The sequence below is a fragment of the Scardinius erythrophthalmus genome, assembly GCF_964197995.2.
Source record: "Scardinius erythrophthalmus genome assembly, chromosome: 18".
In the NCBI taxonomy this organism is placed as follows: Eukaryota; Metazoa; Chordata; class Actinopteri; order Cypriniformes; family Leuciscidae; genus Scardinius; species Scardinius erythrophthalmus.
The window spans coordinates 34,965,611-35,025,737 of NC_138238.1; the positions used below are offsets into that span (position 1 = coordinate 34,965,611).

At 37.6% G+C, this 60,127-nt stretch overlaps 1 protein-coding gene and 1 long non-coding RNA gene across 6 annotated transcripts; both read left to right on the forward strand.

The window, feature by feature from the left end:
- The first annotated feature begins 7,149 nt into the window (after window positions 1-7,149).
- On the forward strand, window positions 7,150-13,325 carry LOC308706523. The gene is made up of 3 exons (XR_014032043.1): window positions 7,150-10,267; window positions 10,610-10,697; window positions 13,127-13,325. It is a non-coding gene; the product is annotated as an uncharacterized lncRNA (long non-coding RNA).
- An 8,164-nt stretch (window positions 13,326-21,489) lies between these two features.
- mapta (microtubule-associated protein tau a) lies at window positions 21,490-57,038 on the forward strand. Of its 5 annotated transcripts, XM_081393161.1 has the most exons (17): window positions 21,490-21,564; window positions 30,055-30,258; window positions 35,259-35,333; window positions 36,233-36,301; window positions 37,983-38,003; window positions 39,769-40,392; window positions 41,523-41,557; window positions 41,677-41,799; window positions 42,622-42,697; window positions 43,734-43,993; window positions 45,025-45,117; window positions 46,309-46,401; window positions 46,750-46,842; window positions 47,080-47,172; window positions 49,949-50,030; window positions 50,176-50,282; window positions 54,523-57,038. In XM_081393161.1, the coding sequence occupies exons 2-17, from the start codon at window positions 30,075-30,077 to the stop codon at window positions 54,718-54,720; spliced, it is 2,226 nt and encodes a 741-aa protein (XP_081249287.1). In that variant the 5' UTR covers window positions 21,490-21,564; window positions 30,055-30,074; the 3' UTR covers window positions 54,721-57,038. The 5 variants fall into 5 exon arrangements, with proteins under 5 accessions (XP_081249287.1, XP_081249283.1, XP_081249285.1 ...); XM_081393157.1 differs by lacking the exons at window positions 46,309-46,401; window positions 46,750-46,842 and adding an exon at window positions 50,784-50,928; XM_081393159.1 differs by lacking the exons at window positions 46,309-46,401; window positions 46,750-46,842; window positions 47,080-47,172 and adding an exon at window positions 50,784-50,928.
- The last annotated feature ends 3,089 nt before the right edge of the window (window positions 57,039-60,127 follow it).

Sequence of the window (60,127 nt, forward strand, 5' to 3'; positions counted from 1 at the left end):
CACACCTGTAATAACTGCTATGAAAACAACCTCCGTTGTAACTACACCTGGCTTAACATCTGCAGTTGAAACTACATTGGCTCAAACTACATCTTCTCCGGAAACAACTACTCCAGAAACAACTACTTCAGAAACTACTTCTCTGAGGACTACTTCCACTGAAACGACACCCTCATTTAGTTCAACATGGACTGAATTGGAAACATCCACACCTGTAATGACAACTGCTATACTAACAACCTTAGGTGGGACAACACCTGGCTTAACATCTGCAGAAACTACTTTGGCTCAAACTACAACTTCTGCAGAAAGTACTATCCTAGGCAGCACTTCTCCAGAAACAACTTTTCTGAGGACTACTTCCACTATAATGACACCCTCAGTTAGTTCAGCAGGGATTATATTGGAAACATCTACACCTGTAATGACAGCTGCTATGAAAACAACTTCAGTTGTACCTACACCTGGCTTAACATCTGCAGTTGAAACTACATTGGCTCAAACTACGGATTCAGAAAGTACCAGTCTACGCAGCACTTCTGCAGAAACTTCTCCCATAGGAACTACTGCTGAAACAAAGCCTTTGGTTAGTTCAACAGGAATTGTATTGAAAACATCCACACCTCTAATGACAGCTGCTATGAAAACGAGCTCAGATGTCACTACAACTTCTGCAGAATGTACTACTCCACCCTGCACATCTCCAGAAACTACTTCCCTAGGCTCTACTTCTGCTGAAACTGAAGGTCCAGTTAGTTCAACAGGAATTGTATTGGAAACATCCACACCTGTAATGACAGCTGCTATGAAAACAACTTCAGTTGTAACTACACCTGGCTTAACATCTGCAGTTGAAACTACATCGGCTCAAACTACAACTTCTGCAGAAAGTACTACTCTAGGCAGCACTTCTATAGAAACAACTTCCTTAGGCACAACTTCTCCAATAACTTCAACCCCAGGTACTACTACTGCTGAAATGACACCCACAGTTAGTTCAACAGGGGTTATTTTGGAAACATCCACACCTGTAATAACTGCTATGAAAACAACCTCCGTTGTAACTACACCTGGCTTAACATCTGCAGTTGATACATTGGCTCAAACTACATCTTCTCCGGAAAGTACTTCTCCAGAAAAAACTACTTCAGAAACTACTTTTTCGGAATCTACTTCTCTGAGGACTACTTCCACTGAAACGACACCCTCATTTAGTTCAACATGGACTGAATTGGAAACATCCACACCTGTAATGACAACTGCTTTGAAAACAACTTTAGTTGTAACTACACCTGGCTTAACATCTGTTGTTGAAACTACGTTGCCTACAACTACAACTTCTGCAGAAAGTAGTATCTTAGGCAGTACTTTGGCAGAAACTACTTCCTTGGGCACAATTTCTCCAATAACTTCAACCCCAGGTACTACTACTTCTGAAATGACACCCTCAGTTAGTTCAACAGGGGTTGTATTGGAAACATCCACCCCTGTAATAACTGCTATGAAAACAACCTTAGCTGGGACAACACCTGGCTTAACATCTGCTGAAACTACGTTGGCTAAAACTACAACTTCAGAAAGTACCACTTTACGCAGCACTTCTGCAGAAACTTCTCCCATAGGAACTACTGCTGAAACAACACCCTCAGTTAGTTCTACAGGAATTGTATTGGAAACATTTACGCCTGTAATGACAACTGCTATGGTAACGACCTCTGTAACAAGTAGCTTAACATCTGCTTTTAAAACTACATTTGCTCAAACTACATCTGCAGAAAGTAGTACCTTAGGCAGTACTTTGGCAGAAACTACTTCCTTGGGCACAATTTCTCCAATAACTTCAACCCCAGGTACTACTACTGCTGAAATTACACCATCAGTTAGTTCAAGAGGGGTTGTATTGGAAACATCCACACCTGTAATAACAACTGCTATGAAAACAACCTTAGCTGGGACAACACCTGGCTTAACATCTGTTGAAACTACGTTGGCTCAAACTTCAACTTTTGCAGAAAGTACTATCCTAGGCAGCACTTCCCCAGAAACAACTTTTCTGAGGACTACTACCACTGAAATGACACCCTCAGTTAGTTCAGCAGGGATTATATTGGAAACATCTACACCTGTAATGACAGCTGCTATGAAAACAACTTCAGTTGTACCTACACCTGGCTTAACATCTGCAGTTGAAACTACATTGGCTCAAACTACGGATTCAGAAAGTACCAGTCTACGCAGCACTTCTGCAGAAACTTCTCCCATAGGAACTACTGCTGAAACAAAGCCTTTGGTTAGTTCAACAGGAATTGTATTGAAAACATCCACACCTCTAATGACAGCTGCTATGAAAACGAGCTCAGATGTCACTACAACTTCTGCAGAATGTACTACTCCACCCTGCACATCTCCAGAAACTACTTCCCTAGGCTCTACTTCTGCTGAAACTGAAAGTCCAGTTAGTTCAACAGGAATTGTATTGGAAACATCCACACCTGTAATGACAGCTGCTATGAAAACAACCTTAGCTGGGACAACACCTGGCTTAACATCTGTTGAAACTACGTTGGCTAAAACTACAACTTCAGAAAGTACCACTTTACGCAGCACTTCTGCAGAAACTTCTCCCATAGGAACTACTGCTGAAACAACACCCTCAGTTAGTTCTACAGGAATTGTATTGGAAACATTTACGCCTGTAATGACAACTGCTATGGAAACGACCTCTGTAACAAGTAGCTTAACATCTGCTTTTAAAACTACATTTGCTCAATCTACATCTGCAGAAAGTAGTACCTTAGGCAGTACTTTGGCAGAAACTACTTCCTTGGGCACAATTTCTCCAATAACTTCAACCCCAGGTACTACTACTGCTGAAATTACACCATCAGTTAGTTCAAGAGGGGTTGTATTGGAAACATCCACACCTGTAATAACAACTGCTATGAAAACAACCTTAGCTGGGACAACACCTGGCTTAACATCTGCAGTTGAAACTACATTGGCTCAAACTACAACTTCTGCAGAAAGTACTACTCTAGGCAGCACTTCTACAGAAACAACTTCTCTGAGGACTACTTCCACTGAAACGACACCCTCAGTTAGTTCAACAGGGATTGTATTGGAAACATCCACACCTGTAATGAAAACTGCTATAAAAACAACCTTAGCTGGGACAACACCTGGCTTAACATCTGTTGAAACTACGTTGGCTCAAACTACAACTTCTGCAGAAAGTACTACTCTAGGCAGCACTTCTACAGAAACTACTTCCTTAGGCACAACTTCTCCAATAACTTCAACCCCAGGTACTACTACTGCTGAAATTACACCCACAGTTAGTTCAACAGGGGTTGTTTTGGAAACATCCACACCTGTAATAACTGCTATGAAAACAACCTCAGTTGTAACAACACCTGGCTTAACCTTTCCTGTTAAAACTACATTGGCTCAAACTACATCATCTGCAGAAAGTACAACCCTAAGCAGCACTTCTCTGAGGACTACTTCCACTAAAACGACACCCTCAGTTAGTTCAACATGGACTGAATTGGAAACATCCACACTTGTAATGACAACTGCTTTGAAAACAACCTTAGGTGGGACAACACCTGGCTTAACATCTGCAGTTGAAACTACATTGGCTCAAACTACAACGTCTCCCGAAAGTAGTACCTTAGGCAGTACTTTGGCAGAAACTACTTCCTTGGGCCCAATTTCTCCAATAAGCTCAACCCCAGGTACTACTACTGCTGAAATTACACCATCAGTTAGTTCAAGAGGGGTTGTATTGGAAACATCCACACCTGTAATAACAACTGCTATGAAAACAACCTTAGCTGGGACAACACCTGGCTTAACATCTGCAGTTGAAACTACATTGGCTCAAACTACGTCTCCAGAAAGTAGTACCTTAGGCAGTACTTTGGCAGAAACTACTTCCTTGGGCCCAATTTCTCCAATAAGCTCAACCCCAGGTACTACTACTGCTGAAATTACACCATCAGTTAGTTCAAGAGGGGTTGTATTGGAAACATCCACACCTGTAATAACAACTGCTATGAAAACAACCTTAGCTGGGACAACACCTGGCTTAACATCTGTTGAAACTACGTTGGCTCAAACTACAACTTCTGCAGAAAGTACTACTCTAGGCAGCACTTCTACAGAAACTACTTCCTTAGGTACAACTTCTCCAATAACTTCAACCCCAGGTACTACTACTGCTGAAATGACACCCACAGTTAGTTCAACAGGGGTTGTTTTGGAAACATCCACACCTGTAATAACTGCTATGAAAACAACCTCCGTTGTAACTACACCTGGCTTAACATCTGCAGTTGAAACTACATTGGCTCAAACTACATCTTCTCCGGAAACTACTTCTCCAGAAACAACTACTTCAGAAACTACTTCTCCGGAATCTACTTCTCTGAGGACTACTTCAACTGAAACAACGCCCTCAGTTAGTTCAACAGGAATTGTATTGGAAACATCCACACCTGTAATGACAACTGCTTTGAAAACAACTTTAGTTGTAACTACACCTGGCTTAACATCTGTTGGTGAAACTACGTTGCCTAAAACTACAACTTCTGCAGAAAGTAGTACCTTAGGCAGTACTTTGGCAGAAACTACTTTCTTGGGCAAAATTTCTCCAATAACTTCAACCCCAGGTACTACTACTTCTGAAATGACACCCTCAGTTAGTTCAACAGGGGTTGTATTGGAAACATCCACCCCTGTAATAACTGCTATGAAAACAACCTTAGCTGGGACAACACCTGGCTTAACATCTGTTGAAACTACGTTGGCTAAAACTACAACTTCAGAAAGTACCACTTTACGCAGCACTTCTGCAGAAACTTCTCCCATAGGAACTGCTGCTGAAACAACACCCTCAGTTAGTTCTACAGGAATTGTATTGGAAACATCCACACCTCTAATGACAGCTGCTATGAAAACGAGCTCAGATGTCACTACAACTTCTGCAGAATGTACTACTCCACCCTGCACATCTCCAGAAACTACTTCCCTAGGCTCTACTTCTGCTGAAACTGAAGGTCCAGTTAGTTCAACAGGAATTGCATTGGAAACATCAACACCTGTAATGACAGCTGCTATGAAAACAACTTCAGTTGTAACTACACCTGGCTTAACATCTGCAGTTGAAACTACATTGGCTCAAACTACGGATTCAGAAAGTACCAGTCTACGCAGCACTTCTGCAGAAACTTCTCCCATAGGAACTACTGCTGAAACAAAGCCTTTGGTTAGTTCAACAGGAATTGTATTGAAAACATCCACACCTCTAATGACAGCTGCTATGAAAACGAGCTCAGATGTCACTACAACTTCTGCAGAATGTACTACTCCACCCTGCACATCTCCAGAAACTACTTCCCTAGGCTTTACTTCTGCTGAAACTGAAGGTCCAGTTAGTTCAACAGGAATTGTATTGGAAACATCCACACCTGTAATGACAGCTGCTATGAAAACAACTTCAGTTGTAACTACACCTGGCTTAACATCTGCAGTTGAAACTACATTGGCTCAAACTACAACTTCTGCAGAAAGTACTACTCTAGGCAGCACTTCTACAGAAACAACTTCTCTGAGGACTACTTCCACTGAAACGACACCCTCAGTTAGTTCAACAGGGATTGTATTGGAAACATCCACACCTGTAATGACAACTGCTATAAAAACAACCTTAGCTGGGACAACACCTGGCTTAACATCTGTTAAAACTACGTTGGCTAAAACTACAACTTCAGAAATTACCACTTTACGCAGCACTTCTGCAGAAACCTCTCCCGTAGGAACTACTGCTGAAACAACACCCTCAGTTAGTTCTACAGGAATTGTATTTGAAACGTCCACACCTGTAATGACACCTGCTATGAAAACAACTTCAGTTGTAACTACACCTGGCTTAACATCTGCAGTTGAAACTACATTGGTTCAAACTACATCTTCTGCAGAAAGTACTACCCTAGGCAGCACCTCTACAGAAACTACTTCTCTGAGGACTACTTCCACTGAAACAACACCCTCTGTTAGTTCAACAGGGGTTGTATTGGAAACATCCACACCTGTAATAACAGCTGCTATGAAAACGACCTCATATGTCACTACAACTTCTGCAGAATGTACTACTCCACCCTGCACATCTCCAGAAACTACTTCCCTAGGCTCTACTTCTGCTGAAACTGCACCTTCAGTTAGTTCACCAGGAATTGTATTGGAAACATCAACGCTTGTAATGACAACTGCTATGAAAACAACCTTAGGTGGGACAACACCTGGCTTAACATCTGTTGAAACTACATTGGCCAAAACTACAACTTCTGCAGAAAGTAGTACCTTAGGCATTACTTTGGCAGAAACTACTTCCTTAGGCACAACTTCTCCAATAACTTCAACACCCGGTACTACTACTGCTGAAATGACACCCACAGTTAGTTCAACAGGGGTTGTTTTGGAAACATCCACACCTGTAATAACAACTGCTATGAAAACAACCTTAGGTGGGACAACACCTGGCTTAACATCTGTTGAAACTACATTGGCTAAAACTACAACTTCTGCAGAAAGTACTACCCTAGGCAGCACTTCTCCAGAAACTACTTCTCTGAGGACTACTTCCACTGAAACGACACCCTCATTTAGTTCAACATTGACTGAATTGGAAACATCCACACCTATAATGATGACTTCTCAAAAAACAACGTCAGTTGTAACTACACCTGGCTTAACATCTGTAGTTGAAACTACATTGGTTCAAACTACATCTTCTGCAGAAAGTACTACCCTAGGCAGCACCTCTACAGAAACTACTTCTCTGAGGACTACTTCCCCTGAAACGACACACTCAGTTAGTTCAACAGGAATTGTATTGGAAACATCCACACCTGTAATGACAACTGCTATGAAAACAACCTCAGTTGTAACTACACCTGGCTTAACATCTGTTGAAACTACATTGGCTAAAACTACAACTTCTGCAGAAAGTAGTACCTTAGGCAGTACTTTGTTAGAAACTACTTCCTTAAGCACAACTTCTCCAATAACTTCAACCCCAGGTACTACTACTACTGCTGCTGAAATTACACCCTCAGTTAGTTCAACAAGAATTGTATTGGAAACATCCACACCTGTAATGACAACTGTTATAAAAACATCCTTAGGTGGGACAACACTTGGCGTAACATCTGTTGAAACTACGTTGGCTAAAACAACTTCTGCAGAAAGTAGTACCCTAGGCATCACTTCTCCAGAAACAACTACTCTGAGGACTTCCACTGAAACGACACCCTCAGTTGGTTCAACAGGGTTTGCATTGGGAACATCCACACCTGTCATGGCAACTGCTGGAGCAACAACCTCACTTGAAGAAAACTGCTGCTTTTGCAGGAAGTACCCTAGGCACCACTTCTGTAGACAGTACCATATTGGAAACGTGTACAACTGCAATGACAGTACAAAAGGCTGGGTTACAAGGCCAGCTACTGCAGAAACGCATTCAGTTAAGTCAACAGAAATTAATTTAGAAACATCAACACCTGTAATGACAACTGCTGGAGCAACAACCTCACCTGAAGAAATCTGCTGCTTTTGCAGGAAGTACCCTAGGCACCACTTCTGTAGACAGTACCATATTGGAAACGTGTACAACTGCAATGAAAGTACAATAGGCTGGGTTACAAGGCCAGCTACTGCAGAAACGCATTCAGTTGAGTCAACAGAAATTAATTTAGAAACATCAACACCTGTAATGACAACTGCTGGAGCAACAACCTCACCTGAAGAAATCTGCTGCTTTTGCAGGAAGTACCCTAGGCACCACTTCTGTAGACAGTACCATATTGGAAACGTGTACAACTGCAATGACAGTACAAAAGGCTGGGTTACAAGGCCAGCTACTGCAGAAACGCATTCAGTTGAGTCAAAAGAAATTAATTTAGAAACATCAACACCTGCAATGACAACTGCTGGAGCAACAACCTCACCTGAAGAAATCTGCTGCTTTTGCAGGAAGTACCCTAGGCACCACTTCTGTAGACAGTACCATATTGGAAACGTGTACAACTGCAATGAAAGTACAATAGGCTGGGTTACAAGGCCAGCTACTGCAGAAACGCATTCAGTTGAGTCAACAGAAATTAATTTAGAAACATCAGCACCTGTAATGACAACTGCTGGAGCAACAACCTCACCTGAAGAAATCTGCTGCTTTTGCAGGAAGTACCCTAGGCACCACTTCTGTAGACAGTACCATATTGGAAACGTGTACAACTGCAATGACAGTACAAAAGGCTGGGTTACAAGGCCAGCTACTGCAGAAACGCATTCAGTTGAGTCAAAAGAAATTAATTTAGAAACATCAACACCTGCAATGACAACTGCTGGAGCAACAACCTCACCTGAAGAAATCTGCTGCTTTTGCAGGAAGTACCCTAGGCACCACTTCTGTAGACAGTACCATATTGGAAACGTGTACAACTGCAATGACAGTACAAAAGGCTGGGTTACAAGGCCAGCTACTGCAGAAACGCATTCAGTTGAGTCAAAAGAAATTAATTTAGAAACATCAACACCTGTAATGACAACTGCTGGAGCAACAACCTCACCTGAAGAAATCTGCTGCTTTTGCAGGAAGTACCCTAGGCACCACTTCTGTAGACAGTACCATATTGGAAACGTGTACAACTGCAATGACAGTACAATAGGCTGGGTTACAAGGCCAGCTACTGCAGAAACGCATTCAGTTGAGTCAAAAGAAATTAATTTAGAAACATCAACACCTGCAATGACAACTGCTGGAGCAACAACCTCACCTGAAGAAATCTGCTGCTTTTGCAGGAAGTACCCTAGGCACCACTTCTGTAGACAGTACCATATTGGAAACGTGTACAACTGCAATGAGAGTACAAAAGGCTGGGTTACAAGGCCAGCTACTGCAGAAACGCATTCAGTTAAGTCAAAAGAAATTAATTTAGAAACATCAACACCTGCAATGACAACTGCTGGAGCAACAACCTCACCTGAAGAAATCTGCTGCTTTTGCAGGAAGTACCCTAGGCACCACTTCTGTAGACAGTACCTTATTGGAAACGTGTACAACTGCAATGACAGTACAAAAGGCTGGGTTACAAGGCCAGCTACTGCAGAAACGCATTCAGTTGAGTCAACAGAAATTAATTTAGAAACATCAACACCTGTAATGACAGCTGCTGGAGCAACAACCTCACCTGAAGAAATCTGCTGCTTTTGCAGGAAGTACCCTAGGCACCACTTCTGTAGACAGTACCATATTGGAAACGTGTACAACTGCAATGAGAGTACAAAAGGCTGGGTTACAAGGCCAGCTACTGCAGAAACGCATTCTGTTAAGTCAACAGAAATTAATTTAGAAACATCAACACCTGTAATGACAACTGCTGGAGCAACAACCTCACCTGAAGAAATCTGCTGCTTTTGCAGGAAGTACCCTAGGCACCACTTCTGTAGACAGTACCATATTGGAAACGTGTACAACTGCAATGACAGTACAAAAGACTGGGTTACAAGGCCAGCTACTGCAGAAACAATACATTCAGTTAAGTCAACAAATTAATATAGAAACATCAATACCTGTAATGACAACTGCTGGAGCAACAACCTCACCTGAAACCACTGATTCTGCAGAAACTGCCTTAGGTACCACTTCTGTAGAAATTACTACTCTGGTCACCACTTTTGCTTTAAACACCCACTGTTAGATCAACAGGAGTTGTATTGGAAACATCCACACCAGTAATAACTGAGAACAACAGCTTCACCTGAAACGACTTCTAGGTTAACTTTTTAAACCACAATGTCTCTGAAAACTTCTACTTCATGAGATATTACTTTCTTAGCCACAACAGCAGAAAAAACACCCACAGTTAGTTCAACAGGAGTTGTATTGGAAACCACAACCTCACTTGAAACTACACCTGCCTTAATATCCGCTGTTGAATCCAATCCACAGTTCAACAGGAATTCTAGTCTTTCAGCTACTGCCTTACCATTTTTGAAACTACAATCACTCTGAAAACTACTACTGCCCTATGAACCACTTTTGCTGGAACAACTTTGGTTAGTTCAACGTGAATTTTGGAAACATCCACAGCTGTAATGATCATAAGAAGAGTAGGGTTACAAGGCCCGCTACAGCAGCTAAAACATTTCCACAAAACCATCAACTGCAACTGCTGAAGCCACAGCTGTATATACAACTGCAGTTGTAAGTTTTACATCAGAATCTTTACAAATGCCCTCAGCTGTAGATAAAACATTTAGTTCAACATTTAGTACACGAGATGTGTATTTGCAGTACTGTTACTTAAGAAACTAGCACTATTGCATATTTTTTTTTTTTTTGGCTTCAAGTGAAATAAAACAAATTAACTAACTCAGACAATATTTCTTGTTAAATCAATAAAAATGGTTTAAGATTTCTCTACAGCAGTCTTTGCATTAATATTGTCAAGTCAAAGTAGTTTTCATCTAATTTTCTTATGGACAATTTCAACATTTTTATTGCATCTGTCCATTTTTAAATATATAATTTATTTTGTTCCTTCAGGTGAATAATATTTGCTGTTTACCTTGTGGCCATCATGGATTGCAGATTTAAATATGTATGATGTAATGAACTATGCGACTATTTTCAGGTAAGTCTGATTTCAGTAGTAGCCAATGTAAACAATTCACTGCTGACTAAAGGCCCCGATAATACTCACAGCGAAGTTCGAAACACGTGACCAGCGATTATACTGTTAGCGAACATCCAACGCCATCCTTTAAATGAATATCAGGGTCCCCGCGGATCCTTAAGTCTTAAAAGGTCTTAAATTCGATTTTTTTTTTTTAATTTAAGGCCATAAAAAGTCTTAAATATATTTTTAAAAAAATGTCTTTTTACTTATGAAAGGTCTTAAATTTTAGATGACACTTTGACTTAGACTTATCTAAATGCTTTCGAAATTAAAACTATCTAATTAGCGCTTGTTCACGTGACAATTCGCGTCACTTACGGCAGCATATTAGCCTACGTCTGTCTCCTGCACGCGAGAGGAGAGAAGAAAACGAGTAAATGTCAGTTCAGTTGTAAGTTCATTCTTTATGTGCTTAGGAGTGTGCGATATTGAACTATGATATTGTAATCATTGTTTGAATTATGTACGAGGCACTGCGAGTGCGAGCTGACATCGCGTTTCTCTCATGCTTGCTTTCACTGCGTGATGTGTCAGTGCAGTTATAGATGTCCCCAAATTAGTTTTTGTCTTATTTATATCATATGTTGTTATATTAGAATATCACATGAGCAAGAGTGACGTTTTCCTGTGCACAATTGCAAATGTGCTATTTATTTTATACAACAGTTAAATTAACAATAAAGTTAACATTATGAGTTACTTTTTGGACACAATATTGTCAATTTTCACTTTATATCGCCGACGAGAATTTCATAATGAAGCTGTAGTCCAACAGGCAGCGCTGATTTTATTTATATATATATATATATATATATATATATATATATATATATATATATATATATATATATTATTATTATTATTATTATTATTATTATTATTATTATTATTATTATTATTATTATTATTATTATTATTATTATTATTATTATTATTATTATTATTATTATTATTATTTAAATATTGAATAGCTTTATTTATGCAATTGTAAATGAAGTGTAAATATAGTAGGCTAATGCCAGTTTTGATGCCGCTTCTGTGTCACCTCTGCACTGCAAGGATGGATTTTAATTTAATCATTTATTTTGGCATTGGTACTGTGTTATTCTAATATAATTTAATTTGAATGTTAGAATTTGACATAAAAGGTGATGCATACCTCTAAATACGTTTAGAAACAATGTCCATATATAGGTGAAAATGCCCCTGGAAATCGATTTAAGGTGGCAAATATTGCCCCTTAATAAAAATGTTAATTTCAGTCACTACTGTGAACTGACCACTGCATAGAATATAAAAAATATGAATATCTTCGTGGGTCTGCTGTGAACAACAGGCCTAACCCAGCCAGGGTACCAGTACAAAAACACAATCAGTAAAATATCATCTAATTTTTATCAACAAAACTCTGAAAATATCTAGACATATTTTTGTCAATATTGCGCACTTTATACAATAGATTGGTAAAAATCAGCAGCTTTACTGTATTAAACATGAAAAACAGTACACTATTTTCTACTGTAAAGCTGCTCTCCAGTGTTCATGTTTTCAATTGCGGATATCTGACCTCGACAGCATGAGCAAGAAGGTGGAGCCTCCGCGCACACCTACCTATTACATAATCTGCACAGACCAATGGTAGTACAAAGATGTTTACCAGCTGTAGTCAATTTTTCTGGAAAGTTCGCTTTCGCAAGCTGTTTTTTGCAAGTTAGTTTTGGCCTGATTTTGTTTGAAATGACATCACATCAGTTTGTTCTTCGATTTCGCTTGAAGTATATCGGAGCCTTAATTTAGCTGAACCGTATACAAAAACTGTTCATATCTTAAGCAGTATGCAGTATTTCTATGCAGGTTGCACTTACTAAACGATTTTCCTGCTCTCCTAAGGAATGCTTTCCTTTTTTGATGCTTTACATTTTCAAATGTGTTTTACCTGCCTCATGTGGTTCCAAACCCTTAGGACTTTTGTTCATCTTCAGAATACACATTAAGATTTTTAATATTCTAAATTTGTCCATCCTTTAATCAACATTTGTATTCAAAGATTATATCGACTTTTAAAGACATAAGTAATCCATTTGAGCCAAGCTGCTTAATCCTCTTCAGTATTGTGAAGGGACAATTGCTCTAAGCTGACTGATTTATTCACATATCAATGTAAATGTAATGCACGGAGCACATCAAATATGGCTTAATCAAATAAGTTTGATTGTGATTTCAGTGGATGGACAAAATGAAATTTGTTCATTTCTCTAGACAAATTTGCTTACTCATGTTGTCCCAAAATATTTTTTCTGGGTCAACTAACCAGTTGAGTTCATGTTGTGAGGTATATGAAGCAACATAACCTTTATTGAACTAATTATGTTCATGTTTTGCAGTTGTATCTTGAGGAACAAGAACAGCATTGATGATGCCACTTCTAACAAGACAGACAAGCAGATGAAGGACAATGAGATAATGACAATGTCTTGTGGTATTCCCTAAAGACTGCTACTCCAAATAGTTTTTGGAAAATGTCTTTTATATTTTATGTAAAATGTCACTATTAAATTAATAAAATATTTTCACTGTTCTCAACTTAAATTTGTTTTGATTTAGGTGTCATGTTTAGGTCCACATGTTTCTTTTATACTGGAAAATAAGCATTTCATAAGTTTTAAAGGCTTTTTTGGCAAAAAACATTCAACATATGCAAATAGTCAATATTTTCAGTATTGACCCTTCATAAACTCTGCAATTCACTCTGGCATGCTGGAAATCAGCTTCTGGGCCAAATCCTGAATGATGGCGGTCAATTCTTGCCTTATTAATGCTTGGAGTTCAGCTTGCCCAGTCGCCTTTTGAGGATTGACCACAGGTTCTCTATTGGATTAAAGGGGTCATCGGAGCAAATTAAGCTTTTTGCAATTATTTAAAATGCAACAGATCACTCTGCACAATAATCTAGAAAACTTTGCAAAAAGTCACATTTAACTTATATTAAACTAACTGAAAAGAATTTAGTTTTTAGAGATTCAACTTGCTTTAAGTTAATGTAAAACATAAGCTGCAATGACATTATGATCATGGTTTTTTTAGTGTAGACGGTTCCATTTTCACAGTTGAGGTCCATGCATTGCTTTTATCTGTAGAACAAATAGAAAAGGAAGAGCCAAGTCTTTTTATTTTTTTTTATTTGTACATTCTTAATTTTTCTCACAAGCAATCGAGTCCCTGCAGACTGAGTGTCTCATAATTGCCAGTATAATAGGAAAAGTGGAATATTTAAAGAGGATTTTAATCTTATCTGATACCGGGTCATATGGGACTGGCTGATAATGAACAGGCAGATAAAGCTGCTAAGGAAGCCCATTAACCGAGAATGACAATGTCAAATACCAACATCTGGTGTGGTGTTAAACCTATACTGAGTTTGTATGTTTCCAAAAAAGTGGCGAATGGGATGACTGTATCCATAACTAATTATATGAAGTGAATCCAGCTATAAATGAAAGACCTGATCATTGCTATTATTTTAAAAATAGAAATGAAAAGACTGTATATACGAGATGTCAAATTGGGCACACAAGACTTGCCCATGTATATTTATTATAATTGCCTTTGTGATTTTTAAGTATTCCTTGGCTAAACCAAGTTTTATTGGAATGTCCTACCTTAAATGATATATTTGGTAATGTTATGCAGAATGCATATTAATGCTCCTGGAAAAATATTAGAATTTATATCAAATTGAAAGGTTTTTTTGTGACTTATTTGCCGTTAATTAGGAGAAGGTGACTTGAACACACCTTTTGACCGTGTTTTTGGTGGAAAGATTATTTGATTGGTGTCCATTCAAATCTATATAGTGAATGTGGTGTTATAGGCGACTGTAAAACACATTAATAGCTTCAGACAACTCATTACAGTTAACTGACATTGACCAATGCAATGAGCCGCATGCACCAAATGAATTTGCGGATGTATCACATCAGTTCTTAACTGAAATGTCCTGTGAGTGGTGCTAAAAGGTTATGCTGCCTTCACATGCTATTGAATCTGAAGTTGTGATTATGAGCTTGTCGCGTTCCAAGTGCTTTGTTCTCGGAAAGAAGAGGAAGGACACATTATTCCTTCTTCTTTCTTAAGGATATCTTATTGAAGTCAAAATGTAAAGATTTAATTTTGAATAAAATGTAGCATCCCATTCGTTGACAACCATATAAACATTCACTGCACTATTTAGGTAGTCAGCTTGCTGACGCTTCTAATTTCGGTCAAATACAGGCAATTTTTGCTGTGTATAAAATGTACTATATGCTTCAAATGATTGTTCATATATGTAAATATGCACTACTTTAAAGGAACATGCCGACTTTTGGGGACTTTAGCTTATTCACCGTATCCCCCAGAGTTAGATAAGTCCATACATACCCTTCTCATCTCCGTGCGTGCCTTAACTCTGTCTGACGCACCCACCGCTAGCCTAGCTTAGCACAAAGACTGGAGGTAAACAGCTCCAGCTAGCATACTGCTCCCAATAAGTGACAAACTAACACCAACATTTTCCTATTAACATGTTGTGATTTATATAGTCACAGCATGTACAAATAACAAGGTCAAATCAGACAGCCATCTTCTAACCGTATACACACTGGGAACTATGTTCTCAGAAGGCGAAGCACTGCTTCTTGGTTGGAGTGATTAAGTAAGTACCAATCTTTTATACTGCAAGTGTTAGCACATGATTGTTTAGAAGTGAGGTAATACATGACGCACTGATTGAGTCTTCCTGGCAGAACTTATGCTAAAGCTTTAATTTCTATCAAGTTTGAAAAGAACATACCACCTACACTAAACCCTAAACATACCTGATAGGGTTAACAAAAGTAAACGTAACAAACGCATTTCATTGCTGAAGTAACCATGCCATTTTAGCTTGCTTCTACAAGTCTTCGAGCACTTTTGGTGCAACTCTTATTTAAATGGTACCCATGAGCTCCGCATTGTAAGTGCAATACTACGCCGGGTGAGCTAACAAGTTTAACACATCAGAAAAGCCAAACATTTGGAGCTGGTTATGTGGCTGATTCTAGAATCGCAGGTACATTTGGTGGCCAAAGTCTTTTTTTTTTTTTTTTTTTTTTTTTTTTAAATGGTTATATTTTTTATTATTTTAAAAATGTGTTACTCATTGTCATGGATCACAAGATCAACGGATGTTACAGGCCATAACAATATAATATTTTCTGTAAAAAAGTGTCTTGTATAGCTAAAAATCATGATTTCTTGTTGTCCGAATTAGTCAGTGTATTTTTTTTCCATCATGTATCTTTGTGTAATCAAGATATTTGATTTGACTTTTCTTTGGTATTATTTCATTTAGTTTATTTATACAAGCCCTAAATAGTAATTTTCCTAACTCGACAACATTAAATTTTTTAAATATAACTTTTATCTTAAAATGTGTCCATAAATCTTGCGTTAATTCTGTTACCATACCATACTTTGCCTTTAAATTGGTGGAATTACCTCCCACAACTATGCAAGATACAGGAAATTATGTCACTTTCCCTCACTGGTTAGTTCTAAAGCACTGAAAGGTATGTGTGCTCTTTCTGAGAAAATATTTTATTCTAAAAAGTTCTTTCACAGAGTTAATTTGTAAAACGCCAAAATCAAAAAGAAAGCAGAATTTATCACTGATCACACAGTGGGTTATTTAAAAGTTTTTTAATCATGATTTCATTAGTGCCATGTGTTCTTGGCATTTATTCTAGCAAGTGGAGTTTTTGGCTAAAAAGTTTAAAATAGTCAATTCTGTTACCCTCAAACTCTGTTACCAAGGTCAAGTAACAATGAGGGCAGTATGTAACCGAATTGACTGTAACAAGAGTTGACAAACAATGCTATAAAGAAATGTTTTTCTTTAAAAGTAAACAAAAAGGAAGTAACTTGTGATTGGTAAGCACTGAATTAGTAAAATGTAATGTTTTCAATAAGATACTGGTAAGAATTTCTGTTAGTGAAGAGTTTTTTTTCCTTAACTTTTCAAGTGGTACTCACTGCAGTCAAATGTCGACCAGCTCCTCCTCGCTGGAGCTCTAAGAGGGTGGAGGGATAGAGTTGTGTGTAGGGTTAGGGTGTGGTTGGATATCCTAGCTCCACCCATTAGGCCTAAATTACATTCGCTCCTCCTCGCTGGAACTTTAGCAAGGAGGAGCCAGAAGTAAGCTCCACCCCTCTAACTTTTTGAAATGCAAAATGTATCTCCAATTATAGAATCACTCATGTGATGCAAAGGTCAAAATTTATTAGTTTATAATCATAATATTACAAAGTCATAATATTCATCCAGTTCCTGTCACCTAATGGAGTTTGGGTTCCTTGCCACTGTTGCCTCTGGCTTGCTTATTTGGAGACACTTAAGCCTGGTTCCACAGACAAGGCTTAGATTAGGCCTTAGTTCACTAAGGACATTTAAATAGCTTTTATAAATATGCCTTAGGAAAAACATTACTGGTATAGGCTACATCTTGACTGAGACAAAACAATGGCACTGACTTATCTTAAAATATGTACAGTGCAAGTTGCTTTCAGTTAAAACAGCTCAAACGTGCATTGTAGTCTAGACCTACGCTTAAGCCTTTTCGGTGAAACCGGGGCTTTTAATATACAACAATATTATTGATCTGACTGCATGGACGCTTTTTTTGCAGAAATGCTTTATAGATGAAATTAACTAATTTATTCATTGATCTTTACAACGGAACTGAATCAACACTGAACATGACTTTAGCTGAACAGCAGTTGAAATACATAATTTTATTGTCACTGTAAAATTGCTTTGAAACAATCTGTATTATATAAAGTGCTATATAAATAAAGGTGACTTGACATAATAGTGTGCAAGGAAGCACGTGAAAAGTATTTTTCCAAAGATCTGGCCCTGTAATCGAATTTTTTTTTTTTTTTTTTTTTTTGCCTGTAGTGTTCATTTCAGTTGGAAACTGCAGTGATTTGTATGTATTGGTATTTTTTGCGTTTTGCCAAAATGTAGGAAGATGTAAGTTTTTCCAGTGAGCTTGTGTTACCTTTGTGATATAGCCTTGAGGTCTGAGACAAAGCAATTTTGTCTTCTGAGATGACATGAAATGTTTTCATTTTAAGTCATTTTCCCATTAAGTGTTTTACATCACTGAATATGTAAAATAGTTTGTGATTGTTGGAATTATATTAAAGAGGTCCTAAGCAATGAAAGAATTCATCTGAAAAAAACTGTTAGAATCATTGATGAATAATACTGACTGGTGTTGGATACTGAATGTGAAAAGGCAAAGGTAAAGATATAAATTGCAGATTACCACTTCTTAATAGTGTACCATAGATTTTACTATGATTTTACTATTCATAGTAAAAGATTTTACTATTTTACTAATTTTTTTTTTTTTTCATTGAGCTCCTGTTGGTCACTTACGGCCACTCTCTTTTGAGGCAGTGCCAGCCAGTTCCCTTATTAAATCAGAATACATTTTTTTCCAGATATGGTATACTCAAAGGGAAAATTATGCATATACTAGTGCTATTTGTGCCAAATTGTTTAAGAATTTGTGGGATTTCTATAGTGGGAAAGCTTATGCTGAAATCTGGGACACTATATTTTGGATTAGAAATTGTTTTATTTGTACAAAGCAAACTTGCAAAAACACACACATGGTTAAATGTGCATGCCCTTGTTTTATATGTTCACATGTGAAATGTAAAATACAAATATATAACACATAAATCATATACTATTGAAAATAATTTATTACAAATATGTCAGATTTCTTGAAGCAACTACTATAATAAATATGTTATGAAGTAAAAAATGTTCAGTTAATAAATATAGAACATTTCCATAAAAGATCTTTAAAAATATTTAAACTTTGGAACATGGAATGTCTTAAAAACTTGTTAAACTTCTATACTCTGCACATGGTGAGAATATGAAGCATGTGTTAAGCAAATTGTAATGGTAAAAAACAAGCACATCTCTGCTACAAATGAACACTTAAAGTTTTTTTCTACCATTTTCGTACAGTTGCACTGATTGAAAGTAACAGAGGTGCAAATGTTACAACTTACCCCATATGCAGGGTTAACGGTAACACTTGTGTGTCACATAATTCAGTACTATTTTATCTGTATAGTTTGATATTGTTTGTACATCTGTATAGATATCCATACATCCATCCTCATCGCTCAAAATCACATTTTAAAGGGTTTATTGCATGAAAAACAGGCTTTTTAATAAATAAACAAGTGATCAATGCATAGTTAACAAATGTGAAAAAAATCATACTTTGACATTTCAATTCCAAGATTGTTTGTGAGAGTCCAACAAAGTTAAATGTGGCTAAATAAATATATAAATAAATACTCAAACCTGAAAAGTTGTGTGGGTCCCTGTTTTCATTTCATTATCTTGTACACTTGGCAGTGCTACAACTAACCCCGCTGTGTACAAAAAAAAAAAAAAATGTTAAGCCTAGCTAACAGTTGCTATAGGAGTTGCTGACATGCATGTTTCAAACCGGTGCAATGTTTTAGCCAACAAGACAGTGATTAAGGTAATATAAAGTTAGATTTGGTGACGTACACACCCAACTCAGAAACCGAAAAAAACGTATGATGAAAAATGTACTTGCATGGTGTCAAAATAAGCGGAAACACAACCTGCTTGACCCTGACTAACTATGTAAAAGGTCCGTGTTACATTTAACCTCGCGTTAGGTTGTGCCCCGCGGTGCCCTACACATTTTTGTCAAGATTATTTTTTGCCTAGCAATTATTTTATTATACATTGGCTTGCATAACCTAAAGTAGGCTAGCTGTTTCTCTCAAACCCACATGCTAAAACAGTTAGCTATGTTATGGCTGTTTGGAATGGGGATGGTTGTATCAAACAGTTCTTTAAAAATGTTACAACCTATGAGTTCTGCCTCATTTGAGCGCATACATGTTTTTGAATTTATGTGTATCCTGGCATTTCCATTCAGATATCATAAATAATCCATGTGATATCATAAAATTATAATAAAAATAGATGGATAGCAACATATAGTGACTGAATGTTGTGATGTGTCAATAAAGTGGCTTTCATTTCATTTCCATACGAGATTTATTAACATCAAAGTTTTTGACTGTACACAAGAGCACAAAATGTGACTACTCTTTTTTTTATTTAACTTTCAGAAAAGCATACAATGACATTTAACATCAAACATAAGCCAAACAGATATTGGGGGAAACGTATAACTGATCTTACATTGTACAAAGTAAAACATTAAATTCTACAAATTACTTTTTTTCAATTTGAGAGATGTTTTTATACACATCTTATTTTTAGTAATTTTATTCAATGAGTCATAAAATATTTTAAGATTAAAATGTGACTACTCAGAAGCACTGGCAGACTTGCTTCAATCCTTCGAACACTGCAACTTAACTCTCAGCAAGCACTTGGTCGCCACCTAATGGATAAGGGACACATTACCTATAACAACATTAAAGTGAACACAAAAACAACTGTCCGTGAGTGTTTGTGTGTATCCATGTAACATTTGTGATATAAAACAGTTTAAAGTCCTAAAAGAAATACAATATGTTTTTATTTTTGTCATTTTAAATATTTCACTTTATTCAAAAGTGATTATTCTTTGTTCTTCAATAAAGTTCTTTTATAAAATAGATGGTGTGGAATGTGGATAATACTTCAACAAATCACCTCTCATTGTGACACCTATCCCCAAATAGTGTTACAACTCTTTGTATCATTAACAAGATAGCACATAGCCTCCATTGGAGAGACGTCTATTTGATAGATGTGTGTTTACATCTGGAAGACGTATTTTTTAGAGTGTTTGCTCATCTGCGATTACGTCTAGGACATTTCCAAGCCAGATGTCAAATAGACGTTTAGAAAATGAAGATGTTTATGATTTAGAATGTATGTAAAACTGACATCTTAAAGACGTCTATCAGATGTCAGTAAACAGCAGATGCTTTCCAGATAAAGTGATCTTTAACAAACATCTTGCAGACGTACCAAGTTAGTTTTGTTAGACAAATGTGGCAACCATATATCAAAGTTTGAGAGATCTATAGCACAACCAACCCAGATAGCAAGATGACATTGATTCAATGTTGAAATTCCTTCAGAATCATCATTACGATTGAGGTTGAAAATTATTGTTTTATGTCAATCCTGATCGATTTTTCATCGTTGAAATAACATTATTTGATTAAATAAATTTCAACATTTGATTCAATGATCTTTTGGTTAATGCATTAACATTGATTCAATGTTTATTCAGTGTTGGTCTGCTATGGGAACCACATGATGCTCAAACAAAAAGCGTTAACCTCCCCTAAATGCACTGAATCTTAGGTGTCCCACTAATCCACACTCTATAATAAACCTATTATTATAATCTATCTTTATTTAATATAAATAGCGAGTCAATTTTTGTTTTCATGTATTCATATATTTTCAAGTGTCCAAATACGTAGGCTACTGGTCCCATCCACATACAGCAGCACATTATCCTATAGTAAACAGATGCACTCAACTTAAACGCTCGCGTCTTCGATTTTTTGTCATATTGTTTTCGAAGTTTTCATATTGAGCGCGGCGATTTGTGAAAGATTCGGAAGAAAAGCAGTTGATTCTCTGATGTCTCTCTAGCGCTCGTCTCTTGCACAGGCTGCTATAGGAACAGCAGCTCTCGAGCTCTAGTCTTGCGCTCAGTGAGCGACTGCAGCTGGAGAGACAATAACAGCGACCCGTGCACAGGTAAGCAGAACCTGTCAAAGCTGCCATTTGTGATTTTAAATGCGATTTCTTTGTGTATGTATGCTGGTTTTCATGCACTGTATTCGAAGAAGGTTTGAAACAAGCAGACATCATGCGCGTGTCCTTGTCGCAATTCTAAATCGTCGCTGGTCAAGTCATGTTGTTAAATCGGGCCTGTGCAGCTTACGTATTAATAAACTAATGCTCTGAATATAGAATGTATATGAAATATGCTCAAATATTAGGAGAAAATGCCCGGTCTCATAAGAAAAATACGTTAAGTGACTAACAAGATTATTCAGACTAAACCGAGCGTACGTGTAACGGTATTTATGGGACTTTTCACCAAATGCCAATCTGTTAACGTGCTCATGTTCAAGACTAGACCTTTAGACGTGTAAAATATCTTTTCCCTCTGCACGTTACCTTTATTTTCATATTATCAGTTCAACGCAGATCGCTATAGCTATTACGCACAATGTGTCATTTTTATTCTAGCAAAATATTTATGGACTGCTACAAAGAATGCGAATAATTCCAAATAAAAGAAACACTGTATTCAAGCGAGGTTGTTTCTTCCGCTCCAAAAACGGAATGCGTATGCCTGTGCAAGTTCGAGCACATTGTAAAACGATTTTTGTTGAAGGATGCTTTGTTGGAACGCACCACCTCCCTCCATCTCTACAGAAGAGAGATGCGGCCATGATTCCAGCTCTTCATGTCGTCTGGTCTGTCTGTGTTCATGTGTCTGAATGCAGCCATCACAGTGTCTCTGATTCTGATATCACGCTTGAGGTCTGTCGAATTTATAGGCGACTCGCTTTTAATTCATTTCATGGTTACGCTTCGTCGCTGACCGAGTGCTGATTCTGTGTTCCAATAATGCTATTGCAACACCGTTCGTCAACGACTGTACAGTTGTCTATTCATGGATGCATGGGTTAATTTAGTAACCAGCATTATTATTCTTCATGTTCAATGCGCGCTTCGCACACGGGGTCGTTTTGGTAGCGGTACCCAATGTATATAATCACTGTGTTAAACTGCATCCCTTGTGGACTGTAATCCGATTTAAAATGGGGGTTGAGTTGAGGGTTTTAAGGTGCCTCGCCTTTTTCCCTCATTACAGCTTTATATTGATTACATGAATACCGCCATTGCCAGTGTCCGATTTCTGTTTTTACGTTTTAAATTGTCATGACTGAATCTCAATAATTATTTCATAATAGAATAAGTCGAGCCACTCTCATGGTTTAGAGACCCTGCAAATAGGGTGTATCCACAGGCATTATGCACCTTTGTTGTATGAAAAAGAGCAGCTGACATTGTTACAACTCCTTTAGTGTCCCAAAAGTCACACTAAAATCATCTGTCGAAGCAGTCATAATTTAATTCATAAAATGGTTAGTTAATTAAATTGACTAATTAGGGGTAGCCTATTTCTGATGGGGAATTTCAGCAGAAGCCATTACAGAATATGTAGAATCATAAAACATTGCGGCCACTGAATCAAATATATCACAATCACATATAATTAGATCTTTCTTCTGGGGAAGAACAACAAACATTGCATTGATTAATGTTCTGTGCCATTTGTGTAAACATGTTGTTGCAAAAATGATAGAAGAGCCCCAGCATTCTAGATATTTGCCATGTGAGCTTATTATTTTTAATGGTCACTAAGCCCCATGGAAACATCTGAGCAAATTGTTGTGGTTTAGTGATATGGACAGGCTTACAAAGAGCATAACATCTCTGACATAATGCCATATGAAGTCTCTCAGACCAGTATGAGTGCTTAATTGGCATGGCACTGACAGAGGGGTTTAGCTTGCTGCAACATCAGTCTCCTCAGAGTAGTTGGCATGAGAGGGTGTGATTGGGATCTCTGCCACAGACCAAGTGATTTGTGTAATTTGAGGTGAATTTGCAGCTGCGGAGACTTAGGCCATTACCTCTCTGACAGAAGCGTGATGAGCAGAATTCCAAAATTCCACGTCTACATGCATCCACATGGTCCTATGCCCTGAGAACTTTTGCATGACTGTTCTGGAATGCTGCTAGTCATGATCTGAAACACATGTAAAGTGGGGTACAAAAGTTTGAGACCATTAATAAAAATGTTTATTCTATTTTGGCAATTTAATAAAATCACTACAAATGATACGATCAAAAGTATATTGATGAGTTGAAAAATGAATAGAGATTACAGTATTCGGGTTGTTCGTTTGCTTTGATGACATCTGCTGCACTCGAACAAGTTCATGCAAAACCTGATGATCCATAATATACAGCATGTCAAGAGCATTTTGTGAGCTACATTGGAAGGATTTTTTTTTTATTATTCATTTTAAATGACTTGGCTTTTGTGTGGTAACCGTATTATAAGAGGAATAATTGACTCCGGTCCATTGAATTATTAGAAAATAATGCACACCTGAAGTGTAACTCTGTTTCGCATCGTGGCCGCATTACCACCTCGTGTGTGCATTATTTTCTAATAATTCAACAGTCCGTTGTCAATTGTTCCTTACATATAAAAATGTTCAATATTAGCATATAAATATATATTTTTTTGTTGCAAAATGAATGTATTTTTAACTGATTGGTGTGTGCTGCAATAATAATAGACAAATAATATATTTAACAAAGTGCATAATTTTCTGAAATTGATATTTGTCTTTCCACCACAGTACAGTGGAACCATTCTACACCCTGCTCATAAAGGGAGTGACTCATCATAAGAGTTATTTCGCATGCTAGCGGGATAATGGAAGTTGCTTATGTCATCACAGCAGTCAGAATACATTTTCTGGCATCAGATTTACAGTCTGTATTCTTGTCATCTAATCCAATATTGGGTTCTACATACTAGACTGCCAGGGTCTTATGTAATCTTGATTTGGTTGATTTCATAAATGAGTCATTTTGTGATACGTCTGTTATGTTATGGGACTGTGTTTGAATTAGAACATAACTGGCCTCCCCTGCCCGAAAGGAGGCGGGGATTGAAAGCAGTGAGAGAATATGAGAGAGGAGTAACTGTGCTTCATAACGATGCTGAGCAAATTTAGGTCAGGAATACAAGGGTAGTCAACCGTGATGAGAGCATCAGATACTTTCAGCTATTCTAAAGCACAAACTCAGTGCGAGCCAGTGGAGAGCAGCGATTTTCAGTTTGGTGCCAGATAAACAAGCAATAACGCCTAAGGAGATACACTCTGGTGCCATCCATAGATTTACTGCTAACCAAGCAGTTTTTGACATGGTCAGATCTACTGATTACAGATTTGCCTGCTTACATAACAAATAATACCTGCTAAATTGATAGGCTACAGTATACAGATTTTTTTTTTTTTTTTTTTAAGATAGATTGTCTACAGGATTTCAGTGAATGGTCATAACCCCCATCTGCCTTAGCGGTCTAAAGGCCCCTACACACCCTACACCCTATCGTTGGAATCACTTTCAGAACGATTTCTTCTAGCTGATGAAAGATAAAAACATTGACAGCCAATCAGAATCCATCCTGCTTTATCCAAGAGCTCAAGCATTCATAAACTGCAGCGTGTGGACGCTAATATCGTAATCGTTCTTGGTGTGAACGGGCCTTAACAGCACTTGTCAGTGTCAAAATAATTGAGATGGCCAACGAAATCAAAGGGCTTCAGTTTTTAACTGTGAAAGAGTGCATGGTAAGATCTGAGGTGTTAACATTTGATATTTGACAGTTGTTTTACAATAGAAATCTAATTGAATGTGGCTGGAAAAGAAATATTTTGCTGTTTTGCATTTTGAACATATTAGGCATATGAATTAGATATTCTAAAATAAAAATATGAATTCAAATGGATTAATTTACAGATAATTCTTATTCTTGTTCTTTTTCTTTATCCCCTCAAATCCATTTAAATCCTATAGTTATTACATTCCTTTAAATAAAAGGACAATTACAACATGATTGTGTCCTTGCCTCAGTGTATGTATGTTTTTGCAATCTGCAAGAATAGAAGGTTTTTACATTACATTTTTGTTGTTGTTTTTACATTAGAATTTCGAATGTTTTCTAGATGTCTTGGTGTTAGAAGCGAAATTTTAAGCACGGCTATTGAAATGTCCCACAAAACTACAAACACGACACTGACAAGAACAGAACAGCAAAAAAATCCAGAAGTTTGTTGACTTCCTTTCAGTGTAACAGTGGGATCTTTGTTTCATAAGACGTCTTGACACTCCATGGGAAGAATCAAATGCTCCCACGTCTATTTGAACGATCGGTTTCACAGAATTCAAAGAAAGAGGAAGTGTATGTTTACAAGGAAGCATTCAGCTGCATCTATTTGTAGCATACAGTCTAGTTTGCAGTCTGAATCATCTGTATACAACGGTTTAAACTTCAGCTTCAGTGTCATGCTAATTGTGTGTTGGAGAAAGTTGGAGAAAGCAGCAACGCATTATCAAAATAAGTAAATACATTTTGTTAATTTTATGTGAGACCAAGCCTATGTGATTAGCATTCTAACTAGGGATGCACGTTATATCGGCCACCGTATCGGTATCAGCCGATATATGTTCATTTTTAATGTTATCGTTATCGGTTATCGTTATGTATATTAAAGCCAATAAATTGATTATTTCCTTCAGCTGAGACTCTTCAGTTCGCCATGATGGTTTTGAATTGCTTGAAATATGATTGAAATCACTTCAAAAAGGAAAATACAGTAAAGTGCCACATGTTCAGCGCAAGTCTGTCAAATAAGCCACATAAAATTATAGTGAGAACATCATTATAATTGTGTGCCTGGGACATGGCTTTTAATAGTGAGACTTTTGCTTTTGTAATCAGCCTCGCTATCATACCTGTCATGACGCTGCTTTGAATAAGGTCTATAAAGAAGGAAAGACCGCTGCGATCTGATCTTGTGTCCAGGCAACTTGTGTCCATGTTAACCCTCACCTCGCCTTTGAATGCAGGAATCCAAACTGAATGTCTTTGTTACTGACACTTTTGATGGTTTTATATGTGTACCCTGTGGCGAATATGTCTTTGCATAGTATCCCAGGTGCTGTGTAAACATCTATGTTGATCTTGTGCGTTCTGTAGTCGCACACACCCTTGCATTACCGCTTTTAGGTTGGTTTGCAGAACGGCCATGAGCGTGCCAAGTTCATCATTCTCATTCTTTGAACACACACACACACACACACACACACACACACACACACACACACACACACACACACACACACACACACACACGCACACACACACACTCATTAGAGAGCCAACTGTGCATGTTTTTTATGCTTTAACACTCACAACATGGCACCGCTACACAAAAACCAACAGATGTTAGTTAGCCTGGTTAGACGGGCTCTTCAACTGCCCTTGGAGGCATGTGGCGTTATGGTGCACATACAGTTTTTAATTCAAATTTTAATTTTAATTTGGAAAGTTATAAATAATAAAAAGATTCAGATCTTGTACTCTTTAGGTCACTAATCAAATTAAATTTGTACAAAGAAGTTTGCATTGATCAATGTGACAGATGGTCTTTATTAAATGGGATGACATGATCATGACTTCTTGCTGTAATTAATGGGAAACCGTGACAAAAAAGACATTCTGAAAAACTTACAATATTTTTACTGTTTACTGCAAGTGTGATGATCATAATTTAATTTGTAATTGAAAATAATATACTGTATGAATTTGAAAAGTGCAAAGGACTTGTGGATCCTACTGTCTTTTTTGTTATACTGCAGAATTCATTTGTTCCATTTGATGATATATATTAGGTAAATGGTAATAAATGTTGAGCAGTCATCACATTCCCAGTGAACAAAAAGCTCTGAGGAAAGGTAAGAGAGAGCAAAGTTCCTGAATCCTTGTGCAAACACTGTGTTCCAGACAGTTTGTGTGCCAGATGCGCATAAAAATGGTGAGATTTTTCCCACTGCCCAATGCAGTGCCATGGAGATTCCAGACAGGATTTTGTTGTGAACTGTGGATTTTAGTAGAGTAAGCATGGCAGGAAAACTCATAAGATCAAGGAGAAGTGCAATTTGTTGATATAACAGGGAAAGTATTCAATAAATGCTAATAGGATAGAACAACAGCTGTGTGTTGTACAGTCACACTGCTTGCTATGGCAGTAATGGTGCGGCTAATGTTCTACAGCAGTCTTAGGGTACGTTTACACAACAACGATGTACTAAAAACGAAACGCTTCTCACGTACAGTAGTTTGGCGATGTCACGTTGTAAAGAAACACGACTGAACACGTAATACGCATGCGCATGACGTCACCGTTTTCACAAATTTGCATCTTTGTTATTTACATGGAGACGATAATGGTATCATTTTCATAAACTTGCACTTAGAAACTCGATTTCAAAAGCTTACGGTTTCAGGCCGCCAAAACTTAATTTACATGCCAAGACATACATGTTGTCGTGTAAATGAAGGGCCAAAACGCATAAAAAGTCAAAAAGTTAAAAGCGTGTAAACAACCCCTTAGGCTTATCTCTTGATTTCTCTTTTCTCTACTATAATATGCTCCTCATGACTCCAATGAATGTGTTTGCTATCACTGTGCGACATTTTTAACTCTCTTTCTCAAATGATAAAACTAAGCAATGCATAAAAAGTTTTTTCTGCGACTGCATAAGAAACATAAACATATAAAGGGAGTCGAAGCCGATGGCCTCGTGAGCAGTGCTCTGACATGTAGTGTGGTTGTGCTCTAAATGTAAAAGTGAAGTATTTTAAAGTCCCCGTGAATCGCAAACGACTTTTCTCCAGTGCTGTGACGTATTTCCAAGTGAAACGGAATATTGAACAGAGGGCAGGGTTTTACTTTAGCGCTCCTCCTCTCCATCTCTGCTCATAGCAGACTAACGGTTTGAGGCGAGTGGTTAAGCGTTTTCAACCTAAGCCGTCAAACTCACGTCATCAGAGAAGGAACGCCATTCCAGACCGGAAGTAACTTTTCAGATTTTTTTTTCTGTGTATTAACCTGCACGGATTAATTGTTCACCACAAGACTAGTAATACGCGCTAACAAAGTAAATAGGGTCAATTTTGATTTCATGTCGACTTTAAGTAGTGGTCGCAGACTTTTGGAACCTACTGTATATAGTCTAATTTATAATATATAGTATATAGTCTCTTTTAAATATACATAGGGAGCATGAAGAATCATTTTTACACAAGAGGTGCTTACATTTTTGAGTCCAGCACTCTGTAAAGTCTCCTCCAGCACATCCCTAAGACTTTCAATGAATATAAGATCTGGACTCAATGTGCCAATTCATGTGTGAAAATGATTCTTCATGTTCCTTCCTAACTATTCTTTTACAGTTTGAGCCTGATGAATCTTGACATTGTCGTCTTGGAATATAGCTAAGGTTATTTAAATCCAAACAGCGACTTCTTTTTTTTTTTTGGCCGGACAGTGTATATAATTATATCATGTTGAAAAGTCATTACCTTCCCATTGTTGCAGTAAAAAAAACAACAACAAAAAAAAACATGCTGTTTCTAAGTGCTACAAGCGTACACGTCAGAATGAGCTGTCAGGATGTCTGCAGGGCTGGGCGCTGTGCAATGCGCTGGATGAATTGTGCATCAGGACGGCTGTGAAATTTTCAACATGTATAATCTTCTTTGGGCTGGGTAGCTAACTGAACATGTATCACTAAATCAGATGGACTTTCAGTATCAGTGATTATAGTATTACAAAATAATGAACACCTTTAACACCTCAATGCTTTGGAGCCGGATTGTCCCGTGTAGAAACTACAGTTGCCTTCAGTGGCAAAAAGGGGTGTTTTCTGTCATTTCACAGTGTGATTGTTAATTACATCGTGTCATTATGTAAGGCGTGATTTTTTTTTCCTGGAAAATGAGAACTTTTGCAAGTGCAGTATGTTATGTTGCGTGTTACAATGGTTTAAATAAAGTGGCTACAGAAAGGCTTGCAGGAGGTGCATGGGGACACATTGGCTTGACTGCACTATTTTAAGCCACATGGCAGTAACCTTAAGCTAGTCCTGCATGTTTGGCAGTATAAATATCCAGGTTTGCACCGGCACTCTGGCTCTGTTTACACTGAGCTTGTGACAGCCCTGTGTGAAGCCAGCGGAAGGGACGGATCCTGACGATTGGTTATTGATTCAACCCACGTTGTCCTTGGAAAAGTTAGTGGAGGACGCCACTACTGTTGACTCATTGAACTGAGAGTTGTTTTGGAGGTTTTCGCCTAATGGATTGTGGATTTTCAGTGGATTTGAACCATTTTTTTTTTCTTCTGTCAGCACTGAAAACCCATTTTTGCCGCAAGGACTCAGAGCAAAACAATCAGTGCCTGGCAAAAGCATTTTTAACTGCTTTTCTCTCGTACAACCACTAACTTATTCTTTCTTTTTTCCCTTCTTACTCTATCCTTTCTCCCTTACCTTTACCCACCACCCTCCCACTCCACCCAGTATCAGCATTTGGACTTGCTATGGACCAGCAGCACGATTTCTTGAGCTCCTCACCCAATAGCCACACAGCTCACTACAACTCTGGCGATACCATGGCAACCTCCCTTTCTGGAATGACCATCAATGATCATCATGGCAACCAGTTCCATAAGGAGAATGGAATTGCGGTGGGGCTTGTGAGACCAGGGGATTGTCCAATGAAAGGTGAGCTTGCTTCTGTGGGAAAACAGGTTCATTGTGTCACAGCCAGTCAAAATAAATACATACCGATTACCTGATTAGTCAGAACTATTAAACAAGCTCTGCAGTGTGAACAGGGTGTGTATGTTATCATGACACGTTCAAATATAGTTAAAGGACAAGTTTAATTGTTCTTGAAGGACGTACTGGTGTGGAATATGATCTACAGTCTAAAAAGAAATTCAGGGGACCTGGTTATGTTGACATAATAATCAACTTTACATTACATCAATGTGATATTATGTGTAATTTAAAGCTGCAGTCTGTAACTTTTTTGTATTCAAAATTAAAAAAATATATATTATGAGCGAGTACATCATGAATCCATTTTCCAAACTGTGTTTTATCACTATGGTACACCTGTAGTAAGTGTTTATATTGGGACTATTTTAGACTGGTTTGGGTTGTACCGCTGTGGAGTAGTCCAGTGCCTGCGTGACTCGTCATAGACATAAACAGAGAGAAGGTGCTCCGGCTACAATGTTCTTCCTCAAGATGCACGCAGTTCTGTTTATTAACCGCTAGAGCGCCAAAAGTTACAGCTTTAAACTGTAATTTCTGTGTTCTTTTTTTAAAAGGAAATATTAACATAATGAAATTGTCTTGATAACGTTGAGAATTGGGCTAGTTCTAATTCTCAGAATTAATCTAATTCCCAGAATTAATTCCCAGAAGCGGCAGAACTAGAATTCTAGTTCCCAGCATGCTTTGCATAGGAATTGAGGAGAATTAATGTTAAAGTTGAGTGTTATTTATTTGATGTTTTTTTTTTTTTTTTTTTTGTAAAAAGAAAGACCTGTTAGTGTTTATTTATGTTATGTTTGACATTTAATAGAGTTAATGTTATATTGAAACTACTCTGGCCTTATGAGCAATGACTGCACTAATGCCTGTGACAAGTAATATTTAGCATATACATTTGCTGTTATTCTGATTTGAAATAAGAATAATTGGTTTGAGGACCACCACTCGATTGTGCTGAAATTAGTTGGAACATCTTAGTTTTTTGATTAACCAGCTAACAACAAAAAATTGTTTAAGCTGCAAATTTCTCTAACTCAATGTACAGTAGTCAACATTTGAAATGGATCAAAACCTTTCATCAAAGTTATACATGAATTTTGAACAATACCCGTTCTTGTCTTAGGACAACTTTGATTAACTTTTTTGATCCACTTCAAATGTTGACTACTGTAGTTTGCTGTTTGAACATACTTTTATTAGACGTTATCGTTATCTAAGATTGATGCACACTGTTGTTGTTGTTTTGCTGAGCCTAAATATTTGTTTTTAGACTGTATAAAAGACACTTTCTTTCCTCCACAGCCAATAAGGATGAAGATATAATTACTGTCTTTCATAAATAATATCTATTAATATGTAGTGCACACTATTAAATATTACAAGGGCAAATGTTATGACAGACATAATCAAATATTTCATGGCTGCCAGGGAAAGATATTATTAGGCTGAATGGTTCTGGATAATACACCAGAGAAAGATTTGCACAGTTCCTACTAAATAATGAGATTATATTAATGATTTCATTAGCACATGAGTTCACCGTGACACTGCATGCATGTCGATGTGTTATCCCACCGAATATTAATTAGCATGACCGCTAACGTGTGTTTCCTCCTGTCATGGGCAAATAAACGTATCAAATGAGGGAGATTAAATGATCAAAGGCATTGAAGGGCGTATGATCTTAACAAATATTTTAGTGTTGTTTCAGATTATGAATGTGGCCGCATTGGCTGCAACTGTTTGATACAGCCTTGTGTATTAATTCCTTTACATAAACCAAAGGCTGTGCTTGACTGGGTCCTCAATCCAGGCTTTGCAGCTGCGTCGTGCTGTAATCCATGCATGTGGGTCACGCTCTTCTCAGGACGCTCGCTGGTACTAATTCAACGCCTTCACACAACCTGCTTTCTTCTGCATGTGTGTGTGGTTTTGTGTTTTTTGTTTACAGACCATTGAGGCTTTTTGAAAAGCACACAGTAATGAAATTGGTTCTCAGTTGGGTTACAGAAAATGTAAGGAGACAGTGTATAAATGAAGGCATGTAAAGACACAATCGAAGGATGTTGAGCAAGTTTGAAACCCCCTCATTCACTGTTCTTCCAAAAGTATAAACAGTTGTCAGTAACTGAATCAAACCAATGAAACTTTGCACAGTTGGCGTACTTCAATGTGATTGCCACAGTCGTTCTAGCGTATAGTGTAATCTGAACTAGTCAACTAGATTCTAGATTCATAAAGCTATAGTGTCATGAGGTACTCGCTCTCATGTCGTTCCAAACCCATAAGACTTTCGTTTTACTTCAGAGATCTATAGATCTCTGAAACTGTTCTTGTTCGATGTGCAAGAACAAACCTCATTGGTTCTCGTGCTCAAATGTGCTGGCGAAACATGCGAGAATGAACCTTGTCACGCGTCAAGTGAGCATGCTTGAGCATCCGTGACCATATTCGAGTGCTCTATGTACATTCGCTTATCAGTGTTGATATGTGGATAAAAGCCTACATTATATGTGTTTATCTTATAAATCAATCATGTTGAAGTCCATTCAATCCATATGGATTTCTTTTACAATCTTGTTATGAACATTTTGAAGCGTAGAATAGACTTTTTATTGGGGGGACAGAAATCGTTCAGATTTCATTAAAAATATCTTCATTTGTGTTCCCGAAGATGAATGAAAGTCGTATGGGTTTGGATTGACATGAGGATGAGTAAATGATGACAGAATTGTCATTTTTGGGTGAACCAACACTTTAAATAAATGATGCTGTCTGAAAGCCCTGGGAAAATCCGGCTTTTCTCTCTTTTTTTCTAAATGTAGTGGCTCGTTTAAAGCCACTGCCAATCACTGAACTCCAAGCTTGTGTGAGGAGGGGAAGGACAAACACAGTCGTTGTATTGACTGACAGTCTTTTGTAAAGGTGCCAGCTTGCAGCAGAGTCTTCTGTTGTATTGTATGTATTCACATACCCTAAATGGGACCATAACACTCTCTCTTTTTTTCCTCTGCGACCCCTTGCATTCTTTAGTGCGTAGCTTATATTTCCCTAGTTTACAGCCTTCACTAGTGCACACTTTCTCCCCGTTTGCTCTTCCTGTAATGGCCCAGTCAAGGAGGAGAGATTACTCAGAGAATCTTCCACAAATAAATGGCACATACTGCAATGGCACAGCAGAGAGTGAGTATGTTATAGATAGTAAAACTAGTATATTAGAGACTGTAGAAGTACAGTACTTTCACACATGTAAAATGTGGCCGCACAGCAGCACAATACGGTTGTCAGTCCTGTATTTGAGTCCTTAATACGTTCAGGTTCACACTCAGTTTGATTATTTAAAGTGATAAGAATTCTCAGTTTTAAGAATGTCGCCATCTTTGTTATTACTTTGGTCACTGTCGTTATGCTTACTGGTAAGAAAATACGGGCTTGACTCTCGTTGAATGTTCATACAGACAGTATTTGAGACGCTACTGTAAGTTACTGTGTGAACGGGACATTTCGAGACTCGCACTTGTAAGTAAATTTGGTTGTTAATCACCCAAACTGACAGTGTGAACGTAGCCCGTAAAACAACCCTAACCCTAACACATTGTTGCATTTGAAAGCGCAAGGTGCCACACAATAGTATCCTCTGTAGAGCCACAGCACTGATGAATGGAAAAAAAGAGAGAGTCTCGAGACGCATAAACACGCTGCTCATGTGCGAGATGCTGAAAAAAACAGCGAGACTCAGTGGAATGGTCAAAGATGTCCATCTAGTGCATGTTTACATGACAAAAAACTGCACAAAAACTCATTTGAACCTTAACCTTAAACTAAACAGCGTGGATTAACCACGTCATCTCTGTCAGAACTGATGATTGGCCCAAACCAATCTTTTTTCATCAGTGTACCGACCGCATACGTGCTTATAATGACAATCTAATGTTTTGTTCACACATAGCATGAAAATGGTTATTTACAAATAACATAACTTCGGTAGCACTCGTTTTAAAGTCCTGTTGCGCATGTACATACTATGTACTTATTATAGTAATATAATAGTTACTAAATAGTATAATATAATATAATAGTAATAAAAGTTACAATAACTGGGCAATAACATGGTACCTTTTATTCCTAAGTACTTTCTTAGGTAAGTACTCTGTAAGTACACAAACTGTAAAATTCATAGTGTTACACATTTATTTCAAATAAATGCATGGTTAATAATAGGAAATTGTCATGTTTCCGAATGTCATGTATGCTCAAACCAATGTTTTCACCAGTCTTGTCCCATATGGTATATGCATATTATATACTGGGAAAAAAGCAATACTAGTATGATTACAAGAACAAAAACACAAAAGTAAAATTCAAACAGTAAAGTTCAGTAAAGCTGAGTGTTGACCTCAGTGTCTAATGCACTCAACATCTCTCTTCAAAGATTTAGCATATATACTGTTTGAGTGCCAAAGTTTTTAAAAGCGATTTAAAATATTGACTAAATTCCTTTTTAGATCTTTTGCACAAAGTTTGTTTCTTGTTAGTTCAATAAAGCAGTTACTTTCCAGCACTGCAGGTTGTTGCTTTTATGGTTTGCCAGTACATTCAGCTGCCATCTGTTTCTATCCTTATATTTTATTTGACAGTAAAATTAGTGTGTCTTTTTAACTTTACACGTGTCCTTACAACAAACATTGTTGAATTAATTATCTTAGCTAAGTTCAGGGATCCAGTTGCAGCTAGGGAAACTATGTTAAGGTTGCACTGAGGTCACAGTACAGTGTGACTGATTGCTCCAGGATGTGTGATGTTTGACTTTAATTTCTTACCTTTGAAGAACTGAATTATTCTTTGCTATATATATATATGTTAAACATGTCTTTATAAATATAGATTGTCCCAAACAACTCTAATGTTATTTGTGTTTTTTAACTGAAATTCTCTCACAGAGGAGTTTTCAGAAGAACAGGATGTTGAGCTCAGTAAGGCTGAAGGAACCTCCTCTTCTGAGGAGAAGCAATGTGGTATGCATTGCGGCCCTTCTAATAAAGATGCTTTGAAATGTTTGTCCCCCTTTTCCCTTTCAGTTTGCCCTTTTTTATTTATTTACTTTTATTGATGTAATGAAATGCCTCTTACTAACTTTGCCTTGTCAAATATACAGTAGCTGCATTCTTCGAAGTTCACGAAGGTCAGAACGAGCGTTGTTAAAGGGGATGCTGTAGCCTCCGGGGGATTGCTCTTGTCACCTAGTTAGTTGCAACTGTGACAGCTGACATTGATGATTGGCAGCAATGTTTGTACTGGAGTTTTTTGAAAATGTCTGTCTGAAAACAAAACAGGGTTCTCAATATGTTTACTTTGGTCAATTTATGTACATAATAAAGAGTATAAATCATCTATAAAATCACATCTTGGTAAGATATGTCAACATTTGAACCGCTTTAATATGTTTGTTTTTTAAACACTTGTATCTTTAGATACTCCCGTAAGCTAAAAACCAAATCTTTTATTTAAATATTCAAAAAAACTCCAGTCGTCTCCAGCGCACAATGAATCTTGGGATTGGCTAGGCTGCGAAGGATCCACTCGTTCTCTCCTTTGCGGCCCAGGGAAAGAAGAGTGCGCTTGTAGGCCGTATTTGAAGGAGCCTTTGATTTGGGACAGCCTTTATTGCGCCGCTGTGATGCATTCGGCCTTTGAAGGATGCAGCCTCTGATTTGGAACACAGTAATAAAACAGTAAAAAATTTCCTTTATAATTTATGTTGTGTCATGGTGTTCATGTTAATCAACCAGTTCATCAACCAGTTATTTGCTTTCAGCTGAGCGAAAGCATGTTAACAGCTGCTTCACTTTCACATGAAAACCTGGACTTCCTTTGGTAGCTTGGTGTGTAAAGCTGTTGAAATGATGTTTTATAGAGGGCCCGCAGGATTCAAGAGCAGAAGAGAATGAAGATCAGCCCCTGCCTGTTGTGGAAGTGGCGAGCGGTATGGATCTTCTCAAACACTGCTGCCTCTTTTGATTGAAATGCTTTGCCCGAATGCCCTTTTCTGCCTTCATTTTTGTGGATGCTTTTATGCCTTGCAACCTAATGTTTCTAATTTTCTAGTGTTTTGTCATATTTTAAGCCTGCTGGTTTGCATTTGGCTTCTGTTTGAATTGGGCATACTGGTAACAGGACCTCTCGCCTTTTCTTGCTTTGAAAATCCTTTTCATGTTGCATTTACAATGTGGTGATTTTAAAGGATAATAATATATGTTAGATAATATGTATGTCAGTGAGGACACACATATTAATTTTGATACCACTGCAAGGGCATGCTGAGAGGTTTCAGGCTTTTAAATCAAAATAAACTCAAGGGAGACTCCAGCCCTGTTTTCAGTTTATTTCCCATGTGATTAGTCACAGAGACCTCCGCTCAGCTGTCTTTGACACGCTAGGTGTGATGTTTTGCCAAGTGTGGAATTAATGCCTTGTGCCAAATACGATTTTAGCCAAAGCCCTTTTTTTCACAGGTCACAGTGCTTTAAATTGCAAGTATTTGTTGCTTTTGTGTATAATTTGTATAATTTGATGGTGTGATTTCATGCTAGGTAATAGTGTTTGCCTCGCCGTCCTTCGGATGAGACGTTAAACCGAGTTCCTGACTCTGTGGTCATTAAGGCCCTGTTTACACCTGGTATTAAGATGCGTTTTTGGATCGGATCACAAGTGGACGAGGCTAAATACAGGTGTAAACGGGGTATAAAAAGTTTTGAGCTTGTCCACTTTCGACCACTTCCAGAGGTAGTTAAAAATGCATTCGACCAGATTGCTTTTGTAGTGTAAACGCTCATGTGATCAAATGTGTTCGAGCAGCCACAAAAGACCGTCTACTTACCTAATGCATAAACATTATGGGAAGCGCTCTAGCCAGACGGGATTTAAACTTTGTCGGCTGAAGACCCAAGTTTGGTTTGAAGATGAAAAACGTTCTCTCACCATTCCTGATTTCTAACACACTCACAGCCTCCGGCTGGTCTTGCGGCTGTCAGTGCAGAAACAAAAGCTACTGCTCTTCGTATGTTTTTCCGTCGTCCTCGGGCGCGTTCATATGTAAATCACAGAGCTTATTTGACCATTAGAAAGATCTGAAAAAATTCTATCCTAATGAAGACATTAGGATAGAAGTGGTTGAAAGTAGACAAAAGAGACAGATTAAAACACCAGGTGTAAACGGGTATGTGTCTCCCTCATCTACTTGTGATCCGATAGACCAAATTGCATCACAATACCAGGTGAAAACAGGGCCTAAAAATCCCATGGCACTTCACGTAAACGAGTAGGGGTGTAAACCCGGTGTCCTGGCCACATTCCCTCCATTGGCCCTTATCAGTCGCCATCCACTGAACTGGCTCGATCACTCTCTCTCCTCTCCACCTATAGCTGGTGTGTGGTGAGCATGGTCCAGGTGGATGCTCACACTGGTGGTGGTTGAGCAGAAACCCCTGATATGATTGTAAAGCGCTTTGGGTGTAAAGTAGTTCATAGGACATGTGCTATATAAATACCTCATTCATTCATTCATCCCTGCAGATGAAATTGCCAGAAATTATGCTGTACAATTCTCTAATTTTTGTCTTTTATGTTTTTCTCTCTGTTTGCTGCATATCCTGACCATTATCAAGCTGGAGGAGCGGCGCCCACAGGTAAAACACTATTTTTACTCTTACACAACTTATTCTCAGATTGTACCACATTGGTGTCATGCTTTGTAGAATAGCCATTATGCTACATTAAATATGATCTAGTAGATTTCTTTCTTTCTTTTATACAAAATATATTTTTAAATATTGCAGTGTGTTTTTTCTGTCATGTTTTGGTAGTACTCCACCTCACTGATCATTATCTTGTATTGGTTATTTGGTTTTCGTGAATACACAGATTTGTCCATTTTATTTTATTTGAATAATCAGGAGCAACTAGGTACTTCTAAAGAGCAGACACACAAATGTGCAAACACTGTCACTCTGTTTATCAAGTAACATTTGCTCAACCAATGGCAGAAGGGTGGAGTGTTCGGGAAGCCTAATTCGTTTATATAGATTTTTTGTGCTACCCCTGTGAAAAGGAAATGCACTTGAATGTACACTGTAGTGTACCTAAATTTTATTAGTATACTTAAAAAAAAATCAACTTGCAGATATTATAAAAAGGAATAAAATGTGCATTTTGTAATAATGTCAATTTAAAAGCGTTACTTTAAAGTACATTTATGTTTTAATCATCTTTTGTTGTGCTTTAAACATTTGACTGTCTTGATTCACATGCTAAAACATATGTAAAGTACTTTATTATAAATTTAACTGTATTTGATATTATGTTTTGTTATGGTATTTTTACAATACAATACAAATTTGTAAAATTGTATTTTACAATTAGAATATTTTAAATATCCTAAATTGCAACTGAATCATTACAGATGTGTAATTACACATATATTTAAATGCATGACACACAAGTTTCAATAGAAATAACTTTAAAGTATATTTTAGTTTACCATAAATGCTAGTACATTAGGCAGTACACTTTAACCATATTTCAAAGATAACAGAAGTAATTATGAAATCACATATAAAGATTGACTTAAGTCTCACTTAAGTCAAAAAAACACTCTTAAGCTAATTGCTTTTATTTTAAATTTAAACTATTATAAATTTCCATTTAATTACAAATAAATGTGTAAATTTATACACACTTAGTTCTGGTTTCACAGACAGGGCTTAGATTAAGGCAGGATTAGGCCTTAGTTCAATTAGGACATTTAAGTACATTTTTTAAACGTGCCTTAGAAAAACCATTACTAGTGTGCTTTTTGAGACAAAACAATGGCATTGACAAATTCATTCAGATATGTCAGTGCAAGTTGCTTTCAGATAAAACAGCTCAAACATGGATTTTAGTCTGGGACTAGGTTTAAGCCTTGTCTGTGAAACCGGGGAATTATAATATATGCAATGACAATAAAAAAGGAAATTGAAATTGAAGTATTTTATTTTTCAAAGTATGCTCAAGTTTACTTTCACAAGGGTAGTGGCCCAGAAATGACATGCTTCACCTCTGTCCAGTTTTATAAAAAAAAAAAAAAACGTTTTGCAAGCAATCATGCTCTTCAATTGTACCTATCGGCTCATATTTCTGTGTTCAGTGTCAAGTCCGGTTCATCACTACTGTTTGTTTTGTATGTTAGCAAAGGCCAGCAAACCAGTTTGATATGTTTGCTCGTTATCTTTCCTCTACGGGTTTTTATTCCCTCCTTAACATGTGACAGTTTTCTTGGAACACCTTGTGTTTTTAGAGAAGGAACAAGTTGTCATTGTTTTCTATAAAACATCTGACCATTCTGTGTCCATGGTGAATGGGACATGCATTATTATAAGTGCAAGTATAAGGCAAAAGCGGCTTTGTTTCCAGCTTTAGCAGCCGGGTTTTCATCTGATGGTTATGATGACCAACACTCGGACTGGAGCAGTGTTGACCACCAGAGAACACAAGGGCAGGACGAAGACCTCCTCAGAAGCAGCTGGGCTGGACAACCAGTCCATTCCCATCATCGGCGGACATCTGTCAGTCCAGACCGCACCAGGAGCCTTTCTCTGGAGAACGAGCAACCTGTGACTTTCCTGGTTCGCAGTGCCGCCCTGGAGGACCTGACATCCGTCGGGGAGAGGATCGTGGAAGCCAGGGCTGCTTACAGTGATACCCTCCAGGAAGAGGAAGAACTGTCCTTTTACGACAATGAGAGCCATGCTGAAGAAAAAAAGCTTCCAGCATGGGCCAGCAGGGCTCAGACAACCCTCGCTCAATCTGTATATGCACCTTCTGAAACCAAAGAACATAGTTTTACGAGCACTTTACCTCATGAACACATGGACACAATGGGCGCAGTGGAGGAGAAAGTTGATGCTACGTTATCAGGGGTTAGAGCTGCTGCTGAAGATGCAGAGACTCATCCTCCTACTAGCACAAGTGGCTCTCCAAAAGGTGTCCACGGCTCCCCGGCAAGAAAATCCCTGGTGCCGGTGGCTCAGTTTAAAGGTCTGTGCTGTTAAGCTCACAGAATCCCAGTGCAGTGTCTCTTCCTTGGTTTGCCTCCACCTATGTTTTACAGAGCGGCTTAGCTATGCACCACTTTCTGTCTATAACGAACATCCTACAAAAGCGGTGCGCTGAGGAGAACGGTCTGTTGTCCTGCAATTGTTTGCTACAAGTCGTCCTTTTTTTGGGCACTCAGCCTCACTCTGTCATTCTTTTGTTTCCTCTTGCAGCCTGTTTTGCGCTGATTGACGAAATCCATGTTTGCTGGTCGTGTTTCAGTCTGGCATGTCTGTGTGCATGAGTGTCTTTGCATGTGTTCACAACACCATCATCTGGTGCAGCACTGCTTTAACAGATCCCCTCACTTTTATTTACAGCCTTACCTTTCTCAAATGTTTCTTTAGAGCATAAATTATACAAAGTCTCATTGAAATTCTCAATTGAAAAACATTAGCAATACATTTAGCAAACTGTAGTCAGTTTAACAAAGGCATTTCCGCACTGTTAGCATAGTTGCAACCTAGTTAGCTGCCTAACTCTTGAAAATAAAGAGGTTTTCACAGCAAATTCTATAGCAAAAATAAAATAGTAAAGAACATTTTAATAATCTAAAGAACCCTTTTCCACTGTCAAGAAACTTTTGGCCAATGTAAAGATTTTAAAGGTTCTGCAATGAACCATTGAATCCAATTAAGAAACCTTTTTTAAGAGTGTACTGGGGCAGCGTTTTAAGAAAGCATATGTGCATTCTTATCTTATTTATGCCTTCAGATTCTAAAGTAGCATCACATATAACCTTTACAAAAAGGCAATCTCAGAATACATTACGTTGAACTCAGTGATAAATCCAAGACGGCAGGCCAGGTGAGAGCAATGTTGACTATAAACCGAAACTATTCAGCAGTACTTGAAAGAATTCATAAAAATATTTAGCGTCATTTGAATCATCAAACTCTAGCGTCAAAATCCATTGTGTGTCAAGTCTCCAGTGTTCTAAATTAGTCTCTTGTGAGGTTTAATAATGGTTAGACACAGAGGCAGGTCACTAGGTTTAACAACACATGTAGAGAGTTCGTTCAAATTGATATATTGATTGTATTCACATTGGTGCATTTTTTGGTTCTTTACAGCTCAGTCCAAGACCAATGGTGATGCTGAGAAGAGGGTGAGTGCTAATAGCTATTTTGCATATTTCTCCTCCACTTTCATTTTCTTGCCTTTTATTTTGCTTATTTGTACACCCATGGGGTTTTCATCCACCACTGTTTTGCTCTCTATATAAAGACCAAAGTCAGACCCTCCTCCCATAAAACACCTTCCTCCCTCCCAAAAAAGTCCTTGGCCTCCTCTAGTAGATCTCCCTCAGTACCTGCCACCAGTGCTGGGCCAAGAGAATCCAGGCCAAGAGTGAGTACAGCTGCCCATGTCCTGCCGCTTCTGTGGAGAATGGTCTACGCCTCTGTTTTACTGGCAGTCTGCCCACTGTCTGGTGTGATTAACAGTATCTGCATCTCTCCTCTTGCTAACTGACAAGCATCTCATTTGCACAAATATTCTATCGTTGGTGTTCATTTTCATTAGCACTGACATCTGGAAAGGCTTTTAGACTTAAACTTAAACTTCAGCTGCAGCAAAGTTTTTGTGTTTCCTGTGGATGGGTTCATAATTATTGAAAGTGCTTTCAAACTCTATGTTTGAGCAGGCAAAAATGTCATAAGGCCTATTTATGAGTGCCTCTTCAACTTTGAGTGGGTTTGGCTCTCTGAACTCTGAGTAGTTCCTTTTATTTGTCTACTAACAGTGTCTAACAATGGGCACGCATGTATCACTGGAGAATTTTGTCATTTTCTGAACCATCATTTAATGTCATTTCCAACACGTCATTTAAACATTTTTGGAATAAAAATGGCAAACTCTTAAAAATGTCTTATTAATGCTAATGTTATATAGCATTTGTATCCACAATTTAAAATATATTTTCACACTTTTTGGATAATTTGAGAACAAAATAATATTACCAAAGTGTAATTAAAATTAGTCATAAAAAAAAAATGAAGAAAAAAATGAATCTGTTATTTTTAATTATATTAAAGCGGGACATAAAAGGGTCATAATAGAGACATGTATAGACATTTGCAGTTGTATTGTTATCCATAATTGCATGGAATATTTTTAATTATTAATGTGTTTCTCTTTCTTACTTTCTTTTTTTTTTCTGTATATCTCTAGGCTCCTAGTAGCAGTAGACCTCATGCTGCTGGTACAAAGATTCCTGCCATGACTGCAGTTGCCAAAAATGGAAAAGGTAAGTAAGATTTTTTTTACAAAGGAGTTTTTAGATATAAATGTGTCATATACAATACTGGCCAAACGTGATGTCCAGAATGGATATTTGCACAATATTAGCTTTTAATGACACTTTCAAAATATGAGGAGTAGGCCTGTGTTATATTGGGAAGAAGAATACCCTAAACTTGATTAAGGTATCAAAATGACACAATTATTTGGCAAGAAAGGCAAACTTCAGCATAAATATGGGTTTTATTGTTTTATGCAAAAAAAGGTATAGAAAAACAAAAGCTCAGGAAATAAAGCATACATTGGCTACATGCTTAATGGCGTCACGTGTGCATTTGGTATTAAAACACTCCAGTCTTCTCCTACGAACATACCTGACACCATCCAATGCTAGGTTGTCAAGTTTTGACTTGTCGGACTGCAGAACATGCTTCTTTACCGCTACACAACCTCTTAATCCAGCTTCTTATAGCTAGGTTGCAGGTCTCATCCAGATTTTCATCCTCCTGCAAAAATGCTCACTAGTCTTCCTTGACCAGCCACAGCATGTTACATTCTGCATGGCAATGGCCTCAGTGTGCTTTGAAATAATTCTGTGGACATTGTGACAATTCACATCCTAAACATCAGCAATATCCAAAAGCAACTGCCCAAGCGATTGAATATTCAACAATATTCTCCTTGGTTGCAGAGGCCAGCATCTTCCATTTGGCCGTTTACACTAAAACCGGCAAAACAACATCTAATAATATAGCTAATCCTTGCCGCACGGTGATTTATTGAATTGTAGGCTGGGAATAATGAGACTACTTTGCCAAAAATGTTTCATTGCGTCATGACAAAAGATACAATTGAAACGTGGAATGCATACATTAGTTTTACACTATTACACAACATGCATACAAAATATTTAATATTTAATTTGAATAAAGTGCGAAGAAGCCTTTTTCCCCAGGTCGGATATCACTTTTGGCGACTACTGTATATTGTTCTTCATTATGAAATAATTGTCATCATTATCATAACACTATACTGTTTCCCAGACTCTCCAAAGACCCCGGAGACCAGTGGGCACAACAGCCCTGGCACTTCCAAATCCCCTGCCAGTAAAGCTGCGGGTGGCAAGCCTCCAAGCACAGGGAATGAAATCAAGAAGGTCGCAGTGATTCGCTCGACCCCTAAATCCCCGAAGAACCGTTCTCCTACATCGCTGTCCACCGCTGCCCCCCTCCCTGATCTGAAGAACGTGCGGCCAAAAGTCGGTTCCACCGACAACCTGAAGCACCAGCCTGGAGGCGGCCGGGTAATTCATCTTGATTTATTTCACTTCAATGTTCGGATTGCAGTTGGGTTTGAGATCAGATCTAAATCAGATGTTTCGGTTTTTATATATACATATTATATATTTTTGCACTGTGGAAAAATTTCCGCCAACTTCAACTTAAAAAGTTGAACTGAACATTTCACCTGAAGTTTTTAATAATCAGAATCAAATTGGCTGTACAAGTCATTTCTACTTGCATTATATTAAACTGTTGAATTATGTATAATTTAAAAAAAAGTTGAAAGTTGAAGAAGTTGAAATTGTTTATTATGATGAGTAATTAAAGTAATGGAAAAACATATTGCCATGACTTATTGATCATATAGTTTTTCTACAGTGTGGTCAAAGAATGAGTGTGTATGGGAAAGACAATTTGTTGTTAGTATTTTTGTTAAATAATCTCACAGTTATGTATTTATATTTAGTTCAGTAATGAAACTAAACGCAGGCTGATCCTTAACATGCAATCTACTAGCAATCACATATCACATAATTACCACATGGCATGCAAGCTGATTGGCCTCTGCTGATCCTGCAGCCAATGAGATTGCTTGCTCAATGTTTAAATAGTCTGGGTCAGTGTTTGTTGTAAGTTAGTCCTGCATCGCCCTATCAGAGTCCCTCTGAAACCCTCCACCTCCCCCAGCTCCACCTGCCTAGATCTGCTACGGGACTTATGCATGTCTATTTATGCAGTAGCAGCAGCAGCATATCTTACATGCTCACAGCAGCGTGTCTGTGTATCTGTTAGCAGTGGCAAGTCCATACTTACTCAGCAGCAGCTGCAGTGTAGCAGATCTAGACCAAATACATTAACATCGCCATATTCAATAACATGCTAAAACTATTCCAAGAGTTGTCATGATTGAAATTGTTTTATCAGTAGTTCCAAAATCACTGATTGTTTCAATCTCATCAGCTAATGAAAATTCACCTGTTTATTACTCAAACATCTCTCTCTTCCCTACAACAATAGTTTTTAAGTCAACTCTCCCAATGTTCTTTCACAGGTACAAATTCTTGATCAGAAGGTGGATTTCAGTAATGTGCAGGCAAAGTGTGGCTCCAAAGCCAACCTCAAGCATACGCCAGGAGGTGGCAATGTGAGTAACTACAGAACACACAAGTTTTATTCCTTCATTTATGGTCACCAAACAGTATTTATCAGTAGCTATCCCAAAATTATCAGTAAACTATGGAAGCTTTTTTCCGTCAATGAATAAAAAATAAAAAAGGTAATTGCTTTTTTTTTATCTCACAATTCTGACTTTTTGCAAATTGCGAGTTTATATCTCACAAGTAAAAATCTGAATTGTGAGAAAAAAAATCTGAAGTTATAATGTCAGAAATGCAGGATATAAACTCGCAATTCAGATTTTTTTTTGATATTATATCTTGCAATTCTGAGAATAAAGTCAGAGTCAAAGTAAAAAAAAAAGTCAGTCACAATTATCTTAATTTTTTATTCCATGACAGAAGCAATCATTTTGAAATAGTTTTTTAACTTTTTATTTTTTCCATTTTCGTTTTGCTTAAAGTTTTAGTAATGTTGTTGTTTTATAAGATTTTTTTTAAAGTGTCTATAGTGTTTCATCAATTTTTATTTCAGTTTTAGTTATTTTAGTACATCAATTTAAACACTGCATTACAGCTAGTTGCCAAGACAACATTTCTCATTTTCATTTAGTTTAAGTTTTTTATATATTTCATTTCAGTTAATGTTTATTTTATTTCATGTTCCGAAAATGTTTTAATGGTTATAGTTTTCAGTTAATTATAATAACCATGGTAAGAATTGACTAATATATTATCATTATTATCTCTCCAAGAACGGTAACTATCCAGTTGTCCGAACAAACTAAAATGCATGCCGTTCCAAATAATATGTCTTTATGCTTCATGAGAATCGGGGAACCTTAAGCATTTGATGTTCTCGTTCGTGAAAACTTCCAAACGTTTGCTTTAAACAGGTACAAATTCTTGATCAGAAGTTGGACTTTTGTAATGTACCTTCTAAGTGTGGCTCCAAAGACAATATCAAACACACACCTGGAGGTGGCAATGTGAGTTACTATGAGATAATCCATTATCCAGACCCGGTTCACACCTAAATTTACCATCAGCCATTTATTCCTTACCAAAAAAAGTATAACAACCTGCTCCTTTTCCAACTGATGGAAATAAGTCAAGACTAATCAAACTCCCAACCATCCCTTACTGACTCGAGATGTTCCTGAAATGTTCCTCATGAAGTTGGAAACACTGTATGACTTCAGATCTCTGCACTCTTTCAGGTAAAAATTCTTGATCAGAAGGTGGACTTCAGTAATGTCCAGTCAAAGTGTGGCTCCAAAGACAATGTGAAACATGTACCTGGAGGTGGCAATGTGAGTAACTATAGGATGAACTCAACGCCCTGTCTTGGTTCTTCCTGAAGTTATGACCATTTGTGAAAACCTTGTAAAAACAATCTCATTCAATTTAGTAGGTCTGTCTGTTACACAGTCACTTTTAGATTGATAATGAACTGAAAAAGAGGGTCTTTACTACTTTGAGTTGATTGTTAAAAACGACAAGACAGTCAAAAGTCAGAGGGAGACAAAGCCATTATAGTGAGGTCATGTTTTATCTTTACCGTTCACAAACTCATGGCTCTTCCTCTCTAGCAGTTCTTTCTACCTCTAAGATAATTAGGAACATAACTCCTGCTCTTCCCCAAATTTCTCATTTTCCAGGTAAAAATACTGGATCAGAAGTTGGACTTTAGTAATGTCCAGTCAAAGTGTGGCTCCAAAGACAATATGAAACATGTACCAGGAGGTGGCAATGTGAGTAACTATAGGTTGAACTCAACACCTTCAGTCTTGGTTCTTCCTGAAGTTATTTTCATTTGTGGAAACTTTGAGATTAACAATTTGGACACCCCGTCACAAAGTCTGCTCTAAAAAGCCTTTGCTAATGATGAACTATGTTAGTTTCCTCTGGTTGCTCTCTGGGTTCCTCTCTGGTCCTGATCTAAAAAGACAGATAACTCCTTGTCTTCCCCAAACTGTTCACTCTTTCAGGTGCAAATTCTCGATCAGAAGTTGGACTTAAGTTTTGTGCAGCCTAGGTGTGGTTCCAAAGATAATATCAAACATGTACCCGGAGGTGGAAAAGTGAGTAAACAGAGGACCGTTTTTGTTGTCTTAACCAAAAATCATACTAAAGAGACTTTAATACTAGGGATGCACTGATATTACAATTCTGGCCGATACTAATAACCTGATTATAATATCCGATAACCGATGAATGCTAAATGTTAAAACGGTATGTTAAAAAGAAATGTGAATCTCAACATTATAATGTACAATATAAAAGATGGATATTAATTTTGAGAGAGGATAACTTGTAGTGAGCATTAATTAAAGGGTTAGTTAACCCAAAATTTGTTTAATTCTGTCTTTAATTACTCACCCTCATGTCGTTCCAAACCCGTAAGACTTTCGTTCATCTTCAGAACACAAATGAAGATCTTTTTGATGAAATCTGAGACATTTCTGTCCCTCCACTGACAGCGACGCAACTGACACTTTCAAGCCCCAGAAAGGAGACGTTGTTGTGTGGACATGTGTTCATATTTTGTAAATAAAGTAGTAAATTATGTTTTTTTGCACAAACAAAGCACTCGCGTCACTTCATAAAATTGAGGTTAAACCACTGGAGTCACATGGATTACTTTAATGATGTCTCTGGGGCTTGAAAGTGGTGGTTGTGTAGACTTGGAGTCAATGGAGGAACAGAAAGCTCTCAGATTTCATTAAAATATATTCATTTGTGTTCCAAAGATGAACAAAAGTCTTACAGGTTTGGACATGAGGGTGAGTAATTAATGACAGAATTTTCATTTTTGGGTGAAATAAACTAAACTATTTTTGGGATAATCTAAATGTAAACATATGGGAAATGAGCATTCATAATTAAATAGTCATAGAACCGATCTAATGTGTTTCCCTATTTTAAATGAATGCATGGTAAATCCTGCTTGGTTTCTTAGCTATGACTGGATGACCACTCACCCTCTAAAACTCATAAACAGGAATGTTTGCATGCACTAATTTTTGTAAATCAGAAAGAATCCAATCTGATTTCAGAGTCTGTAATCTTTATTTTATACAAACCCTAAATGCTGCAATCCGATTCACATATTTGATTACATGTGCATTACATTTATTCCAAACAAAGCGTTCAGAACCAGGGAAAGCCACCGCAATGTCAGTGGAGTCCGTTGTCGTTTTTGCCTTGATGACATATCCAAAAAAGCTGACATTTATGTTAGAAGAGGTTTTTTTTTTTTGTAAACATTTAGTAAATATTCAGTCTCATTCCACTGAGCAGTTTGTTGGACATGAGACGTAGGTAAACGTACTCATGATCGCGAGACGTAAACGCACATTCGTGTGACGTAAAACATATTTAAACGTGCGCAAGGTATTTTTTTAATCCGATTGAGAAAATAGTCGGATTTAATAGTTTACATTCTTTCTTCTTTCCTGTTGATCGGATTATTTCAGATCTACACCATCCCTTCCAATCTGATTGAAATTTAATTCAGATCAAGCTCAATTGAATCGATTGGGGTGTTTGCATGAAGGCTTTTCAGTCCATCAATCTGATTATAAATGGAGTATTTGGGTGGATGTACGCATAGCTACTGTTTTTGTGGTGTTTTTTTTTTATTGCTTAGCTTTTTCACACTTTCTTTTCCAAACCTCCAAGAACAAGAACATCAATTAATTGTGACCCTCGATACATTTAAGCGTAACTCAGAAGAACATACAGACTGTTTTGTGGCATTGACATTCCGAGGAATTACATTTCCTGCAAGACATGTTAAAAACAGAAACCTCCCTAACTTCAGTAAAGTTAAGCATGTAATAAACAATTCTCCATATAATTAGAAGACTTTGATTTTTGACTTTTAGGAAAACCTCTTTCCTTACAAAAACAGATGACCACCACTGAAATCCTAACCCTTAATGCCAACCGGCTTGTCATTACGGGCAGTCATTACACTTATTAAAGTACCAGCGAGGGATCCCTAGAGATCCTCATGCACTCAAGAGGAGTTGCACTCCTCTGCTGTTGAAGGCACAGAGGGGTCTTGTTGTAGCGCTCTGGTCAGCAGAGCTTGTCTTTGTGGTGAGCAGTTGGCTCGAGCTAAAAGTTGACCTCACTCTGAAGACACTGAGGCCTTTTTATACAGAAAAAAACCCCAACAGCTGTGGCTATGAGGTCATTGCTTCTATTTTAGGAGCAGGAATGGTACACAATTGTACCGTTCTCATGTTGTGTCTTCAATCCATAGTCTAAAATGAAGAGCATTGAAGAACATATCTTTTTCGAACCGGTGACCAACTTTATAATTAATGTTGTGGTTCATCATACTTTGAGGTTAGATTACATCGCTATAAATACAAATTGGTTTTAAAAATTCTCCGAGATGACTAAACCACCAAGAGGGTGTTGCATTGAAGTGACTGAAAAGTTTACTGACCAACTGCACTTTGCCACCTGTCTGGCATTTTCTCAAGCTTTTTCGGTAACACTTTATTTTACAGTGTCATTGTTACATATGTTACATGTAATTACTGTAGTAATAACTATACATAATGCATAATTACATGCAATTAACCCTAAACCAAACCCTCATCCTAATCCTAACCCTAGAACATGTAGTTAATTATCATTACTCAGTACTTAAATGCATAATTACACTGTAATACTGACATTAAAATAAAGTGTAACCACTTTTTCTCTTTCTTATGGAAATGGAGGTGTTTACATAAGAAAACATATTTTGAAATGTAAATTTGGATAGTTTTTAACGAATTTAGACTTTTTTATAATTGCCTGGAAAAACATTAAAACCCTTGTTTGTTTTGTTTTGAAAAGGTCCAAATCCTCCACAAAAAGATTGACCTGAGCAATGTGCAGTCAAAGTGCGGATCGAAAGACAACCTACGTCACAAACCAGGTAACCGTAGACATCCACTTTGGATTTTAAATGCCACCGACAATCGAAGCTCAAGCTTTGGACTCAGTTTTCTCAGCATTTTGAATGCATGTACATAATTGGCCATTTAATATAAGTCATGAGGAATTTCACCTGCCTTTTCAAGGTGGAGGAAACATTGAGATCAGGTCTGAGAAGCTTGATTTCAAGGCTCAGTCAAAGATTGGATCTCTGGACAACATTAAACACGTGGCTGGAGGAGGCAGCAGGAGGGTAAGACGACATGTCCTCCGCTGATGGGAAACAATACTCAAACTATTCATTCTCCACCTCTACTGTAGAACCTACACACCCTAAAGTTAAATATGAAAGTTTATAAATCCTTATCATTTTACAACCATGTCTGTGTAAATCTGTCTCAGGTGCTCTCTGGGTTTGAATCGTTTAATTCTTTAGATGGCTAGGCTTAACAAAATCCCCTGAACTAATGTAACTCCTTTAAATTCTCATCTCATTGCCCTTTGTTTTGATTCCATGAGCTTCAGAATTTAAAGAGGAGAGAATGTTTTGCTTTTACTTGTCTCTGCATATTAAACTGTGATTAAAAATGTAGTTTAAGAGAAAACATGACATACATCATCTTTAATTTATTTACATTTGTGTTGCCATCGTTTTCCTTTTTGTTGAACCCATATCATTTTGTGTTTCTTTCTGTTTTGGTTGACCATGGTGTTCATTTCACCTCTCATTGGCCACCCTGGGGTCCGTCTCTAGAGAGAGAAGGGGAGAGGGGCAGATACGCCCCAAGATGAGGGCTTCCTCACCCCAGACCCCTCTGATACCCCCACCCTCTCATCTGCCAGTATGTCCCCAGAGCCCATCCTCCTCAGCAACCCCCAGATAAAGATTGAGGACTCCAGTAAGTATTCAAAGAGAGGCAACGTGCCCGAAATAGACAGAGATATCCACATTAAATTAACCATCACTGTACTCTCATATATTTTTTAGAATATAATATTTGGAGAGTGCTCAGATATGGTGACACATTACTATTAATAGGGATAGTTCACCCTAAAATTAAATTGACTCACCCTGGCGTTGTTCTAATGCCGTTCTTTCTTTTTCAGACCACAAAAAGAGATTTTTTTTTAAATTGTCCCGCTCACACTCCTCTTAATGGCAGTGAATGGTGACCAGCATCAAGGTTTTTTAAAAAATATGCAAAAGTAGGCTATCCAATGTCATATATTCAAAGTGTTCTGGGAGTATACGGTTCTTTATTGGAATCCGTGAAGAACCTTTAACATGTCAAGTCAAGTCAAGTCAAGTCACCTTCATTTATATTGCGCTTTTAACAATATAGATTGTTTCAAAGCAGCTTTACGGTGATAATAGGAAATTATAGTAACATAGATTGTTTTGGCTTTACAGCAGCTCTAGAATAAAGTTATTGTCCAGCTAAAGTTAGTTTTGATTGATTCACTTCCGTTGCAAGACTTTTTTGTCGCTTCCGCATATCCATGTGACCTGGAATCATTTTGACAACGTAATATCTGTAGAGAGATAGCTACAGGGGAGAGACTAGTTGACACTTCAGGTCTGCGTTGTCGTCATGTCCAGGCAGGTCCTTCATCTGATCTGGATACGGCCTGGATCCGGCGGACTGCGGTAAACCTCGGGATAAATAGAGATACTAATATTAGCGTAGACGATTCTTATATTAGCGTAGATTCTTCTTATGATGTAACGAGTACATCGGGATTTATGGGAAGTGTTCCCCGTTCCGGCTGACCTAGTTTATGCAGCCTAACATTGAATTATAGAAATTGATAATGTGTTACGTGTAAGCTAGGTCAAAGAGATGTGTCTTTAATCTAGCTTTGAACTGACAGTGTGTGTCTGCTTCCCGGACAATGTTAGGAAGACTGTTCCAGAGTTTTGGTGCTAAATAGGAGTTTAGGTGCTAACATCCATGGAGACTTTTAAATGCACAAAAAGTTATTTTAGTGATGGTTCTTCAGATTAATAAAATGCACACACACACAAAAAGGTTATTTTAGGAACTGTTCACTGAAAGGTTCTTTGGGGAACAAAAAATGGTTCTTCTATGGTATCACAGCAAAAGAAAAGAAAAAACTTTTGGAAGCTTTATTTTTAAGAGTGTTGGCTGTTGGTCTTCTGTGCTTGTGTTCATGAGACTCTGAAGCACACAAGTTGGGAGAAATCAAGATTAATAACAATGCCTAGAAATCCCAAAGTATGCGTGCTCTTTCTTCACTGAGTTAAATATCTCCGGACCGGAACTCCATTTGTCTCATGACTGTCCGAATGACAGTTGACAGATGTGAACTGTTTGTTGCGACGAACACAATGGATATATTCACTTCAGAGAAGAAAGTACATGGATTGTATTTCATGTTGCATTTTTTTGTGTGTTTTTCTGGGCCAGTCTGAGTGAACTGAGGCGCTAATATAGTCTTACGAACGCACAGTCCAGCGCAGAACGGCCAAGGTCAGGATTTGCTTTAAATCATACATTAAATTCCAGTTTGTTTTTCACCAAACCCTATCGTATACCCCCAGAACACTTGGACTATATGGCACATATAGGATCATTCAATGCATCTTTTTAAGAAAAGCTTTGTTAGGGGTTAACAGTTTAGGACCCATGGACCAGATGTTTGAAAGAAGACCCAGAGTCAGAATTATAAAAAAATTGAAGAAAAGTTTTACTGAAGATAGTTTGCAGTTTCATCAGCAGAAGTTCAGCTTCAAGACTCACACAGGAGTTCATAGGCCGCCCCACTTACAGTTACACAGATCACAGCAGTTGTACCATTTCCAAGGTCTAAGCTACGTCATTGCTTACAGGTTGAATGATTCTGATTGGCTAAGAAATTGATAAACATAGTAATTTTCCACAGGATAGGACACTTTAGTGTAAATGGAAAATATAGGCTTTAAAAAAGAAATGGTCCCTTAAACTATTGGCTTCAATGACCCCTATTTGTTTTAACACGTTGAAGACCTTTCTCAAACACGAAACCAGTCCCTATTTCATTTCTGGAAGCCGGGATAAACAGGCAAGCACTGTTACTGCATTCAGATATCAAATACAGACATTAAAGAATACATGGAATGAACATTTCAGTAATCACACTGGTAACTTATATAACAAAGTAAAATCTCCAGAGAAGTCATTCAACTCATTTGATATTTAGAAGCAAAAATATTGATTAATACCTTGATTATAATCACTCATTACATATACATGGATTCCAATCCACTCCCTTCAGCTTGATGCTGGTTGCTAATCACTGCCATTACATAGTACCATACCTTTTACAAAACTTTTTTAATTTTATTATTCTCCTTTGTGGTCCAAAAAAGAAAGAAGGACTTGTTACATTGGAACAACACCAGGGTGAGTAAATGGACTTAATCTTCAACTATTGTAAGACACTACAGACACTACAGGTGAATATGTTAGAGAAGCTCAGTTGATGAATCACATAACATTTCAGAAAACTTGAGGCAAATTTTTTTCCTAATGTACTGTTTAAATATGCAAATAATTTCATTATCTAATTTGCATACATTTCCAGAATTGAAATCTGAACATTGGATAAAGCCAGGTTTAAAATTCTTTTCATTTTGTTGATATATTAGAGTTAAAGGTTTTTACAAAGGGGACTTTGGATGTCTCGTTTTTTTAACACTGAAAATACTGTCAACTGTCAGAATAAAATACATTTTCACTATGTTTTATGAATAAATTGTTATTAACAGACCCATCTGTAAAAACCTTCAGAATATATAGGAGTAAAACTGGAAAGTTTCGTCTGTAGTGTCTTAAAACAATCAAATCACTTGATAAATCCATTTGCAAATAAGAAACCACTTAGTGAATTAATGTGCAAATTTGTAGATGGATCAGTAATCAACAAAGATAAAATATTTCATACAAATGAATTAAAAATAAATTGCCTATAAGTATCTTGTGAAATGCATCTTGGGTGCCATCTCCTGGCACAGAGTGATGGGAAATCAGCTGTACAAATGAGCAACTGACCAACAAATGTTAACTTTATTTTAAGCTTTTTTATGCTGCTTTATCCCTTTTAACACCACCTTACACATTTTTTATTGTTTGACAAATTGATTATTTTTACATTGATCATTCGAGCATGTTATTATTTAGCATTTTGAGGGTACAAAACAAATGTTTCAGATTTTATAACATCCAAGTCCTGACCTGCAGCTTAATGGCCACTAGAGAGCAACAGTGATGTCAAATGATGGAATGGCCCTCAGAACACAGGACTTAGATTAGTATTTGCTTTCTGGGAGTTTCCAGTACAGAATGATCCTGGATGCCTATGCATGGTGGTTTTATGGGTGTTTTCACTCGAGAATTCTGCGTTAATCTCCATCCAAGAATCCCAGGTCCCCTCTGAACCAATATCCAGTTCACCTTTGCTCTCGTTAGTTTTCATGTATTTCCTTTCCCCAGATTGAGTCGCACAAACTGTTGTTCCGCGAGCAGGCCAAAGCGCGGACCGACCACGGCGCAGAAATCGTGTCTCTAGACGAGTCTCCACACGGCCTGAGCACCGTCTCCTCTTCTGGCAGCCTCAACATGGCAGACCCGCCGCAGCTTTCCACCCTCGCCGACCAGGTGTCTGCATCGCTGGCCAAGCAGGGCTTGTGATTGGACCATACCACCACCCGGCCACGCCCCCAAACCCCACCCCAGAAAAACAGAACACACACTTTCACCTGCCTGATGGTATTCTAACCTCTCTCTGAAAGTCATTTTGTGGCCCAGAAAACAACGCCAAGTAACGTTTGGCAATCACTGTTAGATTTTGTAATACTTCAGATTTGTTATAGGCCAATGAAGCTGTTTTAACTGTGAATTGTGTATGAATTTGCCTGTTCACTCATCATTTACTTTAAGGCAGGGAATTTAACAATTGGGAATTTCTTCCAGTAGCCCTCCCTTGACTATATTTAGCAGCACAAAATTACGTTCATGTATTTGAATGCCTTTTGTTGACCATTTTATATTTTCTCTAGGCATGCCTGGTTTTTAGTTATGACTGGATTTAGGACAGTTCAGACAGAACCCATTTTTCACTTTCAGAGAGGATTGTTCTCATTTTTGAATCAGGATAAAATTAGATAGAGATTATGAATAAGTCGCTTAGCAGTGCTTAAAATAAAAATGAGAGCATTGAATCTTGACTTTGAGATTGAAAGAAGCTTAAAGCCCCTCAGTCCATTTCTGAAATGATTCGCAAGGCTTACGTGAAGAAAAACAGGTGCATAACAGAAGCCGAAAGGGATATCTGTTGTGCTGTTGGTCAGAGATTACACTTCCTGCAAGTGATACATAAAGAAACTTTCTTACAGTATTATTCTGCGGATATGAGATGTTTATGATATGAAAACACTTTTTTTGTGTGCCTACTGGCAGTCTTAAATTATTGATTTGAATTATGTCAGTGCTTCTTTGAAGATGCCTCTCCTGTTTTTTTTTTTTTTTTTTTGAACTAACAGAACATTTAACTTGCATTTATATTTTTAACATATGCATAAAACAAAATATCTTCAAATTGTAGCTACGTGTTTACAGCTGTTTTGGACACTTTTATTGGTAATGCTTTACAGTAAGATTTTCAGCATTTATTAATGCAGTAGTCATCATAAAATAAAAATGAACAATACTTCTACAGCATTTATTAATATGGGTACTACATATACTAATACATTTTTAACATTTCAATTTATCTACTAAAAATAAACAATAATAAATTAACCTAGATTATAAATTGCTGTAAAAATTTGTTCTTTGTTGTTTGAGTCATAATGCATTAACTGACGTTATTGCAAAGTGTTAATTAATGGCAGGTTGCAGGTGAGAAATCTGGACATTATTTGAAATCTCTTGTGGAAAAACACAACCTATGCATCTAACTTTTTCCCATAATACTGCCAACAGTTCCTCTCTTTTCCTGCCATGACATCCAGCTCTAGCAGAGTTATCATTTTTGAGATGATTTGCCAAACTGTATTGTAAATTTGCCCACTACACTGATAACACCACCTGAGCACAAGCATGCCGTTAAACAATGGTCTGTCTCACCTCCTCGTGAACACATCCTCCGCTTAAAATGTTAAGTCAAGGTATTCTATTCTACTGAATGATGATGTAATGACCTTAACCAGTCATATGGCTTAAATTCTCTCCTCTGCACTGCACTATCGCAGAATGTTTTAATGAGCTTTGAACCACTCCACACTATCTTTGCTCCTTGCATGCATTTCATGCAAGCAGCCTGAGATACGGCGTTGCCTCTTACACGCCTACTTTTGCGTATGTCCCGTAATCGCTGATGTGCTTCTTAGGAATCTATGTAGATAGTAGTGGAAAAGAGCACTACTCAGACGGCGACCCCTGTTTCTTTGTGTTGGAGAAGGAGCTGTGTAACTACCATTAGATATTTAATGTATGTTTATTATATGTTTATGACTGTATGTTTATGAGGACTTGAAGAAATAAAAAATAATAAAAAAAAAAAAAATAAGCAGAGAAGTTCAGAGACCATGCCTGCAACACTTTAACCTGCATGCTGAGTTTTTACATGGATTGGCGACACGTTTCTGAACGTTTTCTAACTAGGGTGTTTTTTGGAAAGGTCGGCTGAGCTTGGATATGGGATAAGAGTGTTTTGTTCCGCTTGTGATGTTGTGTTGAGGGGGGAAGTGAGTGTGTAGCAGACAGAAGAGGGAAAGAAAGTCTGTCCTTTGGTTTAAATGTCTCACTCTATAGCAGCACATCTGCGACGTGGTTTTAGGCGCAGTTTTGCCATCCTGTTGTCATTGACTCCATACACCATTTTTGCGGTTGTAAATTTTAGCTTGGGAATTGTGGTTGTCAATATTGTTTGTGTGTTTTATTAATAACTGGTTTACAAATATTCTTGTTGATGTACATGTGAATTTGGAAATAAAGGATATTAAGCAAATGTCTACTTTTTTTTATTATGCTTTTTATTATTACTCAAAATACTTATACTAATACATACTCATGGTGTCTGTGTTCATCAGAGCACATAGTTCCAAAAAGTAGGCCAAAAAAAAAAAAAAGTCAAATAGACATTTTGGGGTGGGGTGGGGGTTCTTGTAAAATGTAATTTATTTTTGTGATGCAAAGCTGAATTTTCATCAGCAAGTACTCCAGTCTTTGGTGTCTTATGATCCTTCAGAAATCATTCTAATATGATGATTTGATACTCAGTTATTATCAATGATGGAAACAGTTGTGCTGTTAAATATATTTTTTTGGAATACTTTTTTCAGGATTCATTGATGAGTAAAACGTTAACAGCATTTATTCATAAAAACAGCATTTATTCAAAATAAAAACATTTCTAACAATATAAATCGTTACCATCACCTTTTATCAATTTAACGCATCCTTGTTGAATTAAAGTACTAATTTCTTAAAAGAAAAATAGTTATTGTTCCCAAACTTTTGAACGGTAGTGTATATTGTTACAAAAGATTTCTATTCTAAATAAATACAGTTCTTTTTAACTTTTTATTCATCAAATAATCCTGAAAAAAGTATCTCAGGTTATAAAAAAAATATTAAGCAGCACAACTGTTTCCAACCATAATCATCATATTAGAATTTCTGAAGGATCATAAGACACCAAAGACTGGAGTACTTGCTGATGAAAATTCAGCTTTGCATCACAAAAATAAATAACATTTTAAAGTATATTAAAAAAGAGAACCATTATTTTAAATTGTAATAATATTTCATAATATTACTGTGTTTTTTTTTTTTTTTTTTTTTTACTGCAGGCTTGATGAGCATAAGAGACTTCTTTCAAAAACATTAAAAATAGTAATGTTTCCAAACTTTTGACTGGTACTGTATATATATATATATATATATATATATATATATATATATATATATATATATATATAGCTTATTTAATTTTGCAAAGGTGTCAGCTCATATTAGACTTTCTTACAGAGTAGCCTATAAATGGATCTGTTAACATGAAAAGCGTTAGAAACATAGAGGCTTGAAAACTAGGTTACTTTTGCCTAAAAAGCTTAAAATCTTGTCAGTTATCAATTTTCAGTAAATGAAGCCGATTGATAACTCATAATAATAATAATAATAATAATAATAATAATAATAATATAGAATGGTTATCACTGGAACACATTGCAGTGAACTTGACCATGTCACTGTCGGAACGTGCTCAAAAGGGTTTCAGGACAGTTAGTCCTCCACTGCAAACATTCAGGTCTGCCTCCATACTCATTTGCAACCCCTTCATGATCAAATCAACCATGTACCATGAAGGGATAAATCAAGTCCTGCCTCATTTCCTCATAATTGAATAATATGACATTTCTTTTACAGACATGAATGTTGCCACATCACGTTGCAACAGCATCAACAAAGTGACCGTTCGTAAATCCATTTGTCCTGTTGTCGTAAGTAGCGCTAGTGCATTAAAACGATAGTTCACCCAGAAATGAAAATTCTGTCATTAATTACTCACTCTCATCTCGTTCCAAACCTGTAAGACTTTCGTTCAACTTCGGAACACAAAAGTGTCGGCCCAGATCCGGCCCACATCTGCTACAGTACGCGTGGATTCCACATGTACCAGATGTGGCCCGGATCTGGACAGACACTATGCTGCTGTCTGGGTCTGTTCGCTGATCAATGTTTATATATGAATAAAAGACTAAATTCAATCTGTTCATCATATAAAGCGATCGTGTCTCTTTAGAAAATTTGGACTACGCTCAATTCATATGGATTAGTTTTACAATCTCTTTATGAATGTTTTGAAGTGTCAAAGTGGTAGTTGCATAGACTGTCATTTCATCAAAAAGATCTTCATTTGTGTTCCAAAGATGAACGAAAGTCTTACAGGTTTGAACTGACATGAGGGTGAGTAATCAATGACAATTGTAATTTTTGGGTGAACTATCCCTTTAATTACAGCATAAATAGAACAGGCCATCAGGAAGCAATGGAGCTGAAGTGACATGATGATTGTATATTTTTTATTGATGGCTTATTCCGCCATATTGCTTTTTGCACTTTCTCCCAATCATAATATATGAGTGCACCATCTTTCTATATATAAAGTCTTTGGCCGCATCCAGTGTGGACCGGATGAAATCCAGCATTTAGTTGATCCCGATAAGCACTCATTGTCACAGTTCTAAACATGACAGCTTTCTTCTTCCATGAGGGGGTTTGGCATCACGGCATCTTTGTTTCCAGGCAGACCGTTAAAGAATGTGACACACGTCTCCCGGAAATCCTGTAGAATTCACCCAATTAGATGACGACTTTGAAACTCCTGAAGTGATGTTCAGCCAGTGGTCTGTGGGCATGACGTCTGAGGCCCTGTCCCAAATGGCACACTTCATATGCGCTTTCGGTCTTGGTGCTTGCAAGCGCCCACTTTCCGGTCGATATGCGCCCTCTATGCGGATCTAGTGCGATTAAAGAGATGGTCCTCACTGCAGTACACGAAATCCAGTGGGAGGAGCTGGATCCAGCTCCTCCCACCTTACATATACCTAAACCTACCAATCTCCACCCCCTGATCCCTAAACCCACCCCTACACCTACCAATCTCCACCCCCTGATCCCTAAACCCACCCCTACACCTACCAATCTCCACCCCCTGATCCCTAAACCCACTCCTACACCTACCAATCTCCACCCCCTGATCCCTAAACCCACCCCTACACCTACCAATCTCTACACCCCCTGATCCCTAAACCCACCCCTACCAATCTCCACCCCCTGATCCCTAAACCCACCCCTACACCTACCAATCTCCACCCCCTGATCCCTAAACCCACTCCTACACCTACCAATCTCCACCCCCTGATCCCTAAACCCACCCCTACACCTACCAATCTCCACCCCCTGATCCCTAAACCCACTCCTACACCTACCAATCTCTACACCCCCTGATCCCTAAACCCACCCCTACACCTACCAATCTCCACCCCCTGATCCCTAAACCCACCCCTACACCTACCAATCTCCACCCCTT

Bases quoted from the DNA above. Each gene is read 5' to 3' on its own strand.
- mapta (XM_081393161.1), top strand. From the start codon at position 30,075: ATGGACCAGCAGCACGATTTCTTGAGCTCCTCACCCAATAGCCACACA. The intron at 41,800-42,621 runs GTGAGTACAGCT...GTATATCTCTAG, and splicing joins CAAGAGAATCCAGGCCAAGA to GCTCCTAGTAGCAGTAGACC. The intron at 46,843-47,079 runs GTGAGTAACTAT...TCACTCTTTCAG, and splicing joins ATGTACCAGGAGGTGGCAAT to GTGCAAATTCTCGATCAGAA.